We start from the raw sequence: 70,180 nt of genomic DNA on the forward strand, positions 1-70,180 counted from the left end.
TTACCTGTACTGGTAAAAAACGAAGTCGACCACCAAGAAAACAAGTCAGTGCGAAAAGTCTCGAGAAGAGTCAAAGTTCCGATAAGACAAGTCCCGGTCAAGTGGAATTTTATTTTGAAATCAGTTAAATTAAACATTTTTTTTTATTTTTCTAGAAATATAATACATCGTAAGAACACAAATTCAAATTCTTTTTTTTGCTGTGGACAAATTGAATTTGTTCACAACAAAAAAACCACAATGCTCTACAACAAAGAACCTACTTGATTATTGCTAGAAATATGTTGTAACTTGTTAAAAGTATTAATGTTATTAATGTGAAATTTTGTTAATAAAGTTGCATTATAAAATATTATACTGTTTGTTGAAATTGAGCCGTTAGTAAGGTCACAGTGTCCCACAGGTTGACAGGTATGCCAGAGATGAGGGTGGGGACATCGATTGATCTGTAATTTGAGAGCTTCGCCTTTTGGCTTAGCTCCTTCTTCACCACGACAGATCAGTACAAAGTCCGCATCACAGCAGATGGCTTGCCCCTCTGCCTGTCAAGCTTTCGCTCCCTCCTACCCTCATTCGTGAACAAGACTTCCAAATACGTAAACTCGTCCACTTGGGGCAAGACCTCCTGTTTTATTGCTTACAGCTGTTGGTGCTCAGAACGTCCAGGGCGTGGTATTATAATCAAGAAAAATATGTTTCACTAATGTATAACTTTAATTTGCATGTACTCTCAATAAATAGCTTGGCAGAGGGCTGCAGAATCAGAATCATCTTTATTGCCAAGTATGTAGAACACACAAGGAATTTGTTTCCGGTCGAACACGCTGCACTGGTATCATCAGCAAAAAAATTGCAAAGAGGCACTATACAATTCAATTTGGGCTACTGTTCAAAGAGTTAATGGCTTGGGGGAAGAAGCTGTTTAAATGTCTGCTGGATTTGGTGCGCATGGATCGGTAGCGCCTGCCTGAGGGGAGTAGCTGGAAAAGGTGGTGGGCAGGGTGTGGAGGGTCAGTATGATTTTCCGCACCCTAGTTTGGAGTCTTGCAGTGTGCAAGTCCTCGAGAGTGTGTAGGGCGGTGCCAATATTTTTTTCCGCCGTCCTAACTGTCCGTTGAAATCGGATTTTGTCCATTTTTGTGGCAGCCCCGAACCAAACGGTGATGGAAGAACACAGGATGGATTCGATGACAGCCGTGTAGAAATGTTGGAGCACCTCCTGTGGCAGGCCATGCTTCTTTAGCCGCCTCAGGAAGTACATTCTCTGTTGGGCCTTTTTTCAGGATAGAGTTGGTGTTGACCTCCCACTTCATGTCCTGGGAGACTGTGATTCCCAGGAACTTGAAGGTCTCAACGGTTGACACCAAGCAGTTGGATAGTGTGAGGGGTAGCTGTGGTGATGGATGTTTCCTGAAGTCCACGATCATCTCTACTGTGTTGAGCGTGTTCAGCTCCAGGTTGTGACGGCTGCACCAGAGCTCCAGCTGCTCCACTTGTTGTCGGTACGCAGACTCGTCGCCGTCTTTGATGAGACCGATGACCGTGGTGTCGTCTGCGAACTTTATGAATTTGACAGCTGGGTGCGTTGAGGTGCAGTCGTTCGTGTAGAGAGAGAAGAGCAATGGAGAGAAGATCCATCCCTGCAGGGCTCCAGTGCTCGTGGTTCGTGTTGAGGATGATATTTTCCCCAGTCTGACCTGTTGTGTTCGTCCTGTTAGGAAGCTGAGGACCCACTGGCACATCGTAGGGGACATTACAAGCTGGAGAAGTTTGGGGATGAGAAGTTCTGGGATGATGGTATTGAACGCAGAGCTGTAGTCCACAAACAGGATCCTTGCGTAGGTTCCTGTGTTGTCGAGGTGGTCGAGGATGTGGTGGAGTCCGATGTTGACTGCATCCTCCACAGACCTGTGTGCCCGGTAGACAAACTGAAGAGGATCCAGCAGAGGTCCGGTGATGTTCTTTAGGTGGTTCAGCACGAGGCGTTCAAAGGACTTCATGACCACAGACGTCAGAGCAACAGGTCTGTAGTCGTTCAATCCCGAGGGTACTGGTTTCTTTGGAACTGGGACGATAGTAGACTGTTTGAAGCAGGATGGGACTTCACACTGCTCCAGGAATCTGTTGAAGATTCGTGTGAAGACCGGAGCCAGCTGGTCAGCGCAGACTTTCAGGCAGGAGGGGGACACTCTGTCAGGTCCCGCAATTCAGACATCTTTCATGAAGACTGCGTTTTCTGCCGGCAGTAAAAGACCATTTTCCTGGTTCCGAGTCTTCGTCCACAGTGTCTGACTGTTACATCTCTGACAGAACCATTTTCTCAGATTTGGAGGTGCTGATTCTCATCCCAACCGATTCATATTCAGCTGCAAAATGCTCCAGTGAGAGCTGGATAGCCCCACTTGAAGGTCCCAACAGTACCACATCATTTGCAAAAAGCAGAGATGCTATACTGAGGCCACCAAAACGGAACCCTTCAACGCTTTGACTGCACCAAGAAATTCTGTCCATAAAGGTTCTGAACAGAATCGGTGAGAAAGGGCAGCCTTGGCGGAGCACAACCCTCACTGGAAAAGATTCCGAATTACTCCCGGCAATGCAAACCAAACTCTGACATCGGTCGTACAGGGACCGAACGGCCCGTATCAGGCGTTCTTGTACCCCATACTCCCGAAGCAGCCGCCACAGAACTCCCCGAGCGACCCGAGTCCACAAAGCACATGTAGACTGGTTGGGCGAATTCCCAGCCACCCTTGAGTACCCTGCTAAGGGTGTAGAGCTATTCCACGGCCAGGACGAAAACCACACTGTTCCTCCTCAATCTGAGGCTAGATGTTCTTTATTCTTCATTTGTGTAGTTTAGAGGACATTAAATTAACACTGTTGCTGATGGATATTTTTCTTGTACCATGAAGAGTCCACTTATTTGTGAGACTATACTATATCCTGTTCGATAAAGTAAATAAGATTAGTAAAACATACCTGTTGATAGCATGTGGGGCCAATGACTCCTTCTTTATTCATTACAAATACAGACAAGTTGTCAACATCGGTTTAGTTCCCTTTTGGCAGTGACCAATCTAGAATTTATACATTTCCTCTACGGCAGAAAAAGAAGTCCTCATGTTGGTTTGTGGTCATCTTACGTAGGATTCTTAGCTGATTCATCTTCATAACTTTGAACTGGTCTTGTGAGAAAGAGTTATCTCTCTGTCACATTTTCACATCACAATTCAAGCGTACATTTGATTTAAATGAGTCATTTTTGGTATACAAAGCCCAAACTATTTTTATGTCTTCGCTATGCACAGTATTTATGTGCAAAAGGCCTCTTAAGACAATGATGCAATCACCATTACTTCATACTGTAGTTACTGCCGTCATCCGTCAGAGCACTTGCATCACCTTCCTTATTTTGCCTTTCATATGGTGTATTACATAGTGAGCATTTGAGTCAATTTTCATTTTACATATTTGTTTTTAGTTTTCATTTGAGTTTGGTATGCACATTTTGTTATTCTGAGATTTCTGACTTGTTGGCAACCGTAAAGTTTGGGAAAGAAAAAAAGAAGTAATATTCAATATATGCTTGTACTTTATAATAATAATAATAATAATAATAATAATAATAATAATAAATTTTATTTCTAAGCACCTTTCAAAACTTCAAGGACACTTTACAGTCACAGGATTTTTTTTGCGCGGGTGGGCAGTGGCGGCCATTTGCGCCTGCGTTCACTCTACCCGGAAGTAAGCAGCAAAGTGAAAGAAAATGTGCTTATTATGATCCATGTAAATGAGTTTTACTTCAAAGAAAAGTGAAATTGGATTTATTGTACCACTAGTAGAAAAGAAGCCCGTATCAATCACAATAAAAGCGCAGCTCTTCTTCTCTGCTCTGCTTTGGATTGGATTGGATTTGTCTTTATTAGTCTCGCAGTGGAGAAATTTACATTTCACAGCAGAAAAGTTATGAAAGAAATGAAAGTAGAAAAGCAAAACATAGGAGCTGCTGGAAAGGCAGCCACTCTCGCGGCGCCGTCTTGAAGTCAAAAGAACAAAAAAAACTAAATAACAAATAACATGACAACACAAAGACACAGAGAGACATTCATTCTTAAGCACTTTCTGTATACCCTCTTTGGTACATAAAGCAGTTCCAGATGAAAGAGGAGAGGATCAAAGCGTCTCTTCACCGGTGGATCAGGGACATCATGGTGGAATGTGCACGTGGACTACAAGCTAAATGTTGAAAGCAGACATGCAGCTGTAGCATCCATTGACAAAAAGAGATAGTCTGACATCTCCTGTCCCCCATAAATCAGCTTCAATTCCATGCCGCGACAGTTGCATATACGCATCGGCTCTCTGCGCTGACACTCGTTCCTTCTTATCGCGGGCTCCTCAAGCCATGTATCCATCCAGCCGCAGACTGTCCAACAGCACCGACCTTCCACTGAACAAAGCGGGGCTGTGAAGATGCTGCCCATTACTGCCGCAAAAAAACACAATGGCCCCAGAGCTGTCCAGCGATGACAGTCGAATGGCACCGACATTCCTCCCTTTCAAAAACAGTACTGGCATATTCATGCTGCCGAAAAGGCGCAACCGCTCAGCACAGTCTCCTCCTTGATGAATGTCGTGGTCAAAAATGCTGAAAAACAATCCGTATCCGTTCCACACGACGCCCAACAACACAAATGACAAAAGAAAACACAAAAACAAGACAAAAACAACAAAAAAAGCAAGGCTCATCAGAGCACTTGCTGACGGCTGCCTACTCGGGCGCCATCTTGGACTCCTTTCTGCTTCTTCTTCTTCTGGCTTTTTCTTGTCTGCTATTTTATGGAAACCGCAACCTCCTCATCTGTCTATCTGCACGTATGGCCCATGCATCATTGTTAATGATCTATTTCATATAAACTAATTCATATTTTACATTATATTGGATTAGCCTTTACCAATCTCGCAGTGGAGAAATTTACATTTCAGAGCAGCAAGGTGATTACAGTAAGAGGAAAGTAAAGGAAGAAGTACAAATAATGGAAGTATAAGTGTTTACATGAGCACAAACTAAACAAAAACTCAGCATAGGCAATTGTTAACAAATCTGTTTTTTTATGTATTCGATTTAATCGAAACTAGTGAAACAGAGTACGCAACTTCCAAGTTATGTTTTAGAGATCGAACAAGTTTCAACACCATTGTACTGTATTGTGATGCCATAAAGATGTTGCTGGTTCAAAATTACTGATATATGGTACACTATTCACAGTTAACTCCAACAAAAACTAACATGTTATTTCAAGTAAAGCTGCAAATGTGTGACTGGAATTTATATTGCCGCAAAGCATAAACAAATAGGCTCTAAAAGCCCTGAAGCCAAAATTAAAGCATAAACAAATAAGCTCTAAAAAGCCCTAAGGCCAAAATGATGAGTCCACATTTGGCAATAACTGCAATGTACTGTTACAAACTATAGTGTGGAAATGGATAGCACGCCAAGGGAGTGGTTAAATATTTTGTTTGTATGGTGTTGTAATAATGGTATTTGCTCATGCGAGTTCTCAGCTGTTCGTCTTATGTTTTTAACCCTTTCAGGGACAATGGTTACTACAGTGGATATCATGTTATCAGTTTACAAGGTGCAAGAAAGGGTTATAATCACCCAGCTGCTACATTTGTCAATATGAAATTCAGGTCAAGTATGAGTATCTATGTATTATTTGACTGAAAATATTTGTTCATCCATTTTTAAATCCACTAATCCACACAAGAGTGTTGGAGCCTATCCCAGCTTTCATCGGGCAGTGGGCAGGGTCACACCTTGAAATTGTTGCCAGGCAATCGCAGGGCACAGAAAATATTTTGGTGTTAAAAATGAATTCAAGATACCTATTTTACCATATGCAGTACATGTATACTGTTTTGTCAAAGAAAATTCATACCGTTTTTTCTCATGTCAACAAATGTACAATTTTGAAAGACTAATTATTGTTCAAATATTAAAATGCTTATGTCAAATGACAAAAACATTGCATCAGAGGACATTCTAGTTCCAAAAAGATCCTCCAAACTGCTTTCAATGTGTGTTATTGCTTTTTTACTTTAGATTATTCTGAAATATACCTTAGTACACCTACACGTAAGATATGAGGGTACTGTACTGTTTATTTACATGTAATTAAAAACAGCGTGAAATTGAGTTCAAATAAAAATCACAATAATTTTATTGTTATTCTGCCTCCACATTATTTGTCAAATCACAATTACTGAGGCTTGTTGTGGAAAACTTTGAAGTCGGTGAGTAACCAAAGCCAACTTCCTCTTTATCCATATTAGGAAAATTGTGGTTTCTCAACAACAAAACATTTAGGCTATATAAGAAGTGGAATGAGCACAGAAAAACAAGTTGAATACATTAAGGAAACATGAAATCTCTTCATTTGACTATTTTACTTTGTCTGGCAGCTGCGGTTTCTTGTGGGCCTGTGCTGCATTTGACAGCGCAAGATGAGACTTTTGCAGAGGTATATGTTTTTATTGCTCTTTTATTTTAACATTTAAAAGGCTTGACATCTTCCATTTAGGTGGATAATCTGCCAAATGTAGTGTGCAGATATTTGGCTCCGTACAAGCTTTTTGATAATAAATTTTCCTTGTTTTACAGAGCTACCTGAGAAAATTCTATGACCTCACGGATGAAAGTGGCCCATCTGTCCGAAGTGGGTTCAGTCAACTCAACAAAAAGCTGAGTGACATGCAGAAATTCTTCGGATTAAAAATCACGGGAACGCTGGATGATGACACTTTGGAGATGATGAAGAAGCCCCGCTGTGGCGTTCCGGACAACAAGGTTGCAGGTTTCTCGACTTTTGGAAACAACTTAAAATGGCAGAAAAATACAGGTAAAATCAATGATTTTCAACCGTCCAAAAGTGAGAAACGGAAGTTGTGTTTTTAACATCTGGGATAAACTGCTGCTCAGTGACCTAGAACAACATTTGCCATTAAAATTCATACATTGGGTGTCAGTGACAAACCGTGTAATTTTTGCGTATGGTACATACGTATTCTGTATTTTTGTCAATTTGCAGGATAGAGAACTATACACCTGACATGTCCCAGTCAGAGGTCGATGACTCCATTAAAAGAGCGCTGGAAGTGTGGGCCAGAGTTACTCCTCTGAGATTCACGAGAATCTACAGTGGCACGGCAGACATCATGATTTCATTTGGCCGCCTGTGTAAGTACAGAATAATTGTCTCAGAATGTCATGCTACAAGATTAGTGTGTTGAAAATAGATGGATGGACAAATGGATGGATGGATGAATTGACTAATCAATCTCAGTTTGGGTTTGAATGTTACTAACCAAAGGTTGAATAAATAAATAAATAAATAAATAAATAAATAAATGTAGATCTATAAATTCTATGAAATTACAGTAATATGAAATGAATAATCAAGGAATAATTAATGTAGACCTATAAATTCTATGAAATAACGGTAATTCTAAATAAATAAATCAGTAACTAAATAAATACGTAATTAACTAACTAAATAAATAAATAAATATGGATATATAAATTCTATAAAATTACGGTAATATGAAATAAATAAATATATAAATACAGAAGTACATACGTAAATACATAAATAAATGAATAAATGTAGATTTATTAATTCGATAAAATTACGGTAATATGAAATAAATAATAATTAAATGTAGATCTATAAATTTTATAAAACTACGGTAATATGAAAGAAAGAAATGAATGAATAAATGTAGATCTATAAATTCTATAAAATTACAGTAATATGAGATAAATAAATGAATGCATAATTAAATGTAGATTTAGAAATTCTATAAAATTATGGTTATATTAAACAAATAAATAATTAAATAATGAAACAAATGAATAAATAAATAAATTCTATCAAATTACAGTTACATGAATCTTCTGTCCTAACTGATTTGTCATAAAACTGTATTCAAGATGGCTGGTATATTGTAAAAAGCAATAACAATTGAAAGTTTTGCCAGCATTCCTGATAACAAATCTTTGGTAGTGTCAATCAATGTTATTATAGGTCCCAAAAACAAATGTAACAATTCAAAATAAAACTGAAAAATAAAGATAATTAAATGTGATCGTTTTCCATAGAACAAAATCTAACACAAAATTACATTTTTTGTTGCTAAAACAAACTGAAACTCCATTGGATTATGGCGAACATGTTCTCTGTTGTCGTCTTTTTCTGTTTAATTGAAAATGTTTTTTTCATTTTAAATGTATTTTTTCAGAAATATTGTTTAGCTGTACACGAGCACCAAATTTGAATGCATGATTTGTATTGTCATTGGCATGTAAAAATTGCGAACTTTGCCAACCCCTGTCATCGAGGTGCATATCTGTTTTTTAAAGCATCCAAAACATAATGTGAGATAAAATGCTGGATCACTCAACAGTAAGACAACAAGCTCGCGACACATTAGCACATGCATTACATGTTTGTGTAAATGTGTACTATTTCCCGTGTTTTTCCTAATCATCAGTACAAAGAAGGTGACATGGTAAATTTAGGATATGAAAAGCATTTTTCATAGTCAAGAGTGATGCCGTTTCACCTCTGATTTCAATAATGTCCTAATTATCAGCACATGGTGATTATTACCCCTTTGATGGCCCCGATGGAACTCTGGCCCACGCCTTCGCTCCATCTTCTGGCATCGGAGGAGATGCTCACTTTGACGACGATGAGACTTTCACCTTTCGTTCCAATTCCGGTGAGTTTCGAAAGTTCCTTAGGTATTTGTCACGTTTTGCGAGGTGGTGATGGCGGGTGCGGATCCCAAAAAGCAGGCAGGAGAGAGCAGGAGGTTGTTTAAGAAAATGTATTAAAATAAAGTCAGCAGGAACAAAATGTAAAACATCAAAATCATCTGAACGGAAAAAATACAAAGTAGCAAAAGAAGACCAAAAGTAAAAGTCCGCCAAGGTTAAACAAACACGTACACAATGCATGCAGCAAACAAACAGCAAACAAACAATGAACCGACACCGGATGGTCGTGCCGGGTGTCCTTTTAAGTGACAGATATTATAACGACCAGCACCTGCGAGGCTGCCGGCAGGGCTGACGTCGCTACCCGTTGGTCGCCAATCTGATCGGGACGACCAGCACCTGTGCAGGTGCAGGCGGGGCCGACAGCGCCCCCCGTTGGTCGGCAACCAGATCATGACAGTACCCCCCCTTCAAGGGGCTGCTTCCAGAAGTCCCAACAGTCTCCCAAAAGGTCCACTCGCCAGGGAACGGTCGGTGGAGAGGGCAACCGCCGCCTCTCCAGCACACGACGGGCGGCGGCCTGATGGGAACGGGACTCAGCCTGGGGTGGACGAAGACGCGGCACGGATCGTCGTGGGCGTGAGTGCGATCCCTCTCGCACGTTCACGTGACGGCGCATGGCTCTGCGTGGACGTCGAACTGCCAGGCGCAGAATGGCACCCCGTACGGCCGTATGGGACCAGGTCTCGGCCGGACGCCGACGTGGGCGTGAACTGCCCGGCTCCGGGGGAACGAGACCAGTCCAGAGCCGCTCTGGGATCCAGCGGTGAGTGTGGTCTCGGACTGACGTTGACGCGGACGTTGCACGGCTCGTCGTGGATGAGACTCAATTCGCCATGCACGACGACGGCGTGGCTGGACGTGGGCGTGCACTGCCAGTCACCCAGTGTCACCCTGGACGGCCACCTGGAAGGAGGTCTCGGCCGGACGTTTACGTGGACGTTGCGGCTCGTCGAGTGACGCAATTCAAACTTGACGAGGCTTGCGCTAACGTGGACGTAGCATTGCCAGGCACAGGGTGGAAATGAGACGGGTCCGATGTACCTGCGGGATCCGATGGTTGGCCGGTTCATTCTGTCACGTTTTGCGAGGTGGTGATGGCGGGTGCGGATCCCAAGAAGCAGGCAGGAGGGAGCAGGAGGTTGTTTGACAAATTGTATTAAAATAAAGGTCAGCAGGAACAAAATGTAAAACATCAAAATCATCTGAATAGAAAAAATACAAAGTAGCAATAGAAGACCAAGAGTAAAAGTCCGCCAAGGTTAAACAAACACATACACAATGCATGCAGCAAACAATGAACCGACAACGGATGATCGTACCGGGTGTCCTTTTAAGTGTCAGTGATTATAACGACCCGCACCTGCGAGGCTGCCGGCAGGGCTGACGTCGCTACCCTTTGGTCGCCAATCTGATCGGGACGACCAGCACCTTTGCAGGTGCAGGCGGGGCCGACAGCGCCCCCCGTTGGTCGCCAACCACATCATGACAGTATTCACCTACGTTCTTTTTAAAAATGTCGTGTATGAATATGCTTCAGGGCTGATGATTGTTTGTTATCTCTCACGCAGGATATGTTCTCTTCCTGGTGGCAGCTCACGAATTTGGTCATTCACTGGGATTAAGTCACTCTAATGATCCCGGTGCGCTCATGTACCCCGTATACTCATACTCAAACCCTTCCAACTTCCGTCTGCCGCAAGATGATGTAAATGGCATCCAGTCTCTTTATGGTATGTCATTACAAATCATGAGCAGTCTCCAATTTTTTTTCTGAATATCATCAAGTAACCAGCCCATATTTCATTTCTAGGAGGGAACCCTGATACGGATCCTGATACCAACCCTGATAAGCCACAGCCCCCCACCACTCCTGATGCTTGTGACTCAAACATGGTGCTTGATGCTGTAGCCACGCTGCGAGGAGAGATGCTCTTCTTCAAAGAGAGGTATCAGCAGATTTAAAAAAAACACTCAAACAAATTCATTAACTTCGTATCCTCATAACGTGATAAGATGTCCACTGTTCACTGCCATCCACAAATTTATTCAGGAATTGAAAAGATGCCATTCCCGAATCAATTCGGGTTTTTTCATGCTTGGGTGCCGATTAAAGCGCTGACCATGGCCTCTGGCAATGTTTTTTTTCTTTTCCACAAGGGGGCAGCGTTTCCCTTTTCCCCATTTTAGCGCTTTGTTCCAGCTTCAGCTGTTGTTAAAGCGCGATATAAACCAATATGTATGTATTGTATTGCATTGTATTTTAGTCAGACGCCCTCATTTGAGGCTCATATATCTCCTGACCCATATAATTTAGGAATTACCTATTTTTCTCATGAAAGAACAGTCTCAATTTTCTAACTCTGTATTGAATGTTTATGTAGTCCTAAAACTCAATATCCTGTGGTTCCTGGAATGCAAGTGACAATGACAAAAACCCTGGCATTTGAGTGGGCACATTTTTGCACGTCTGCCAGTGAATGAGTTAAAAGGCAGAGGCATAGTAGGCTTAAGTGCTATTAAAAACCAAATAAACACCTAAAAAGGTAATTTAATGTAATTGCCAGCTACCTCTTATAATGCATGGTGTGGTTTCAGGTTCTTTTGGCGAGTCTACCCTCAAAGCAGGACACCTCAACAAAGTTTCATCACCAACCTGTGGCCGAATGGTCCCAATAAAATTGATGCTGCTTACGAAAGTCAATATTCGGGAAATATTTTTCTCTTTAAAGGTACAGTGTATTTCTTTTACCTCTATTGTAGATCTCACACACATGCAAACTGGCCTAGTTCTGACCTCGCATACCTCACTCTGTATGATACCTGTCTAATTCCCACCCTTTGCTGTCCTGCACACATCAGCACGTTTGCATGCAGCATCACACAAGTGTTATTTCAAACCAAGCGTACCTAAAATGCAGCAAAAGAATTCCCAAGCGGGAATGTATACAGTATTTCAACTCCAAATATCACATTATTTTCTTATCCAAAATATAATTTTTGGTGTGCATCCTCCTAAAAGGCTTTTCTTGATGCAGGCCGTCAGGTTTGGGCGTTTCGTGGCTACAATCTTGTTCAGGGTTATCCCAAACCAATAACAACCTTTGGTCTGCCCAAACAAGTGAAAAAAATCGATGCAGCGCTATATGATGCGGAATCAAAAAAGACGCTCTTCTTCGTCGGCAGATCTTACTACAGGTATGCTCCATTGATATGATTGGATCATTGAGGCAATTGTTTGAAGATCGGTCTTAATATTCCTTTTGTCCAAAGCTATGATGAAGCCAGTAAGAAAAGGGACGAGGGATTTCCAAAACGTGTTGATGAGACCTTTACTGGCCTAACCGGGAAGGTGACTGCAGCTTTCCAGTACAAAGGTGAGTGAAAAAACAATCGGTGGAGCCTGTTGTGTATAATTAAAAAATCATTTAAGAAAGAATTAAAACTTAGCATCTCTTCCAGGTTTTACTTACATCTACAGTGGACCGCAAATGTTTGAGTACAGCTTAAGCACTGGCACATTTTTCCGTGTGTTGGGAAACAACTACTTTTTGCCCTGCACCAATTTCTAGATTGCTCGTATAAAGGAACCCAGAATCAAAACGAGTGGGAACATATCTATCTGGGTTCGCCCCAAATATAATTGTTTGTTTGTTTTTTTTACTTTTAATAATCTCTATTTAAAGATATTTTTCATCATAATATTATCCAGTATTTTTTAAGTACACCTGTATTTTCACATTTATAATGAAGTTAAATGAAGATAAAAGACGGCTCGCAGAAGGAATTATTATTAATATTGTTATTATTATTGTTTTCATTGTCCATGGATTGAATGTCACACTACAATGGCCAATGTATTCATGCACAGACTGTAGAAAAGTAGATGAAATAAAATGATTGTCATTCATTTGTTGTCAGCTTGTTTTGGATTGGATTGGACTAGCCTTTATTAGTCTTGCAGTGGAAAAATTTACAATTCACAACAGCAAAGTTATGGAAGGAAGAGGAAAGGAAAGGAAAAAGTAGAAAAATAAAATACAGGAGCTGCTCGAAAGGCAGCCACAAAAAAAAAAACTAGCAAATAATGTGACACAACACAAAAGACACTGACAGTCATTCAAACGTAAACATTTTCTGCACCCTCTTTATCATGAAACAGTTCTAGATTAAAGAGAGGATCATAGCGTCATTTTCACCAGTGGATCAGGGACGTCATGGTTGAATGTGCACTTCTGCTACAAAACAAATGTTGAAATCAAACACGAAGCTGTAGCATCCATTGACGAAAAGAGATTGTCTCACATCTCCTGTCCCACATAAATCCGCTTCAATTCCAAGCTGCGACAGTTCCACATACGCATCGGCACGCTGCGCTGAAGCTATTTTCTTCTCTACGCGGGCTACTCAAGCCATGCATCCATCCAGCCGCAGGCAGGTGGCTTTTTGCTTTTTGGCACATTGTAATGGATTGCGTGAGTCATTGCAGTCCTCATAAACTTTATGAGGAACCATATTACTTTATGACATAAAGTAATATGGTTTCGAGTGCAATCTCTCACTTTATCATCATCAAGTCTGGTCTCTATTTTCGGATGCAGATCAAGGTTCCTTGCAATTTAGTGGCGGCCTCGATTTCTAATCATCCAATCGCAATTCAATTCATCATCCAAGCATTTGCCGCTTGGGTTTTGTCGAACAAGAAGATGGTAAAACTGTCACATCCTCGTTGACGCCAGGAGCGTGCCCCTCCCCTCCTGTCTCTTCCTCCTCTGCTCCAGGAGCGGGCCCCTCCCTTTCTGGCTCTCCGGACTCACGCACTTGTTTCCCATTTCCCTAATTGTGCCTTCTGGCTATAAAATCCACCCTTACCGTTCTGTTGTTGTCGGTGTATTCCAGGAAGTTCCTCGTCACCCATCCGCACGCAGGTCTGTTTTGTCATTGCTCTCTACCTTGCCTGATTTTCTGTTTTTTGCCACATGTGTCTCAGTAAAGACTCTTTTTGGAATCACTGTCTCCACCGTGTATTTTGGATCCGACCTTAACCACCTTCCGTCGTCCCTCGAGTCCTGTCACCACTCCTCAAGCGGACGTGACATAATACAGCGACCAACCATGGATCTCGCCGGTGGAGACAAATTCTTAGCTGCCCTTTCCCATCAGGCGGAGCGTTCGAGCCAGCTGGCTCAAGCGATCGCGGAGGTCCGCCAAACCGTGTCCATGCTGGCTCAACGCTTACAGGAGGTAGAGACACGCCTCGCCACCCTTACGGCCCCTTCCTCCCCTCCCGCGAGTAGGCGCGAGCTACCCTTACCTCACCCCTCACGCTACGCAGGCAAACCCGGGCGCGGCGCTCAGTTTCTGATGCAGTGCTCGCTTGTGTTCGATCAATAACCCTACGCCTACGTTAGCGATGAGGCTAAGGTAGCCTTCGTCACCAGCCTGCTCACGGGTCAGGCAGAGACCTGGGTGCTGGCCGTCCGGGAGTCCCGACCTGAACTGTGTGCTTCGTATCCGGACTTCGTGGCCGAGCTGCGCCAGGTCTTCCACCACCCGGTTACGGAAGTCGAGGCAGAGGGGCTCCTCCACGACTGCGTCCAGGGTTCCCGTTCAGCCGCGGAATACTCGATCGGCTTCCGCATCCAGGCTGCTGGCAGTGGCTACAACGATCGAGCGCTGAGGGGAGTATTTCAATTCTCAATCCGCGAATTGAGCGCAGCACTAAAAGACGAGTTGGCCACCCGCGACGCTGGCACCACCCTCGGTGAAATGATCAACATCGTCATTAGCCTGGACCATCGCCTTCGGGAGACGCAGTGGGAGCAAGGCAACCAGCGGCCCAACGAACCCGGAAGCAAGCTGCGGACGACCACACCCGGCGGCCATGAGCGGTCGCGGCGCCTGGAGGGGTCCCCCGAACCCATGCAGATGGGAGGTGGGAGCGATCGAACCAACCCCGGGGCTCGTCGCACCCAAGGCCCCCAGCCGAAGACCTCCAGCTCCTGTAAGTCCCCATCTAAACGGCGACCACGGCGACCTCTGGAGGCGGCTAGCACGGCACCCGTTACGCGATTGGAGTTGGACGGCGAATTAATTGGCTCGTCCAGCTCCCACACTATACGGGCGCTAGTGGATTCGGGAGCCGATGGGTGCTTCATCGATCCCCAACTGGCTGAATCATTGGGCTGCAATTTAGAGAATCTCCAGACCCCCAAGGAGATTCTTGACCTCGATGGTCAACTGGCCAAGGTTACCCGCATCACCGCACCGCTTAAACTCAGGTTATCGGGTAACCATGTTGAACACCGCCAATTCCTGGTTATGCATTCCCACAACGTGCCATTAGTACTAGGCCTCCCTTGGCTCAGCACCCATGACCCTTCCATCTCTTGGGAGGGTCCCACCATATAGGGTTGGAGCCCCTACTGCTATGCCAATTGTCTACGGTCGGCTACGGCAGGGCGAGACCGCTGCCGCGGTGGCCCGCCCAAAGAGATTTGTCTCGAGGGTGTTGTTACCATGACCTGCGGGAGGCGTTCAGCAAGGACAATGCGCAATCTCTGCCACCCCACCAACCGTATGACTGCGCGATTGAACTGCAGCCACGGGGCCCACTACCGGACTCCAGACTCGACCATATCCCATACCCGGAACAAGAAGCCCTGAGCACATACATAGACTCTTCCCTTGCGGCGGGACTGATCCGACCCTCGCACCCCGCTCGGCGCAGGGTTCTTCTTTATTGAAAAGAAAGACAGATCCCTGCGTCCATGTGTCGACTATCGGGGTCTGAACGACATCACCATTCGCGACAAATACCCTCTCCCCCTCATGGATTCAGCCTTGGCGCCTCTTCAATCGACGACCATTTTTACCAAATTGGATTTACGAAGTGCATGTCATCTGGTTCGCATCAGAGAGGGGGGCGAGTGGAAAACTGCATTCAAAACGCCCTTAGGGCATTTTGAATATCTGGTGATGCCATTCGGACTCACCAACGCTCCCGCCGTATTCCAAAACCTCATCAACGATGTGCTCAGGGACTTTCTCAAGGTTTTTGTGTTTGTATACTTAGATGACATCCTCATTTTATTCCAAATCTCCAGAAGAACATCGGCAGCACGTCCGACGGGTCCTGGCGCGGCTCCTGCAAAACCGGCTCTACGTGAAGGCAGAGAAGTGCGAGTTCCATGTCCGCTCTCTGTCTTTTCTGGGGTTCGTCGTGGAGCAGGGGCAGCTCCGGGCCAATCGCGCCAAAAGCAAAGCGGTGGTAGAGTGGCCAACCCCGAAGACGCGCAAACAACTTCAACGATTTTTGGGGTTTGCCAATTTCTACCGCCGCTTTATCCGCGGTTATCAGAAGGCACTCCCCCTCACTAACCTCACTTCCACCAAGGTGGGCACCCGACGCAGAGGGGGCGTTTAACCGCCTCCGTCAAGCCTTCTCTAACCCTCCGATCTTACGTCACCCTGACCCGGACCTTGCATTCGCGGTCGAGGTTGACGCATCTGAGTCCGGAGTGGGGGCGGTCCTATCCCAGCGCTCCCCGGTCGACCAGAAGCTCCATCCATGCGCCTTCTTCTCCCGCCGGCTCAGCCCCGCAGAAGCCAACTATGACGTGCGGAACTGGGAACTGTTGGCGGTCATCCTGGCGCTGCAGGAGTGGAGACACTGGCTTGAGGGGGCAAACACCCCTTCACACGATTCAACTTCACTCTCACCTGGGGTCGCAGAACACCAAGCCTGACGCCCTATCTCGTATCCACGAGCCGGCAGAGAATAGGGTCCAGGAGGCCCGGTGGATCGCCTGTTCGTCACCCCTGCGCTACGCACTGAGGTGCTACTCTGGGGACACACCTCCAGGGTCGCCTGTCACCCGGGGGTCAACAGGACGAGCCAGCTCATCGCCCAGCGGTTCTGGTGGCCAGAGTACAGGAGGGACGTCACGGAATTCGTGAAGGTGTGCCCAGCCTACGCTCGTGGGAAGGCCTCCCACCAACCCTTGGCGGGACTTCTCCAGCCTTCTCCGACCCTGGTCCCATATCTCCGTCGACTTCGTTACAGGTCTCCCACCGACGGTCGTTATCACCGTTGTGGACCGCTTCTCCAAGTCGGCCTACTTCATCCCGTTAACCAGGTTGCCGTCCGCCATCGAGGCGGCTTAACTCCTGGTTAACCACGTTATTTGTCTCCACGGAATTCCGGCGGACGGGGGACCGCAGTTCATCTCCAAGGTATGGAAACGTTTCTGTCGGTCCTTAGGGGCGTCGGCGAGCCTGTCGTCTGGCTACCATCTCCAGACCAACGGCCAGACGGAGAGAAAGAACCAGGACCTGGAGGCAGCGTTCCAGTGTGTGTGCCTTCACAGTCCCGCGTCGTGGGCCCTCCACTTGCCCTGGGTGGAGTACGCCCACAACACCCTGGTCTCCACAGCCACAGGTCGGTCCCCGTTCATGTCCGCCTGTTGTTATCAGCTTCCTCTGTTCCCCACCCAGGAGGGCCAGGTGGAGGTCCCGTCCATCGAACACCACCTGAGACGGGCCCATCGAGTGTGGAAGGAGACCAGGGCCGCCTTGTCGCACACGGCGTCCCGGAACCAACTGGTCGAGGATCATCGTTGCCGCCGCCAGGCACCCAATTACCAGGTTGGGCAGGAGGTGTGGCTGTCCACAAGGGACCTCCGGTTGGCCGGGACTTCGGCCAAACTGGGCCCACGTTTCACTGGTCCCTTCCCCATCGAGGCCATCCTCAGCCCGGTCTCGGTGAAGCTCCAGCTGCCACCTACGATGAGGATGCACCCGGTCTTCCACGTTTCCCACCTCAAGCCAGTGGAGACCAGCACCCTAGCTCCTACACCCCCCCCCCCCCCCGGAGCTTGGCGATAGTCCGGTCTACACCGTGCGGGAGATACTGGACTCTAGGCGCATGGGCAGGGGAGTGCAGCACCTGTGTATCATTGTGTTTCATGTCACAATACTCAGAAACATGTCCATCAAGCTCACACCTTCTGATTTAACTGGAAGAGAATAAATGGGACATTTTGACTAAACCATTTGTGAGTGTGTGTCTCAATGTGTAGTGTCACTTCTTGCCACTCTCTTGTGCAGTGGTGGGCCGTCAAAAATAATAATAATAATACAGTAAAGTCTCATTATATCGATATTCTCGGAAGTCGGAAAAAATATCGATATAACTGGACTATCGATATATCCGATCCTGCGGCATGTAAATTTTCTCCTTGCGTTCATAGAAATAGTATCGTAATAAGCAGCACTATCGATATAACCGATATCGATATAACGAGACTTTACTGTAATAATAATACATTTCATTTCTAAGCACCTTTCAAAACTCTCAAGGACACTTTACAGTCACAGTTGGCAGTTGTCAAGTCTTATTACATAATTCAAAATTGTCTTTCAGCTTCCTTTCACTGCTTTTCCCCTGTTGTGCTGCTTCCAGATGTGTGTTATTTGAGCATTTAACCAATCACATTTCAGCCATCATTTGTTACCAGGGTCAGAAATCTACCTGGACACCTTCACAATCAGTTCTGCGGGCCCTTGAGCATAAAAATCAATGTCGATGAAACTGTTGCTTTAAGACCTGCTCTAAGGCACTGGCAACGTCAGAGTTTTCTATGATTGGCTATTCACATGAATGGTTAGTCACTAGCCAATCATAGTATCACTAGCCGCTGTCATGAGCTGCAGAAGCAAATATATTGTGTTGATTTAATTGCAGTTTTGTCAACCCACATTGGCTGAAGGAGCAGAAGAAATGGATTTGGTTGCAGATATACTGTTAAATCCATTTTCAAGACGGACTTTTCAGGATAGGTGGAGATCATTAAGGTTGGGCAGCTCCGAAGCTTGCAAAAATACCAAGTAATATTGCAATTCTATAAGCTTATCATGAATGCACACGTTCATACTAAAAATCCGAACCGTTTAATGAAGGTATTTCTTAAGTTTCTTCAAGTCACATGTTATTTCCTGGCCAACAGCACCCTCTAGTGGATGCGTAGTAATATCACACCACACTCGCAGCTGAATAATTCAGATATAGCACTACTGAAGGCCTAGGAGTGACATGCATGGCCCACCACTGGTCTTGTGTATGCGCTGACTCATTTGGCTCACTCATTTCAGTCATCGACCTCATTCTCAGTTATCTGTTCCTTCCCGTCCTACCTGTGCAATCTGGATTTTTTTGTCAAGCTCTTATCAGATCATTGTAGATTTATGACATGCATGAATCACTTTAGATAGCCTTCTGAATTAAGAGTAGTGGCTGTTGATGATCATCATAATTTTGTTGTTGTTTTGGTTCAACGTTTCTGTTTTCTCTCATACCTTCTTCTCTCATCCTACTCACCACAGCCATCTTGAAGACAATTATTTCCTTAAGCACATGTGATGGTTTTCTTAACTAGTGTAGCTTTACATTATCTGAAAATAAATCTGAATTACCCTCAATTTTAGGAGCATCTTTAAAGATACCCTACAAAAGATACCAGTGTGGTAGTGAATTGTTATATGCCTCATTGATTTGCTGATGATTCACACTAACAGTGGCCAAAGATGTTTCTTCTTCAAATCCATTCATCCTTCCTTCTTCTTGTTGTTCACTTATCCACACAAGGATTGCGGGCATGCTGGAGCCTATTTCAACCATTTTTGGGCAGTAGGCGGTGACCGTGAACTGGTTGTCAGGTCGCACACAGACAAACAAGCATCTGTGCTCACAATCACACTCAGAGAAGGCATGAGAAGAAAATGCAAACTCCACGCAGGGAGGCCAGAGTCGGAATTGAACTCTTATGATTCAGTTTTACGCACATTTGCACTCTATCCGAAAAAGTATTTGAACCCCTGCTACCTTTCCATCCTAGATCAAGCAATCAGCATGGGAATAACTACAGGAAAAAAGCTGCTTGGGTCCTAACTCATTCACTGCCAGATGACATGCAAAAATGTGTTTTTGTCATTTTCACTCAAAAAGCAGTACCCACAGAAGATTGAGTTTTAGGATTACATAAAATTTCAATTCAGCATAAGAAACCTTAGACCAGCGGTGTCAAAGTCATTTTTTGCCACGGGCCACATTGTAGTTATGGTTTCCTCTCGAGGGCCGTTATGAATTTGGGGAACCCATTAGAATGTTTAAATCCCTTCAAATATTACATATAGAGCACACAGCAAATTAATGAATAACTCGTTTTCAAATCTGAAGTCAAGAATAATGACTTTTATTGTGGTTGACATCCAAAAATATGAATTTTTGGCTCAGATTTTAGCAATCATCATGGAATTTAACAAGTTTGATTTGCTTTCGCGGGCCGAAAAAAATGATGTGGTGGGCCGGATTTGGCCCGCGGGCCTTGACTTTGACACCTGTGCCTTAGACTCTCTTCTTTCATCAGAAAAAAGGTTCATTACTAAGTTATATAGATCTGAGCTTTAAATGGCGGCGGCTGTCCAAAATACAATACAATACATAAATATTGATTTATATAGCGCTTTCACAACAGTTGAAGCTGTAACAAAGTGCTAACATGGACAAAAGCACCATCGTGGGAGGGAAAAACACTGCTAGAGGTTTGACCAGTGCTTTATCGGCATCCCCACAAGAAAAACCAAAACCCGAACAAATTTGGGAATGGTGCTCCACGCCATGCTTTTAAATTCCAGAATAAATTCGGGAATGTCAGTGAATTAGCTAAAATGGACTTGACAAGACGCAGCATGCCAATGGTGCTTGTCACTTTTAAATGTATTTTGAAGAGAGCATTTGTGGTATATTGTTACCCACCTCCCCAAACAAAACAAAAAACGTAAATGCAGTTACACTAAATACTATTTTTCAGTTCATGGTGTCATCAGAGTCTTCATAGTGTTCATTTGGGTGACTAATCAAATCCGGTCTTGTTGTTTGCTCACCACTGACTCACGAACACTGTTGCTCAACATGCCCACCCCCCAACTCCAATTCTATATAATAGCACCTCCAGTGCAGGGGACACACAAGATAATCACAGAGGAAACATGAGCTCCTTCAGCCTTTGCATTGTACTCAATCTGGTGCTGGCAGTTTACTGTCTTCCAGTTGAGGAAATTACCCATACAGATGAAAGTTTGGCAGAGGTGAATTTGTTTTTTAAATGTTTTCACACATCTGTGATTTTTTGCACTGGTTTTTAGACATGTTCACCTTGTTGATATATTCCCACAATTACATGTGTCTTTATTTGGTGTGTGTCTTTTTTTTTTTTGCAGGGTTACCTGAAGTCATTCTTCAACCTAACGGAAGAAAGCGGACCTTCCAGACGTGGTATCAGTCAGCTCAGCAAGCGGCTTCGTGAAATGCAGAGATTCTTTGGTTTACAAATCACAGGAACGCTTGATGATGACACCTTAGTGATGATGAAGAAGCCCCGATGTGGCGTTCCAGATAATAACTTGGCCCGTTTCTCCACTTTTGGAAACAACCTCAAGTGGGAGAAAAAACGTCTGACTTACAGGTAAATAGTTTTCAATAGTTTCAGGATAACACTCGCACATTTTTGTTTGTCTTTTTATCTATAAATGGCGTTCTATATTTTTGTCGCCCGTCTAAAGAATAGAGAACTACACACCTGACATGTCACGTTCAGAAGTCGATAATTCAATTGAAAAAGCTCTGGACGTTTGGGCCAAAGTTACTCCTCTTAAATTCACAAGAATGTACAGCGGCGCAGCGGACATTATGATTTCATTTGGCAGCCAGTGTAAGTAAAAATCAATATTGCTTGGTTTTTAATGGCCTTTGGTTGTGACTTGTTTGTTGTATGTTTGTCATATTTGTTTTCAAAAATATTTTAAAACAGATATATTCATAATTTATGTCATTAATGCTTATTTATCATATAGTTATCTCATCAAGATACTCACACATGCCATTCGCTTAGCTAGAGTCCATTTTTTAGTGACGCTGTCTCGCAGTTGTTACATAAAAAATCACTCACCGAGAACCTGATTGCATGACACAGATGGCATGTGAGCGCATGTCGCATCTTGAAATTGAGATTTTTGCAGCTTATCCTGCCCAGCTCATTGAAAGAGGCCTCCGCAATAGATATTAGTAGTGTTGATTCCCAAAAATGAATAATTTCCAGATAATAGCTGATCCATTTCTGCACCTTAAGTCAATATATTGATTTGATTTTGCCAAGTCTGATTTTACTATATTATTCTCAGCCCATGGTGATTATTACCCCTTTGATGGCCCTGGTGGAACTCTGGCCCATGCCTTCGCCCCATCTTCTGGCATTGGAGGAGATGCTCACTTTGATGAAGATGAGACTTTTACTTTCCGATCAAATTCTGGTGTGTTATTCAGGTGTACATATTTGCATACTGTTTATTAAGCATTAAAAAGGTTTGGAAGGATCTAATTGTGTGTTTTTGGTTGCAGGATATGTCCTTTTCATGGTAGCAGCTCATGAGTTTGGTCACTCCCTGGGTTTATCTCATTCTGACGACCCAGGCGCTCTCATGTACCCCATGTACTCGTATAGAAATCCTGACACATTTGTCTTGCCTCAGGATGATGTCAAAGGCATCCAAAGTTTATATGGTGTGTATCAACAGGCTGTTTAGATGCAACTCCTCCCCACCACCAAAAGATTGACAGTAATTACAAAATAAATTTTCCTCCAGGCCCCAACACAGAAGCTCAGCCAGGTCCTCCACCCCCGACGACTCCTGATGCTTGTGACTCGACCATGGTGCTTGATGCTGTGGCTACATTGCGAGGAGAAATGCTGTTCTTTAAAGACGGGTACGACTAGATAATGATGATAAAACAGACTGGAAAAATATAAACATGAGTTGATGAAAAGGTTTCTTCAGCCGTCATCTGTACTTCTTTGAAGGTGTTGGACGTTTCGCTTCTCATCCAAGAGGCTTCGTCAGTTAACTAAAATTTTGCTATATATATATATATATATATATATATATATATATATATATATATATATATATATATATATATATATATATATATATATATATATATATATATATATATATATATATATATATATATATATATAGGGCCAGAGCTACAAGCAAAATTTTAGTTCGATGACAAAGTCTCTTGGATGAGAAGCGAAACGTCCTACACCTTCAAAGAAGTACAGATGACGGCTGAAGAAACCTTTTCATCGATGGACCACTCCTGTACGACTGAGAGCTTACACAGACACAAGTATGGGTTACAAATGTCCAACCTTGCTTGCTTTCAGTTTCTTTTGGCGAAGTTTCCCTCAGGCCAGGTCACCTCAGCAGAGTCGCATCACCACCTTTTGGCCCAGTGCTCCAGTCAACATCGACGGCGCTTATGAAAACCAACATGCCGACAGAGTCTATATCTTCAAAGGTACTTTTTATTTCTCCATAAAACATGTTTAAAACCCCAATCCTGTGCCAATATTCAAATCAAGACATGATCTTTTCCGCCTATAGATCAGCGGGTATGGGCTTTCGCTGGCTACAATCTCGTCCGTGGCTATCCTCAAACACTCGCTACTTTTGGCCTGCCCAGAAGTGTGAGGAAAATTGACGCAGCGGTCTATGATGTGGAATCAAGAAAGACTCTGTTTTTTGTGGGCAGTTATTACTACAGGTAATTAATAAGCATGCATTTTCTTATCAACTAACATTGTAGCATGAGCTTCAATTTAAAATGCATCTTTATTATATTGTCAAGTTTTGACGAGGCCAGAAAAGCTGTGGACTCTGGATTCCCCAAACGTATTGATCAGACCTTTTCTGGTTTGAGTAAAGTGACGGCGGCTTTCCAATACAGAGGTAAGTCAAATAAACTGTTCCCAGCACCATCAGCAACAGAAATTGGATGAATGGAGGAGTTGAATCGAAAATGACAAGAATGTTTAACGAATTAACATTCAACCTGTTTTCCAGGTTTCACCTATATCTACAGCGGACCTTACATGTTTGAGTACAACTTGGCCACAGGAAGATTGTTCCGTGTACTGAGAAACAGCTACTTCTTACGCTGCACTAACTTCTAGACCAGATGGACCCAAAGTTTTTTTGTTTTTTTTTGCAAGGTACTCGCGTGGGAAAAATATTTCAGGATTGTTGTCACCAACAAAATATCCAAAATCCAAACTTTTAAGGTTAAATGTAATCCCTCGGAGTGTAACACACTTTCAGAGCCTTCTCTGCTACACACTGTAAGTTCCATCAGGCAATCATAAACATTTAGAGTAACTTTAAAACACAAAAGAGAACAGGAGTCAAGTAGAGTTGTCTTTTCTCACAAGGAGAGAGTGCTTCCATTCGAAACAGAGGACTCCGGTTCTTTGTACTGATGGTTAATTCTTTAATGTGATTTCACACCACCAACACCACCGTAGAACCACAAATAAGCATAAAAATATAACCATTATTTACACGTAAACATTTGGACTTTACATCAATGAAATAAAACTCATGCAATAAAATCGTACAAACTACTTTGCCCACTTTCCGTCCGAAATGGAAGTTTTGATCTTCGTCCTTTTTATCTTTTACTTGCTAAACAGTAGCAATAAAGCATGTCCATTCTCGCCGTCTTCTCAGTAAGAATGAAACTTAAGTAACGAAGCTCGGAAAGTAAAACCTGTACCGGAAGTGACAACAAAGCAATGTAATCGATGAGAAGGTTTCTTCAGCCGTCCGTCATCTGTACAAATTTGAAGGTTTCGGACGTTTCGCCTCCTATCCAAGAGGCTTCGTCAGCGAACTAAAGTCTAACTGGTCGTATGATTATAGGAACAATCAGTGGGGCCACAGGGAGTGGTCCTCTGCTCCCCCCAACCTGAGAGTAGGGACCTATCATAGCTGTGTCCGGTGCCGCCATGGCTGGACATTAGGGATATATAAATAGGGCCGATAGGACCAGTCAGACTTTAGTTCGCTGACGAAGCCTCTTGGATAGGAGGCGAAACGTCCGAAACCTTCAAATTTGTACAGATGACGGCTGAAGAAACCTTCTCATCGATGGACCACTCCTGTACGACTGAGAGCTTACACAGACGTAAACCAATTTAATCAATGTCAAGAAAAAAAAGCACAGCCATTTGCTGGTCAACTATGGGATAGCAGTTATAAACAAATGTATCACGCATTTACAGAGTGTGCGAGTGTAATTCATGACGATCTCAGATCATCCCTGGAGCTGAGATGTTCAGAGGGTAACAGTCTTGGTACAGCTCTGACAAGCTCTTATTATGAAGTATTATTAAGCTCTTTTTATTAAGTAGAGCCTTTCTACGAGAGAAAGTGGGAGAAACATACACATAAGGCATTTCTGAGTAGTTATAGGGATCATGCTGGTCATTTGTACAGTGTACAATTTCTCTCAAACACTCCTTCAAGATTTCTTCTGGTATCCTCCGCAACTCTCTCGTCTTAGCCGTTCATCAACATGTTTGAAATGAATGACTCATTTGAGCTTGGGAAAGATGGGAAAAAACAGTGAACCATGAGTATGCCGGTTGGTCCAGCATATACATGTTCTTCTTAGCTTGGAACTGAGAGATTCACAGAACTTTGAGAGCTCAGATGTTTGGTCATGCAGAAGTCAATCGCCTGGCCCACACTGAAGGGTAAAACTCATACTTTGGGTATGAAATCTTTTTTCTGACATCAACCCTGGAACTTTTATGATGCACCTCATTTGCATTTAGAATGACTGTAATATGTGGTTTTATAAAATCTATCTACAAATGTATTATACTCTATGAATAAAATTTTGTATTATTTGTATTTCTGTCTTCATTTTTGGGTCACATATTGGAAATCATTTTGAGTGACTGAGACCCGAAAGGATAGCCAGGGGGTTCTTATTTAAAATAGTGCTGCAAGTTCAAACATACTATATTTTCCGGTGTATATGGCCCACCCAAAACCCTTGATTTTCTTCAAAAGATGACTCTGCGCCTTATATGCAGGTGTGCCTTATATGTGAAGTAATATTGAGCCACAACAGGTCTTGCAACTACTGTCAGCAGCCACGATTCCATTTCCCCCTGTAGAAGAAGTAGTGTGTAACCCCAGCCTCTACTGTAGTGCCTTATCATGTGGTGCGCCTTATATTTGAAAAACCTTTATATATTTAGTTATTAAATTTTGAAAACATTTTTTTTATTCATTGAAGGTGCGTCTTATAGTCCAGTGTGCCTTATACAGTGCAGTGATCCTTCAGCTTACGAACTTAATTGGTTCCCAGAAAGTGCGTGTAAGGCGAAAAGTGTGTCTTCCAAATATTAATTTCCCAGAGGAAACCATTAAAAATGAAAATAATCAGTTTTCAGGTCCCCATAAAACATAAATTGCTACTAAATAAGCCTTAAAACTGCACAAAATACAGTAAAGTCTCGTTATATCGATATTCTCGGGAGTCTGAAAAAATATCGATATAACCGGACTATCTATATATCCGATCCTGCGGCATGTAAATTTTCTCCTTGCGTTCATAGAAATAGTATCGTAATAAGCAGTACTATCGATATAACCAATATGGATATAACGAGACTTTACTGTATACCTTATTTTATGTATAATAAATGTGCAATTGTATTGTAATGAAAGGAATAAACTGTACTGTAATTGGTTATTAGATTTTGAAAACGTTTTTCATTCACTAAAGGTGCACCTTTAGTCCGATGCACCTCATATATGGAAAAAGTGTGGAAATACACCATTCATTGGGGGTGTGCCTTATACGCAGGTGTGCCTTATACATCAGAAAAGATGGTCACCAAATGTTGTACAAAACCCTTCTCCTTCTCTTGCTGGCGTTAAAGCACTGTATTGCTTCAGAGAAATTGGAGTGCTGATCAACAAATCAAAAAAGGTAGCTCTTAAACAAAATAAGTAACTGTGACAACACCATCAAGATATAGTATGCAAATCAGTCAACACACCGGCGATGATGTACAGCCAATTCACTTGTACTGAATCCATATATCTAGTGACATGTTTGTTTGGTTTCGCATAAATAAATACATGCAAATATAATGGATATATGCAAATCTGAGCGAGCAAATTGTAGAAAACAGAGTTAAGGCAGAGTTAAAAGGCAAACATGGAGGTAACCTGTTATCACGTTTGGGGTCAAAACACGCTTCCCTTGTTTCAGTTCATATTATTAGGTTGTCTTTCCAAATATTGATCCAAAGTATTGTGTATGTAATTCAGAGTTACCGTACATACTTTTGTAAAGGGGCCTGTTCAGACAGTCACTGGAATGTTTCACTGCCCAGTCTTGCATCTTTCACTGCTCTTAACCTGATATACCTAACACTATCTCAGGAATTAACTGAAGGCTTTACCAGTGTGCAGAGCACAGGAAGAAGAATTTTTGCAGGCACTTAGCCTTTATGCGCATGGGGATAATAATCATGGAACGTCCATCACTTGTCAAGGTTGTGTTAATTATGATGACAGTAGCTCATAGTGAAGCTGTGCCGACCACCCTAACCAGCGAAGAAGATCAGGCTAAAGCTCAGGTAAACACTGCTGTAACTGTTGATCAGTTCAACCTGAGAGTATGGAGAGAATTTGACGTGATGGGATCCTAAGATTCAATGCACTACTTTTTGTTTAGAAATGTCGAATTTGTTGATGCGACCAATGATAAGGGTCCTAAGCAGTTTCCAATCACTCATCGTTTTAACTTGTATGAATTTCTTACGCATCTAAAAATATTTTTGAAATATCATTCCTCCCGTGTTTTATTTTGTCTAGGATTACCTTTCTCAATATTTCTCTGAAGTGGGCGTTACCACTGGAAGCGAGACATGGCGTAGCGGTCTTGATTCCTTCACAGACACTCTCAAAATAATGCAAGAGTTCTTTGGCCTGGAGGTGACAGGACAATTGGACACCAACACCCTGGAAGTGATGTCACAACCTCGCTGTGGTTTCACTGACTTGAATACATTCAAGTATGCTCACTTTGATGGGCAACCAAAGTGGGACAAAAATGTGATCACATATAGGTTTGACAATTTTATACTAAACAAATTGCAATGATTCGTCACTGAATCAAGTGATTGACCTCCAATGAATTATCCGTGTGTTAAACGTTACTAGGATAACTGAATATACACCGGACTTGAGTCAAGGTTTCGTGGATGCCACACTTGCCAGGGCCCTGCAGATCTACAGCGATGTTGTTCCTTTGGATTTCAAGCAGGTTCAAACAGGCACTGCTGACCTAATGATCAGGTTCAAGGCTCGGGGTAAGTGCTCCAACGTCCTGGGGAAAACATGTATAGGATCCTAATTTGATGCTTCTTGCAAAACCAGATCATGGCGATTTTGCACCTTTTGATGGGGAGGGTGGAGTCTTGGCTCATGCATTTTCCCCTGGTGGAGGAAGAGGAGGTGACACTCATTTTGATGAAGATGAAACCTGGACTCTTAGTTCTTCAGGTGTAACCTCACTTAATAATTATAATGTCAATCATATTCCAAAGCTAAGCAGGTAGCCAACATTTCTATATTACAGTAACTGATTTTGTTCACAGGGGTCAACCTGTTCTTAGTGGCAGCCCATGAGTTTGGTCATGCACTCGGGTTATCCCACTCTAAGGTTCGAAGCGCCTTGATGTTCCCCACCTACCAGTACGTTAACACAGAAGGCTATGTGCTACCAGAAGATGACCGCAAAGGAGTGCAGGCACTATATGGTGAGGGACTGGTCTTTTAGTGATGATTAAAATTTCTTCTTTTCCTTTCGGCTTTTCCCTTCAAGGGGTCGCCACCGCGAATCAGTGTCCTCCATCTTCGAGGTTTGATCCGCATGTTTGTTTTGGCCAAGCTTTTACGTCGGATGCCTTTCCTGACACAACCCTCTGTATGATTAAAATAACAAATGTAAATACATTTACAATGTGAGATACTGTACACATAGTTTTGTGAACCGAGCAATTCCTGCATGGTGATGAGTTGGAAGTATCCATCCATCCATCCATTTTACAGACTGCTTAATCCTCATTAGGGTGGCGGGCGGTGCTGGAGCCTATCCTAGCCGTCTTCGGGCACTAGGCGGGGGACACCCTGAATTGGTTGCTAGCCAGTCGTAGGGCACAAACAGACAGCTCACCAGTCACTCTCACACTTACATCTAGGGACAATTTGGTGTTCAATCAGCCTGCCATGTATGTTTTTGGAATCCGGAGAAAACCCATACGGTCCCGGGGAGAACATCCAAACTCCACACAGGGAGGCCGGACGGGGTCTTGAACTCACGACCACCGCACTGTGAATCCAGGGTGCTAAACACTCGACTACCGGACCAACACTGTTTTTGAAAATAAGTGCAGAGAAAGAGAAAGAGAAAGAAGTTCTGCGCTGTGGTGGGAGTGGTCAGGGCCAACTTCACTCATGACCAATTAAAACGGCGAATCTCATTCGCTTTGAATGTGGCATGCTCGTCATGCACTGACACAGTCCCATAAAGGCACTAGGCAGGGCGACCTCCATGGCAATATAATTACCTGTAGGACGCATACCGCTCAAATATGATTGGTTGCTGCATCCGGCTAGTAAATTGGGTGCCATCTGAGCTGACTCAGCAAAAGAAAGGGCAAGTTTCCCTCGAAGCAAAAGGAATGAGTATCTATCATTAATGGTAGAAGGTATTTGCATGTTGTCTGAGGCTCAAAAGATATTACATTATTTCCATCAAAGTCACAGTGAGAAATTTAAAGGCCGAAAATGAATGAGTTGTCGCCCCACTGCGTGCATCTTCACTGATACACCGTCTGATGCTGTTTGCTTTCATTTGCATTTGTGTCAAATGCCAATTGATAAGCATCATTGTGTTGGGTGACTTGTAGTTGCAATATTAATCGAATTTCTCTAGGAGTCAGATCATCAACTAATCCAACAATGAAGCCTGCACCAAAACCACAACCAGAACCTGAACCTGAACCCACTCAGGAACCACAGCCCGGGCCTGGACAAGAACCAGACAGATGTAGCCACAATCTCATGTTTGATGCTGCAACCTCCATACAGCGCCATCTTTATTTCTTCAAAGGCAGGTTAGACAAGTAGATTTACACTTCACCCCCTGCATAAAACAAATGTTTACTTTTAACTGGAAGCATCATTAAAATATCCTCATATATCAAATGTTTATTTATTTTCAAGCCATTTTTGGAAGAGAAGCAGCAACTGGGATGGTGTCACCACAAGAACAATTAATTCTGTATGGCCTGGAATCAACAAAGTTGATGCTGCTTATGAGTATGGGCCACGCGGCGTGGTTATTTTCATTGAAGGTACAAATGAGTTAGATGAAATAAAAAGGCTGATACTGTATCTTTAAAAACATTTCTACAGTGACAAAATATTAATTTGACATATTCATGACAAAGGGGACCACTACTGGCAAGTCAAAAGAAACATCGTCTTACCAGGATTTCCTAAACCTCTCAGCGACTTTGGCTTGCCTTCATCTGTCACCAAAGTCGATGCCGCCGTCCACGTTCCATTTGTGGGAAGAACTCTCTTTTTTGTAAACAATAAATACTGGAGGTGAGTAATCTGTGTGTGTGTGTGTGTGTGTGTGTGTGTGTGTGTGTGTGTGTGTGTGTGTGTGTGTGTGTGTGTGTGTGTGTGCGTGTGCGTGTGCGTGCGCGTGCGCGTGCGCGTGCGTGTGTGTGCGCGTGTGTGTGTGTGTGTGTGTGTGTGCGTGTGCGTGTGCGTTTGTGTGTGTGTGGCTCTTTCAACAATTAGTGGAATAATGTGGTTGTATTTTGCATGAGTGTACTTTAAAGATAAAGATGTATAGTTTATAGCGCAATCAAGTGTCCGCAAATATCTTCGTCAGATTGTAATGTTTGTTTCTATGAATCTATAGCTATAACGAAAGGAGAGGCCGAATGGATCGTCGGAATCCCAAATTGATTCGCACAGAGCTCCCCGGCATCGGCTACAGAGTTGACGCTGCTTTTGAGTATAGAGGTAGGTCGTTTTTCAAACATTCTTCTTTCTGCAACATGATGTTGTCTAAATGAGATGCAACGTTTCGCAGGATATTTATTCTTCTCATATGGATCCAGGCAGACACAATACAATTATGTGAGAAGAAGAGCAGTTCGCACGCTGATGAGCAGTGACTGGATGGACTGTGACTGAACAGTCACCCAAGACTCCCATATATGAGCATTGAATTACCATATTTATCGATGGTTCATTGCACTTCTAGTATCGCTGATAGGGGATTTGGCTTCTTAGAAAAGTCTCATGAGTTAATTAGTTATCAACATGGGCTATAATGTGCCATATAATGGTAGAACAGCTGCTATGTTTCAAAAAGCTTTGGGAGTAATTCACAACAAATATTTGCAGGAACAGTGATTAACACTGCATGACTGTCTATATCTTGTATGTTGTATGGGAACCCACAGTGGCTCTTTTTATTGTCTCTTTCTGTGGTTAAGAGTAAAGAAAATTTAATGTGCTATATGTCACACATAAAGCACATTTGACAATAAACTTTGTTGAGATGTGACCAAATTATTTTTCTTTCTCTACACAAAATATATTGGTTTACTATATAATAATAATACTTTTAATTCACAAGCGCCTTTCTGAACACTCAAGGACACGATACAATTAAAAGAACAATACACAGAACAACAAACACATAAATACAATTATAAATAATGAAATAGCTGCTTAAACTAGACCATGAATGCAATTTTAAACAGATGGGTTTTGCGGTGGGATTTGAAAGTAGGAAGGGAGTCAATATTACGTATGTTGGGTGGAAGTGAGTTCCAGATTTCCAGAGATATACTCGATAGTCTATACATATACAGTATATAATATATTGAGTTATATGTGAAGTTTTGTTAGTTTCCTGTTTATACTTTTTGGGTAAATTTGATTTATTTAGAAAGTAAGTTAGGCCACAGTTTTGACATATTAGTTCATGTTTGCGCCTTTGTTCAACCTATTTTTGTTTTTATTTCATCGATATTTGTGTCCAAATTTTAACCACTATTTCCTATGCCTACGTGGGGTCCACTGCGAACTGGAAGGGATGAACTGCACTTCCGCTCGTTTCAGTCGGGAATATTATCTACATTTATGAACATATCATCTGACTAATAGGCTCACAGAAGCATTTATGTTTATATCTTGCAGTTTGTCGCTTGCACTACATCAGGTGGGTGCCTTATGAAAACAAAACTCAAAACAACAATCAGGGTATAGCCAGCAGGTGGCAGAATTGCGTTTAAGAACGCCACGAAATACATTTTTTTTATTCAAATGGCATGCGAACAAACAAAGTAATAGAAACACACAAACAACACTGCAAACAAAACACAACAAAAGTAAACACAATCACTTGCTTTGAATAGCTCGTGGAGCTTCTAGAAGTAAATCAGAGGTGTGTCTCAACAAATATTTCTGCATACTTAACATTTTGTAAACAGTTGGCAATATACATTAGGTGACATAATCGCGTAAGAGACAGTACCTGATCGCACAGGAAATAAGAGTTCCTGACAGATAATCATTATACAAAAAGGCCAAAGAGGAGAGAAGTAAAAAATAGAAGAAAGAAGAGAGAGAGAAAGAGCTGGGGGAGTGCCAGTGGTTTTAACATTTCATTGAGTCTGCACAACATAGTGAAATTGACAAAAAAGAGAAGGCGGGAACACCAGATGATTCGGCAAGCACATCATCCTATGCCATATTTCATCAACAAATCATGTTTGTTTGATAGCGTTTGGGTCGGCAGATGGTTGAATTGTTTTCTGATATACAGTTTCATTTCATTTTGAAATATTACAAATAGGGGCTTCCTCCCACAATATTTAGATTTATGAATATGATGTTTGGCAAGATAAACTAATAAATTAATAACAAAATATTTATCGTTGGTCTTGCTGTAATATCCAAACAGCCTGTCTTTGTAATGAAATATGAACGGAGAAGTGATTTTACATTGAACATATTTGACAAAGTGTTTCCAGAAGCGAGTAGTTTCGGGACAAGCCCAGAAGAGGTGAGTTGCAGTTTCAGACTCAGCTTCACAAAATGTACAAGATATATCCTGTAAGGACCGTATCTTATGTTTAACAGGATAGCAACAGTGCAAAAGTTAGTAGGTTATTTCTCTTTGTTTGTTTGTGCTGAAAACTTTATATGGGAGGGTCCAAACCTTTTCCCATGGGATATTTGGGACATACGTTCCCCAGTGATGAACAGTGTAGGGAACCGTCACAAAAGATTTTTGAAACAAATGTCTAATTGCACGGTTCCGATTTCGAGCAATTGATGAGAAACAGAGTTTCCCCAGGGCGGTTTCTGTCACTGAAATTGACGGGGGTCTGTCAGGAGTAGCGGAGTGACCCTTGAACAGGCTTATGATACCACTTGGGATGGCATCCATAACGATGGCAAAGTCCTTAGGGATCACAGGGATTTAATGTGTATTGAGAAACTCAGCATAGTTCATTAAATCATTGTTTGTTTTAAAAAGTTGCTTTACATAAATGATACCCAAGTCAATCAATCTCGACAAAAACAGTGATTTGTTTTTGTACAAAATATGACAGTTATTCCAGATCATACATGAATGGAGAGAAAGAATGCTTATACATTAGGCACCAGGCTAATAAAACTTGTTTATGGAATTTTGATAGGTTAACGGGCAATTTTTTTCAACGTTATAATTACATTTCAGCAAGAAAGACAGACCACCAAGTCGGGAAAACATGGATTTTGGAATGAAATTCCAGATAGCATCAGGGCTACACAGATAATTACGCAGCCAGTAAATCTTAAATGTATAGTTTAGAGAAGTAAAGTCCAAAAAATTTTGGCCTCCCTCCTTTAGCGTCCTGGATATGACAGAGTTTCTTATATAATGAGTTTTATTTTTCCATACAAAGTTATACATTATTTTGTCCATTGTCTTACATGTACTTGGATCCACATTTAAAGCCATTGTAGGATATACAAACCGAGAGATTCCCTCACTTTTTGCTAGCAGTATTCTTCCGTTTAGTGATAGATCCCTTTGTAACCAGTGATGAAAGCGTTTCTTGGTTTTATCAATTATTGGATCCAGGTTCAGATCACAACGCTCTTCGTCTTCTTTGGCAATGACAACACCTAGGTACGTCACTTGATTTTTTTTACAGGTATGTTGTATAGCATAGACTCATTACATGACTTCACAGCTAACAACTCACATTTATTTATATTTAGCGAGAGACCTGACACTTTGGAAAATTCTTTAACCAGAGCTATGGCCTTTGGAATTTGCTCAGAATTTTTCAGGAAGAGTGTGGTGTCATCTGCCCGGCTGATCACAACCTGCCTGCCCGCTACTTCAATACCCTGGACCTCGCTTTCAGTGACCAACAGTGATAAGATTTGTGCTGAAAGTAAGAATAAATAGGGAGAAATAGGACAACGTTGACGGATGCCACGGGAGACGTTGAAGCGAGGGGACGTACCATATTTAAGCAGTATTGAGGAGTTGCAGTTGGTGTACAGTGTCTTAACAGCCTGAGTAAAGTAGTTTCCAAAACCAAATTTATTAAGTGATTGAAAAATAAAATGGTGTTCCAAAGTGTCAAAAGCTTTGTAAAAATCGAGAAATAAAATAAAACTATTGTGGTTAATAAGTTCCTGATAATCAAGAATATCCAATACAAGCCGAACATTATTGGCAACATGTCTTTTACTCAAGAAGCCTGACTGTGTTTCACTAATTATATGCGGTAAGGATTTTCTAATTCGGTTTGCAAGGATGGAGGCAAAAACTTTATAGTCTGTATTTAGTAGGCAGATAGGGCGCCAGTTTTCAAGAGATTATGTGTCTTTTTTGGTTTTGGAATGAGAGATATAAGACCTTGAGAGAGTGAACAGGGGAGGGAGCCTTTTGAGATGCTTTCAGAAAAAAAAAACATTGAGCAGGAAAGGAGCCAAAGGGTCAGAAAAGGTTTTATACAATTCTGAAGTAAGTCCATCGTTCCAGGCGATTTATTCATCTTGAGCTGCTTAATTGCATCTTCACTTCAATTAGATTGATTGGTTGATCACATCGTTTTTTCTCATTAATGTTAATAGTTTTATTGGACGTAATGGATTCTAAAATTGACACTGGCTCTGCTTGCATATGGTTAGAAGTGTATAGGTTACCATAGAATTTTGAGCAAAAAGAGGAGATTTTGTGGTAGTCTGAAACAATTTTGTTATCAATTTTTAATACGTGGATGTACTGTATAGTTTGTGATTGCGTCATAGTAACACGCCTCTCCACGTGATTGGCTACAAGAGTCGAGGTTGTCTGTCCAGCCGAAGGTGAAGTCGACTTCGTGTCACATCGGTTTCAAAAATGTCATCAAGTGGACTTTTAACCATGCGAGCCGGAACATGCAAGCACCTGGTAAGATGGGTGTGTTCAGTAATGCAGTACTGTACTTCAAGGGCGCCACTTGTCATATGTTTCATTTCTCGTGTCCATGCCTCCTGCAGTTGTAAATATTTAGCGGCTGAGCTAACTAGCTAACTTCATTGTGATTACGTTCGTCCTTGATTGCTAACATAAACTCTTTCCACGAGTATCCTTCTACCAGTAGGTTTCGTGATTTTTCAAGTGAATTGTTTCTTACTATACATTTTTTCCTCCGAGGCATTCACAGAATGATACGTAGCATAAAGCCAAGGCGAATTTAAAATGCGCCTCCTTTAAAGGTAGTTAACATTAATTGTCCTTTACTTCATTGCTAAGCCTTTACACAAACTCAACAACTGTCTTCTGAACTTACATTATTGTTCGGAGTCTTATGCGTCACAATTCTTCTACTTTAGATTCACAAATACCTGTCAAGAACCTACACGTCTCGTCCCTCTCTCAATGTAAGTTTAGAACGTACATATGTATTATTATTATTTGTTATTTCGGTGTTTGGAGTGTCTACTTAATGCAGGTTCTATTGTGATGTTTCAGGAAGTGGTCATTGTCAGCTCAGTCCGCACTCCAATGGGCTCCTTCAAGGGCAGCCTGGCAGCCGTACCAGCTACAAAACTGGGCTCTGTAGCCATAAAGGGAGCGATAGATAAAGCCGGTACAGTTTATTCCCAACTCGTTAGTGAAAGAGGTTTACATCTCTCCAATTGCAAAATGTGTTTTTATCCAGATCCACTGATAAACTTGGCATCAAATACATCTTCCTTCGTTGTGAAAAGCAGTTGCATATGTTGTTTTCAATATTATAAGATTATAAAGTCGATAAAGGACTTTTCCTTTTTTAAACCTGTGTATTGGTAAGGCACAGATCTTGATTTTGATGTAACGACCGTAAATGCCACTGTATGAAATTAGGAATAAAGCCTGAAGATGTGAATGAGGTCTACATGGGCAATGTGCTCCAAGCAGGAGAAGGACAGGCTCCCACCAGACAAGCATTGCTTGGCGCAGGTGAGATGTTACACGATTAGTCTACTATGCCGGGTTGTGCATAAAGTTCTCTGTGAACGATTGGAATAATTTGCACAGGCCTCATACGTTGTGCCTCACTGTGTTGATTGTTCTATAAAGGTCATATTTCCATCCATTTGTTTGATGTTAGGAAATCCACAGAATATTCACTTCCAGTGAATATTCAAGGATTGATATTAAAGCGCTAAATTGCGCATAACTCCATGTCATTTCAGTTCCATAAAATATCAGTTGTCACAGAATACTGGACAATAAAATAAAGCCAACCAATTTATGATATGGTAATTGCTGTACATACTTCAAAAATGTTTGAAAGCAGAATCTTCTCCACTTATATCATTGTGTTGAGTTTTTTTTTGTAAGACAAGTGTGCCATTTTTTTTTGTCGTGGGCCATTTTGGAGTTATGTCTACCCACATAGGGTCAAATAATGTTTCATCATCACATAGTATTATTAATTTTTTACATCAAATTGGTGGATTACTAGTTTTAAAATCAGTTATCTATTTGTTCTTTATTCACTTATGGTTAAAATGAGTGGAAACAGTGTCAGAAACTATGCAAAATCTCAATGTTATTTATTGCACATGATAATTTTACATTTTGGTACAGATTTTACAAAGGATCATGAAAGTTGACAGTCATGATCTGTTTGACAAGTTACGTGAAATGATCTGGCCCCCGTGCGTTTTATACTTGTTTTGGAAGCGGTGCAGGCAATCCTTGTTGTTGCATCGTTATTAACTTTCTGCCACTGTGACTATTAATACTAATGGTTATCCGTTACTCGTGAGGGAATTTACTATTAATATGAATGGTTATCCGTTACTCGTGATTATTAAAAATCCAACCAAACGATCAGAATGAAAGCCAACATATATGACTCGCGAAAAGCCGCGGGGGCCGAGGCTCGAACGCGATCCGAGAAACGGCCAAATGGAACGAGAAAAAAGGCGAAAATGTGACCCGAGCGGGACCCGCAGATTGCGCGGGAAATTTTTGGAAGCGGTGCAGGCAATCCTTGTTGTTGCATCGTTATTAACTTTCTGCCGCTGTGAAGAAGCCGTTGATGGGCATGTGCTATCCCGCGTATTCGGTTTCTTCTGAAGTGCTAAAATAGCATCATGTGGCACAGCTCCAAGGTATTATCAGCTGATTTCAAATGCAACGCAGAGTTGTCAACAAAAATGAATGAACCAAAGCGGCATGTTTGAAATGAACAAGGTTTAATTGTATCACAGAGGGAAAAATAAACATTTGTAATACTCCAGATAGTCAAATAGCCAGATATAAGTCTTTTTTTTTTTTTTACATCTGGCCTAATTCTGAACACCGCTTAACAAATACATATGACCGCACTCAGCATAACTGAAATGTTATCAGTGGTTGATTTTGAGAGTGGATGAACTTTTTCAATTTATTACTTTTAGGTTTGACACTTGGCACTCCAGCAACAACCATCAACAAAGTTTGTGCCTCTGGGATGAAGTCAATCATGATGGCAGCCCAGAGTCTTATGTGTGGACACCAGGTAGATAAAGCCTTTTTTTTCCTGTGGGCGTCCGTTAGTGCACCCCATTTCAGAAGTAAGCTTTGTATCTTTCTCTCAGTGCCCATAATTATACATAGGTTGTTTAGGTTTAGGGTTTCTTACATATTGTATTGAATATTAGTATTGCTAGAGATTTATGTTATGTGGTGATTTTTACACCATTGAAGGAATTTGCCAGGAAAAGAAAAATGGCTGTCAATTGGCAAATTTAATTCATTCAGTTCATATTTGTGAGAATGTTGTGTACACTCCAGCAGATAAAATTTAATACAGTGATACCTCAGCTCATGAACTTAAAGTTCATCTGCCAAACATTTATTTCCCATAAGAAACCATTGAAATTAGAGTACCCCATTCCCAGATCCCCATAAAACAGAATTTTCTACTAAATAAAAGTGTTTGAAATAACGTCTGCCCAGATGCCCGAGGCGTGTAACTTCCAGAACCTCTCTGCCCGGGTGGCCGACAAGTTTTTTTTTTTTTTCCTTTCAAATCAAACGTTTGCTTTATTCCGATTTGGAAATATTCGTTCAGTTTGAAATTTCGGAATTTCAGTTCGTTTGTCAATTTTTAATTGCGGGTCATTTGGCAATTGACATACTCTGCAGCCAATCAGAAGCCTGCATCGAATAACTTCGCGGCTGGACTTTCCTGAGCGTTATCATGTCATGCATTTGCATATCATTTTTAAAAGTAGACGCACAGAAAACACAAGAAAAATGGATGTGGTTAGGAATCAAGCCAAAACCTCAGCCCCATAAGACAGACTCAAAAGAAGCTAACAAAATGTATGACACTACAAAACGTAAGCGCACATTGAGAGCGTTGAAGAAAGAGGAGTTTACGTGGCTTGCAGCAGACGACGCAACACAAATATTGCACTGTGCAACCTGCCGGGAAGTGTATGGACAAACGACAACTGGAGCAAAATCATCAGCAGAGGATATTTACGATAAATTAAGCAAGGGAGCATTTGTGGTAGGTACATCAATTACTTAATTTTAAAGGGTTGTACTTTTATATATTCTGATTAGCAATCCTTAATACTTTGCAGCAATATTTATTTTGCGATACGTCGTCTTATTGTGTTTCAAGTTGTGAATAATCGGGCAGGCAACTTTATGGCCGAGCAGGCAACTTTTCAGAGTTGTCTGCTCTGGTGTCCGCTAACTTTTTGTCATGAGTTTCAGACACTGTAAATAAGCCTTAAAGGTACACAAAATGTACCTTATTTAATGTGTAATACGTGTGCTATTGTATTGTAATTAAAGAAATAAACTCTACTGTATATTAAAGTTGGTTTCGGAGGAAACTACATCAATGACCACAAAGGTATTGTGGTCATTGATGTAATTTCCTCTTGATGCTATCCGAGTGAAATTGCCGTGCTTTCTTGGCGATAATACCCACACTCACACTGTCATCTGCTAGCTGCTTTTTGTTAGTCCAAATCAACAGAACATTTTCAACCGCTTCTATTGCCTGAGATTGTTGCTTAGGCAACACAGAAACACCCTTAGCCACACACGCACCCTTAAAGGACAACCGACAGCACTTTTTTGTTTCCTAACTGAAAACGCTTTATAGTATCTAAAATACCCAAAACACGCAGGATGATATTTTTAGTCAAATGCAAAGCACCAATAAAAATGACTTAAAGTGTCTAAAAACTACTTCAAATTGAACCCGGAAGTCGCCAGTTTCAGAAGGTACCGCCCCCTTGTTCATGGTATCACGCCAAGACTTCTTGCCTTGCTCGAGAATCAAAACAATGGCTTCAGATTCGGAGATGTTTTCTTGTTACTCATCCAGTTATGAATATGAATCAAATAGTTCTGAGGAGGAAATCATACATGTTTGCAATCGATTAAAGAATTTTTTCTGTGTCATTTTGAGGTATCTGGGGGCATAAATGTAGCATCCAAACAAGGCAGAAGATGGCAGGAGACAAGGCTCCGTGTCTCCTGGGAATTTTTGTCAGCGAATATCAATTAGTTGTTTGGTGCAACACACAACGATTCACCATCGCGTTATTTATGTGTTTTCCTTCTAATTTCGCCATCAACACGGATCAAGACGAAATTTTCAGACCAAACACAGTACCGCAAAATGCATTGACATGATGAAGGGACTGCTACAGTGTGTCCTTTCTCGGTCAGGGGCGTTCCTTCCGTGACGTAACGTCAGGACTCGTCACCAACTCAAAAACAAGACTTCCGGAATATTCAGCGTGAGTCTTGAAACGTAAAATATAGCTATATGCGGTGGAATCTTTGTAAAATACGCTCAGTAGACGTTATTTGAAGCGATTTTACAAATTATGGACACAACTTGTCCGGAGGCATCGGTTGTCCTTTAATAGCTTCCTTGTTCTTAAGGATGGTAGCAATGGGTGACTTGGCGTACTGGTACTGGGACGCTAAGTCACACAAATCCACACCTCGTTCGTGTTTTTCGATGATCTCCTTCTTCTGCTCGACCGTAATTTTGTTTTGTGTCTTCGGCTTAACACTAGCCTGTGGTTGGGTCTTTTTCGGTGCCATAACAGGAAAAGGGTGACGAAACGTAGTCCGCCAGCCACCATGGCGCTGTTCGACCATGTGGTTTGGTGTTCATCCACCAAAAAGTAGTCCGCCAGCCACCGTGGCGCCGCGTGGTTTGGTTCGTCCACTGAAAATTAGTTCATCAGCCAAGACTATATGCTTGCGAATTTAATGTTCGTGAGGCGAAAAGTTTGTGAGCTGAGGTGTTCTTATGCGGAGGTATCACTGTATTAAATAATTTGTGTTTTTAAATTATTGTTCAGGAAGTGATGGTGGCAGGAGGAATGGAGAGTATGTCCAATGTGCCTTATGTGATGCCTCGAGATACACCATCCTACGGTGGCGTTAGAATGGAAGACCTCATTGTGAAGGACGGACTAACTGATGTCTACAATAAATTCCACATGGTAAATCTCTACTTAATTTGATAAACAATGGCAGCATGGAAAATGTCATTTATTTATTAGCAGAATGAATATACAATATTTTAGTATACTGTACTATAATATAGGATTATCTATGTGGCAGAGTTGAGTCAATGCAAGTTTTTAGTTGGATTTGAAAGCTTCGCATTCCAAATCAGAATCAGAATCAGAATACCTTTATTCGTCCCGCAATGGGGAAATTTGCAGTCCACAGCAGCAATTGAAGAGGGATGGGGTTGGGGTGGGAGTGAAAGGATAGAAAACAAGATATTCTAAGCATAACAAAATAAAAATGTCAACTGTATACTGTGCAAATGTAGATGTGCAAAAACCGTTCTATAAACAAGACTGTACATAGTGCAGAATCAAAAAATGCATTTAGATATATTGCAACAACCCATATTTACAAGTGTCCAGTTTTTTTTTGTTTTTTTTTCACATGTGATCATTGGGAATTGTGAAACCTGACAGCAGTCGGTAGGAACGAGCGGCGGTACCTCTCCTTCTTGCAGCGTGGGTGTAATAGTCTCTGGCTAAAGGAGCTACCCAGAGCTGTCAGGATGGGCAGGAGGGGGTGGGAGGGGCTGTCCGTCATAGCTTTTAGTTTAGCTAGCGTCCGTCTGTTGCCCACCTCCTCTAGAGAGTCCAGCGAGCAGCCCACGACAGAACTGGCCCGCTTGACAAAGCGCTCCAGTCTTTTTCTGTCCCGGGTGGTGATGCTGCCTGACAGAGCAGACAATGCCATAGTGGATGGCTGATGCCACCACAGAGTCATAGAAAGTCTTTAGGAGTGACCCCTGAACTCCAAAAGACCTCAGTTTCCTGAGGAGGAAGAGGCGACTCTGTCCCTTTTTGATTAGGGCATCCGTGTTTGTTGTCCAGTCCAGTTTATTGTTGAGAGTAACACCGAGGTACTTGTAGGAGGTCACCCTCTCAATGTCCGAACCCTGGATGTTCAATGGTGCAGGTGACGATTGTTTCCTGCAGAAATCCACCACCAGCTCCTTGGTTTTGCCGGTGTTAATCTGGAGGTGATTCTGCTGGCACCAGTCCACAAAGTCCTTTGTCAGTCCCCTGTACTCCCTATCGTCTCCCTCTGTAATGAGGCCGACAATAGCTGAGTTGTCAGAGAACTTCTGAAGGTGGCAGGTTGGGGTGTTGTAGTTGAAGTCCGAGGTGTAGAGGGTGAAGAGGAATGGAGCCAGGACTGTTCCCTGCGGCGCTACGGTGCTGCAGAGAAGCCTGCCCGACTCACAGTTCTTTACTCTCACGTACTGTGGCCTGTTTGTGAGGTAATCCGTAATCCAGGATGTGAGGTGATGGTCGACTCTGGCATGCTGCAGCTTGTCCCCCAGTAGACTTGGCTGGATGGTGTTGAAGGCACTGGAGAAATCCAAGAATGTGATCCTCACCGTGCTCCCAGCATTCTCCAGGTGCAGCAACGCCGTATGGAGGAGGTAGATGATGGCATCCTCCACACCGATGCTGGGCTGGTAGGCAAACTGCAGCGGGTCCAGCGATGAGCTTGCCAGCGGTCGCAGGTGGGCGAGGACGAGTCTCTCCAGCGTCTTAATCAGGTGAGACGTCAGCGCCACCGGTCTGTAGCTGTTGAGCTCTTTGGGGTTGGCAATCTTGGGTACTGGGACCAGGCATGACGTTTTCCACAGCTGTGGAACTCTGCCCAGCTTCAGGCTCAGGTTGAACAAGTGCTGGACAATGACACACAGCTGGTCGGAGCAGGTCTTGAGGAGTCGGGAACTGATGTCATCCGGACCTGCTGCCTTCCTCACCTGCATCCTCCTCAGTTGGTTCCTCACCTGCGCAGTTGTGACAGACAGGCAGGAACCAGGAGGCAGAGTGGCGGCTGAGGGTGTGGCAACGATTGGGAGGGCAGATGTTGGTTGTGGAAAGCTGGTCGTGAGAGGGGGCAGGGAGGGTAAGGCCACAGTGAGAGTTGGTGCAGGTGCAGCTACAGGTGAAGTTGACGGTGGGCCGGGGGCGGCTGGCGTCTTGTCAAACCGATTGAAAAAGCGGTTGAGTTCATCTGCCCAGTCCTTGTCTTTTTCGTTCAATGTCACTGGGCTTTTGTGGCCTGAGATGTTTTTCAGGCCCTTCCAGACACCAGCGACATTGCTGGCTTGCAGCTGCTCCTCCATTTTCATCCTGTAGGCCTTCTTCCCCTCTCTGATCTTCCTCCTCAGTTGGATCTGCACGGCCTTCAGTTCCTCTCTGTTGCCCGACACAAAAGCCCTTTTCTTCTCCTTCAGGAGGACTTTTATGTCGGGATTAATCCATGGTTTGTTGTTGGCAAAACACCGCACAGTCCTGGTGGGTACGGTGTTTTGTTCACAAAAGTTAATGTAGTCTGTGATGGTGTTGGTGAGTGAGTCAATGTCTTCCCCATGAATCTCAGTAAAGAGCTCCCACCTGGTTGAATCAAAACAGTCCCGCAGAGCTTCTTCAGCTTCTGTGGACCATCTTTTGATCGTGCGGGTCACAGCTGGTTGCCTCTGCACAAGGGGTTTGTACACAGGCTGGAGATAAACCATATTGTGATCTGCTCTTCCTAGAGGGGGAGGGGGGAGGGTTTGTATGCATCCTTGCCGTTTGAATAAAATAGGTCCAATATGTTATTGTCTCTGGTGGCACAAGTTACATACTGTGTGAATGTTGGGAGGGAGAATTTCAGGGAAATGTGATTGAAGTCCCCTGAGATGATAAACAAGGCGTTGGGGGACTGGGTTTGCAGCTTGTTTACAACAGATATGAGGGCATCGGAGGCAGCGCCGCCATTTGCCGTAGGGGGAATGTACGTCGTCACGGCTATGACGTGTGAGAATTCCCGTGGCAGGTAATGCGGCCGGAGGCTAACGGCTAGCAGCTCGATGTCCCGAGTGCAAAGTTTTTCCTTCACCGTGATGTGCCCAGGATTGCACCATTTGTCATTCACAAATACAGCAATCCCCCCTCCTTTCTGCTTACCGCTGCCTTCATTTCTGTCCGCTCGTACGAGTTGGAAGCCCTCCAACTCTGCGTGGGCGTCCGGAGTGATTGCCGAAAGCCATGTCTCCGTGAGGAGTAGCAAGCTGGCTTCCCGGTACTCCCTCTGCCAGCTCGTCCATTTTATTTGGGAGCGATCTCACGTTCCCCATGATGACGGACGGGAGAACGTGTCAGTATTTCCTCGTTCTTTTGCGGCGATCTTTCCCGGCCCGACATCCTCGTTTCCTCCTCTTCGGTTCATCGGGGATGTCTGGTGCGGCGGCCGCTAGTCCGCTATTAGCCCGCCACGCTAGTAGCTGGTCTCGACTGTAAACAATGGGATTCCGCGTGGGCGTGGATTCCCCGTTCACAGGAGCGATGAAAAAGTAAAAAATAACGGCGATGAGCAAAAGAAAAGATGCCCATCTCCTCTCCGTAGGTTTATGGAACGAGATTAGGCAAAACAAAAACGGAAAAGTAAAGAAGTGAAAAAGTAGACAAGAAAGGGAAAGAGCTGCTGTGGAGGCAGCCACACAGGGGGGCGCCATCTTCAAGAATGAATACTAATCTTTGATGTCATCACCAAACAGGGCAACTGTGCCGAAAACACTGCAAAGAAAAGCAGCATCACCAGGGAGGAGCAAGACAGCTATGCCATCAGCTCCTACACTCGCAGCAAAGTGGCATATGAGTCGGGGGTGTTGGCCAAAGAGATCGTTCCAGTTAGCATCCCACAGAAAGGTTGCTAAGGGCGCAAAACTTTTTTTTTAAATACTTCTTTGTAGTATTTTCATGATATATTTTTCATAACTTTCAGGCAAACCTGACGTGGTCGTGTCCGAGGATGAGGAGTGGAGGCGGGTGGACTTTAGTAAAGTTCCCAAACTTAAGGCAGTGTTTCAGAAAGAGAATGGTAATAATGATCAATTTGTCTTTCCTTCAGTTTTTTTCTATTTGGTAAATGTCATGTTGCCTCTGTTTTGTTTGATCTTTTTAGGTACGGTGACTGCCGCCAATGCCAGCACTCTGAACGATGGAGCAGCTGCCCTTGTATTAATGACAGCAGACGCTGCAAAAAGACATAATGTCACTCCACTGGCCAGGATTGTATGTAAGAAAAATTTATGATGAAGTCTAATTTGGAAAGCGAGAAGTGTCTGTTTTTTTATTATTATTCCCTATAGGGTATGAGACAGCCCAAGCATCCACAATCCATTCACAAATTGTGGCGTAATTCACCCGGTGCTGCCTCGCAGTCTTAGTAAAGCTGCATTCGCCATCGCGCTCACACCCCTCGCAACTTCATTTTTAATTTTCTTTCAAATTAAAAGGCACCATCGCTGTCTATTTCTGTTCATTACCATGGCAGCCAAGCACAACAGTAACAGCTGACTTCTTGCGCTTCAGGCATATTGACTTTTTTATTCATAACAACACAGATAATAATGAATTGATGACCTGTTTCTGAACTGACAGTTATCAAATATTTGATTCGTTTTGATCTCCAATGACTGAGTTTGAAGTGGCCTGAAGTCTCATGTTTCTGTTTTAAAAGAAATGTTTAATTGTAGTCTTTATTTTTCTCCATAGCATTTGCTGATGCAGCTGTCGCACCCATTGATTTCCCCATTGCTCCTGCATATGCTGTACCAAAAGTATGTACACGTTATCTAAATTCTGAGTTTCCTGTGGTTGCTAATTACCTAGTTCAGAATCAAAATAAGGAAGCCCTTTGCAATTGATAATTGAAGAAGTACATCCAGCCTATCAATGTTATTAAATTAGAAAGTCATTTATGTGTGACTGTCAGGTCTTGGACGCAGCCGGGCTGACTAAAAACGATATTGCCATGTGGGAGATCAATGAGGCCTTCAGTGTGGTCGTTCTGGCCAACATCAAAATGCTAGACATTGATCCTGCAAAAGTGAATGTCAATGGAGGAGCCGTGTCACTCGGACACCCCATTGGGTAAGCAGTAGAAAGATAAAATACGTCTAAGTTAAGTCATACTTATTCATTATTATTATTGTTGCTGTTCCTGAATGTCAGTGTGGTAAAGAACTGTTTGTATTTCCTCGCCATTTCCACTTCTCTCACCTGTCAGGATGTCTGGAGCAAGAATCGTGGGTCATATGGTGCACAACCTCAAGTCTGGACAGTACGGTCTGGCAGGTATCTGCAATGGAGGGGGTGGAGCCTCTTCTATTATTATCCAGAAGTTCTAAAAAAATGGAAAGGGGACGCTTACAGCCTTTAAATTCTCTTTTTGGAATATATGATGAAGGGATTGTAGCATTCTAATTATTTGCAAAGCTTCCTTTTGATTATGAAGAATGCAGTGTTTTTTATCAAGCTCCAATAAAGGTGGCCTATTTACACTACACCCAAGGACTTAACTCTTCTGACATCATAGCTCCTATGTTACACTCCTTTGTTAAACAATTTGTTGGGAAAATAAGTTTATTTAACCCTGACCTGAGATGGAAGAATAAATAGTTTTGATAAAAGCTGTGCTGTATTGAATTGAAATTTTGTTTCCCTTTATTGTTGTAGCAAGTGGGCCGACCAGTAAGCAAGTGGACCCACTCTGTAAAAAAAAATCTCAGTGGACAAGAGCTTTTTTTCTCCTCAAAATGCTCGCAATGACTTGACTCGCTTGTGAATGAATTCCTCATTTACATTTCAAATGTAAATTTGTTTTACCAAATGTACATTTAGTGTCTCCATTTTTCCATCATTTGATACATTTGATCTATTTTGTCTCTGCAACATTGACTTCATTTGCCATCAATAACCAGCATTTTTAATAGTATGTTATTTGCCACAGAAAAAAAGATTTTCACTTTTTTTAATCAATGTTTGTTAATTTATTTATTCATGTATTTATTATTTATTGTAATCATTTTTTTATCAATCAGTTATGCTGTAAAAATGTAATTCATGTTGATCACTGTAGATTCTATGTTGGCCACTCGATGGCGCCATTTAATTGTCATTATTTTGTTACCGGTGGCCTTTCATTGGTACCAGCTCAAAATCACGTCATTCAGGAGTTTTTAAGACTGTTTTAAAAATAGATTTAGCGATTCGTTGAAGCACATTTATCTATGGTTTAAAATGTAAAAATATATGATTTCGTTTGTATAAAGTAACGTTGATAATATCGAGTGCACGAGAGTAGTACTTTACTGGCTGTAGTATATATGGATGACCGCCAGAGGTAGGAAAAGAAGTCAGACAGTACCGTACATGAAGGAAAATTCGAGTATACTTTGATGCAAAAGTACCGGTAATGAACGACGTCATCACGGTCCGATTTACAAACATATGAACTCTACAGAGTAGCTTATTCACCATTTGATTGGCAACAGTTAACGTGTTTTGTTTAAAATGTCATGTCTGCATTCTTTATATAAACTGTAGCATAGAAAAAAAGAATTAAGAACACGTTATTATCGTTTTGCCTTTACTTATAAATGAAGTCCATGCGCCGCTCCTTCTGAAGAAAGGCATCTATACCTTCTTTGCAGAAGCCTTCCTTATCTTTCTTCAGTTTTAATAGTTTCTCTATTTCTTTCAATTTAGATATGTAATCCTCCATTCTGAGACTAAGGCCAAGCAACACGAAAAAATGACTGGATGGTTGCACTTAACTTGCTGTTTACTGTAGCTTGCTCTCACTAATTCTATTATTCTGTAGCCGAGGAGGAATCATCAGCGCGCCCTGTCATGAGGCAGGAGAACTGTGTGCCTCACCTATGCACACAGTTTTGATTAAAATAAAATAAAAGAAACACTGTAGTACAGTGTTTTCAATGTAAAGTGACTCTCCATTATATACACCAGCTAAACTGGAGAAATTTAGTTCATATACTAAACGTGTTTTTCCCACTTTAATAGCGATATGCAGAGGGACAGCAATGCGGTCTCACTGCAAAGCAAGCCAGCACAGTTAGCATAGTCATTGCGCAATCCATGGTGAGGCTCAGCCGGCTGCTGCCTCACCGCTCGTCTCCACTTAGTACTTGAATGGTAAATGTGAAAATTAAGCGATTTTGAAAAAAAAATCCAAAAATGGTGAGAAGTTAAATGGAAAGGAACTTTAAAGTACAAATTACTGAATAAATATAACTGTTTAATTTATTTTTTCATTTGATATTTCCATGATGACAGGTGAGACACGGCCTCACCTGCCTCCCCTGACTGCACGTCACTGGGTAATGAGGTTATTTTTTACTATTAGTCCTCAAAACCGTTCAACTACAATAGTTACAAAAGCGTCTCGACACACAACACTTTTTTACTAACTCGCCTTAAATTCAAATTGAGGATTTACCAAAAAAAAGCGTTTCTTCAAACAGTTCCCTAAAATAAAGTAATGGACGAGGAATCAGAACTGGCTGCCCCTCACCATGACGAATGACACTATGAATCCCTGTACGGCGCTTAAAGGGCAATCGACGTCACTTTTTTATTTTTTAACTGACATCAGAAAAACGTTTTATAGCATCTAAAATACCCAAAACACGCAGTATGATATTTTTATTCAAATGCAAAACACCAATAAAAATGACTTGTCGTGTCTAAAATCTGCAAAAAATTGAGCTGCGAATTGCGCATTTTCAGAAAGTCCCGCCCCCAGTTCGTGACGTCACGCCAAGACGTCTTGTAATGTTGGAGAATCCAAACAATGGCTTCAGATTCAGAGAATATGCTTTCTTGTTACACATCCAGTTATGTATATGATTCAAATAGATCTGAAGAGGAAAGCATACATGTTTGCAATCGATTAAAGAATTATATGTGCCATTTTGAGGCAACATTGGGGGAAAATCGCTCACTCAAAAAAAAAGCGGCACAAAATGGCGACCTCCAGTGGCCACCTCCGCTTCCACAGGCTGATAAATTCCTTATATGGAGCTTGGATGCCCTCTTCCGGCGGCTTTAGGGTGCAACACGGTTCTCAGACCAAACATGTACAGTCTTATATTTTACGTTTTAAGACTCGCACTGAATATTCAGGAAGTCTTGTTTTCGAGTAGATGACGATGCATGACGTTACATCACGTCTGGAACGCCCATGACCGAGAAAGCGACACACAATGCATTTTGGGTACTTTGTTTGGTCTGAAAACTTCATGTTGATCCGCGTTGATGGCAAAATTAGAAGGAAAACACATAACGCGATGGTGAATCGTTGTGTGTTGCACCAAGACTACTATTTGATACTAGTTGACATAAATTCCCAGCAGACAAATCAGCCCATTTCCAACGGAGCTTGGGCGCCATCTTCTGCATTTTCTGGGTGCTACATTGCTGTCATTGACGGCTCGAATTGAAAGGGGAGGACTCCTTGAATCAATTGCAAAGATTTATGCTTTCCTCTTCAGAACTATTTGGATCCTATTCATAACTGGATGAGTAACAAGAAAGCATCTTCTCCGAATCTGAAGCCATTGTTTTGATTCTTGAGCAAGGCAAGACGTCTTGGCGTGACGTCACGAACAAGGGGGTGGGACCTTCTGAAACTGGCCATTTCCGGATTCATTTTGAAGTCATTTTTATTGGTGTTTTTCATTTGACTAAAAATATCAGCCTGCGTGTTTTGGGTATTTTAGATGCTATAAAACGTTTTTCTGATGTCAGTAGGAAACAAAAAAATGGTGCCGGTTGTCCTCTAAATGTAGTGTGTACAAACCACAGCACAGCACAGTAAGAACACTACAACCCAATTTATTAACTGTCTTTCAAATGTGAAAAATATCCCTGATCAATTAATAAATTTGGCTCAAGAAATATGCAAGATATGGCATTTACAGACTATTTCGCAGATACTGATAGGAGGAAATGGAAATAGATTAAAATAACATATGCACTGTGATTTATCAAGATTGCATCACGTTTCAATCGAAGGGGAAATGTTAAGAAATCAACATTTATTGAAAAATGGAATCACTTTCAACATTCAAAACATATTATTACACAACGAAATATTCAAGCTCAATAATACCTACTTGTGTTAAATTCCGCAAAATCATGGTTAGATTGTTTTGACCGCGCCTCTACAAACTCTCCACGGACGCCCTCGCCTTCATGCGCAAACTTTCGCAAGCGTTATAAGGTTGTGCATTTGAATATCATTTTCCAAAATAGATGCACAGAACCTCAGCCGAGAAGAAAGATTCAAAAGAAGCTAACAACATGTGTGACGCTAAAAAAAACGTAAATTTATATCAAACCGTGACTGTAAAGTGTACGTGAGAGTTATGAAAGGGGCTTAGTGTGCTCGTAGCAAGCAATGCAAACATTGCATTGTGCACCATGGTGACAAATGACTACTGCAGCGAAATCTTGGACATTTACCTACTTTGTGACGTTTGTGACGTTTTTTTTGCGATTGTTGGTCTTATTGTGTTTCAAGTTGTGAAAAGCGGGGCAGTCAACTTCTCAGAGTTGTCTGCCTTTTTGTCCGCTACCTTTGTGTCGCGACTTTCAGACACTGTTTTTACTATAATTTGGATAAGTTCGGTGGGCCGGATTAAAAAGCCTAACGGGCCGTATGTGGCCCGCGGGCCGTAGTTTGCCCATTCCTGTGACTTCTTGCCTTGCTCTAGTCTAGATTCTAGAGCAAGGCAAGATGTCCTGGCGTGACGTCACTAACAAGGGGGCGGGACCTTCTGAAACTGCATCTCTGGGGTCATTTTGAAGTAGTTTTAGGACACTTTAACTCATTTTTATTGGTGTTTTGCATTTGACTAAGAATAGCCTCTGTGTTTTGAGTATTTTAGATGCTATAAAACGTTTTTCTGATGTCAGTTAGGAAACAAAAAAATTGTGTCGTTGTCCTTTCATGTTCGAAAGGCGAATAGTTCGTTAGCTAAAGCGTTCGTAAGCCAAGGTATCACTGGATGATGTTAACACATCGTAATCCATCCAAGTGAGTGGCAGGGAAGACAGATGATTCAGTCAGTATACTGTATGTTTAAAAAATTAATTATTGAGAGCATAAATCCTCTGGGATTTTTTTTATCTCCTAACTCTTCTTCTTCTTCTTCTTTTCCTTTCGGCTTTTCCCTTCAAGGGGTCGCCACAGCGAATCAGTAACCTCCATCTTCAGAGGTATGATACAAATTACGAACTGAGGTTTAATTTCTTTTGATGAATGTTTAAAACAATTAACTAGCCTTCCTAGGACGGTATGTGTTGTTTGTTTAGTAAAATGCTGGTTGAGGGTGTTGAGTTGTTGTTAGCAACAAGAACATAATGTTCCTTCGCCTCCCTAAGAAGAGTTTCGTCTCTCATTCTGTTCCTTTTTCTGCCAGGCCATGATGTCAAACATTAAGCTAAATATTAACAGAGCTTCAGTCCTTTGGCCACAAGTATTTTCAGAGTTGACATTTCCCACTTGTTTGGGGGTTACTGATTTTTATCTTTGCAGTTATATTCTTGATAATTAAAAAAAAAAAAAAGGTGGTAGGAGCTAACTTCATGAAGATGGGCCAGAACATATGCGACATATCAACCTTTCATCCACATGAATATGTACTCATCACCCCACTTTGAGCAAAGTTGAATCGGTTCAAGAAATTAGTTTTCAATTATTTGTTTCTAAGTAAGCGTTTTGGTTTTATTTTGTTTGAGTGAAAGTAGAACATATCCGTTTGGAGACCTAAAACATGGATTGAACGGGATTAACAAAACCAGAACTGGTTAGATATCAAATGCAGCTATAAATGGATTTTATCTAATCAACTGGATGAATTGAGTTGACTAATATCACTGGTATTCTGGATTTAATCGGAGAATTAGGTGTATCAATAGCTGGCCTCAATACCTGTTTGCTCATGCCATTTTTGAAGAGACATTTGAATGAAGAGACAAACAACAGCCTGGCTTGTGCACACAGTGGAAAAAGGGAAGGTGTGGTCATGGCTGTTGATTACTTTCTTCTGGGTGAATATGAGACAGAACAAGTGGGAAACGGACAGAGAAAAACGGAGTGCTGGAAACATTAAGAATACAAGGTATGTCTTAATATGCTCCAGTGTAAGCTGGTGTATTTTGCTATAAGCAATGAAGATTTTATTTTAAAAAGTAAAGCTGTTCTCAACTGAGCTTGTCAAATTTGGGATTTTCCCCCCTCTGCACGACATCGCGTGAAATTGAAAATATACAACCTGCTTTTTTTTCTGAATTACTGGTAATCTAGTTGACAGCTAAACCATGATTGGCAAAATGCTACTAATTATTTTAAACATTTCCAGACGTCCTTCATGAATAAGCGGAGTGACCAATTTCAACATGAATAATAATCAGGTAGGTCATTTATTAAAAACACTTTTAGTACTGGCCTTTATGGAGTTTCATCTGGTTCTCAAATATTTATAAAACTCTATCAAAGTAATTGTAGACTGATTCACTTTTATCCATTTGTAATTACTGTAGAACTATTAAAAGGAATACTGTTTTCTTTTTTCTTCAGGCTAATCTTCCCATGTATGACAACATCGGCTTCCAGCATGAGGAAAGTAGACCCCCACCATTCGCCCCACAGCAAGGGATCTATCCTACTCTTCCTGAGCCAACTCCAAGCTATGTCGCCTTCGCTCCCAAACCGATCAACACCCAACAAACGACAACCCCTGCCGCACCGCAAAATACCACAGAGAACAAAGGTAGTCACTCAATGCTGGTTTATAACCTGTTTGGGGTCAAAACCCATTGATTGCGAGATAAACATTTAATTGTGTCACTCAAGAAAAAGTCCCTGGCATCCTGTTTGAGTTCTTATTGTTAGTACTGAACCTCACGCTATATGAATATACATAAATAAGAACACATATAAAACAAAAAGGTGATGATGTTCCTCTTACCAAATCTTTTTGCAAATATTCTGTTTTATTTTATAGTGGTGTGTCCAGGATTTTTTTTCTTGTTTGTAGGGATTTAGGAGTTTCAAAATGTTACATTCTATATTTGTACAAGTTTTGATCACGTTGCTAGACTGGAAAAAAAGCTCTATGGCAAATTAGCTTCATGGGACAACACAGAGGTTCTGGGATGCCGTGTAACAAGTTACAATAGCTTTGTTCAGCATTGTTTGATGGAAGGAAAAACATCCATCAATATTTATAAGTTAGACATTTCCTCAAGTAATAAGGTGGAGACCTACAGCTATAATCATAAATAAATAATAATAATAATAATAATAATAATAATAATAATAATAATAATAATAATAATAATAATAATAATCCATTTAATTTATAAGCACCTTTCAAAACTCTCAAGGTCACTTTACAGTCGCAGGATGAGTTTTTTTGTGGGTGAGCAGCGGCTCAACCCCGAATAACTCAAATAGATAGAAAGTTAGCTACCTAGCTAATAGGTAACTAATAGAAAACTAGCTAGCTAGCTAGCTTATAAATAGTTTATAGATACCAAATATATAGCTAGCTAGATAGCCAACTAGCTAGCTAATAGAGAGCAAATAGATAGCTAGCTAGGTAGCCAGCTAGATCGCTTGCTAGATAGCCAGATAGCCAGTGTTCACTCTACCCCGAACTCAAATACAGTAAAAATTAGCTAGCTAGCTATCTTCTGCTTTTCCTTTCGGCATTTCCCTTCAAGGGGTCGCCACAGTCCAAAGCGGTTAATGTTTGTGAAATATACAGTAAAGTCTCGTTATATCGATATCGGATATATCGATAGTCCCGGTTATATCGATATAACGAGACTTTACTGTAGATAGAAAATTACTAGCTAACATCTTCTGGATATATCGGCTTTTTTTCAAGGGGTCTCACTTGAATAGCGATTAATGTTTGTGAAATGTAATTAGGTTTTATGGCTGACTTTAGCTGCTGTGGCTTTTAATCAGGTATGATTTTTGTGTGTGGAAATAACGATACAATACACGGTAAAATTAATATTGAACACATTTTGATCGATCAAGCAGTGTCCTAGTAAAAAGTACATACATTTTTTACATTGTCATCAAAATAATATTTTGATGCATGTAATTAACAAATAACAACCCCGCCCCTAACTTTTTCACATTTGTCCTGCATTATACCAACATGGTCATAAATTAAGTTAATATTTTTTGGTGTAAATATAATGATTTGTTTTTGTAAGCATGATTTCCACTGCACTTTTTTCTGTCATGCCATTGGCTGGTAACATCTCCATGCGCATATCACAGAACTGCAATCATTGAGTATTTGGCCTACATTATCGTAATACTGTACGTTCATAGTCTATTCTATTTCCTTGGTTGGCTACACTGCTGCGGCGTCACACTGTATAAAGTGGAGGTGAAACTACAGTGTGTATTTTTTTTCCAGGGCTAACGATTTACATTGCTATTACACTGTGTGTACCTAGTCACAACAAAGTACCTGATGTTTACATAGTGACTCAGTCTGTTTTTTTTTTCATTACAGGAAGAACGGGGTGCCCTTGGCAACGTATCATGTGTGCATCCATCTGTGTATTTCTTGTTCTGGTGATCCTCACTCTCTTACTGTGGTACTTCTGTAAGTCACAGTTTATTACCATTAGAACTGTAAGTGACACCACCTCCCCTCTTCCCAGTTTTAAAACTCAAAGACTTAAACAAAGATCCAACTTCACAGTCAGGTTTTTCCAGAGGGAGTGTCAAAGATGTCTCATTTCTTGTCTAGTCTTAGCTTTTTGAAGACGATAAATTATCCCATTGCTTGGTTTCAGCAACGATTCAGGGCATAGCGTTATTTTCCTGAAAGGATTCCCATGACACCCACCACACACATCGGTCTCCGCCTTGATCAAATACACCAAAATTGCATGACATAACCTGTGCTACAAACATGTTTTTAGCAAGTTTAAAATGTAGTCTATTCTTTGTAACCAAATTTGCAGATGCATGTGTGGTGAGGTGGCTGGAACGGCCAGTGAGGCAGAGCACATTACTAAATTCACTAAAAACACTTGACCATTGCCCAGCACGAAAATGACGATGTGCCCATTTTTACACTGAGCCCAGGCTACTTTTGCTTACCGAATTATTATATGAGCCAGGAATTAGGCAACTTTGTGCTTCAGACAGTCCAGAGAAGAGCAACATGAAAACAAATGGTAAACTACGCTATTCCGAAAATTAAGTTATGCTGAATGCACCGGTGCCAGGCTAACAAAGTAGACCCTGCAGTATTTATTTTGAAAATAAAACGTTTGACAATAATCACTGACTGTGGGGGTCGGATGACCACTGGAGTTTAGCTTTGTTTTAGTTTGATGACTGTCTATATAATGTTGTCCGTCAACTTTACCTGCCTTACTTATCTGTGATTGATTCAACTTTTGTGAAATTAATTCACATATTTTAAGTAATTTCTTTTTTTCCATTGAGTGAATCTGGCTTCCATCTAAATTAGCATAATTAGATGAATTTTAGGGTAGTTTATCTCTCAGCAGCTTTTATTGTTTAATTTAAGATATTTATTCATATCTTGATTTTCTGTGTTTCATTGCAGTGTACTACCAGTGTGCACTGGGCAAGTCATGCAAGCATAGTTTGAAGTGTCTAAGCACCTCCCAGTGGTGTGATGGCGTCAAAGACTGTTCGGATGGCGAGGATGAGTCCAACTGCTGTAAAAACATTTTCTTTCAGTCTTGGACTCATAAACCGTGGATAGAATTTGTTTTGTCTCAGCAATGTTTCTGTCATTTAACAGTTCGCCTTTATGGGACCAACTTTATGCTGGAGAGTTTCTCATCTAAGAGCCAATCATGGATTCCTGTATGTGGTGACAGATGGGATGACAACTTTGGGAAAGCTGTGTGCGAGCAGATGGGTTACGAGAGGTGAGCTTCTGGACTAAAAAAAAATGCTCACCGATACCATTGTGTTATATACAGCCGCTGATTCAGCTGACTCACATACAGTATGAAGCCAAGAAGACATTTTAAATTGTGCTCGATATGACACACGATCCCCTGAAAATAATGTGACTGTAAAGTTAGCATTTATGTTATATGTGTTAAAGTCTTTGTCTAACCTCACTGATTGATTTCCTTTGTTTGGCCCATAGGCAGGATTATGTAACCTACAGGCAAACAAATGTGGGCTTTTTAGACTCAAGAGGATTCATGAAGCTGATGCCTGGCAGCAACCATAAATCCCTAATACAGTCCCAACTTTCTTTCAGGTTTGGAAACTAGCTAATGCACAGTCATTGATGAAAGAAAAAAAAATATCTTGTTTTCAAACATGTAATCAATATGATGTGATATGTTTTCTGAAATACTTTATTTCTGAAATACTCTTTCAGTCAAAGTTGCAAAGAGAAATCTGTCGGGCTTCGTTGTATGGGTAAGATACTGCTTAAATTATTTCCATATTCCAAAGACTTAGCTATAGCTGGTACGAGTTGACAAAAAACACATATGAATTGATCAATTGTGTACATATAAGTAGCACAATTTAGACATAATATATAATACTGTATAGCGGGCGGCCCGGTAGTCGAGTGGTTAGCACACCGGCTTCACAGTGCAGAGGTCGCCGGTTAGCGTCCCGGTCCGGCCTCCCTGTGTAGAGTTTGCATGTTCATCCCGGACCCGCGTGGGTTTTCTCCGGGTCCTTCGGTTTCCTCGCACACTCCAAAAACATGCATGGCAGGCAGATTGACCACTCCAAATTGTCCCTAGGTGTGAGTGTGAGAGTGACTGTTGTATGTCTTCGTGTGCCCTGCGATTGGCTGGCAACCAATTCAGGGTGTCCCCCGCCTCGTGCCCAAAGACAGCTGAGATAGGCTCCAGCAACCCCCGCGACCCTAATGAGGAATAAGCGCTACGGAAAATGAGATGAGATGAGGTACTGTATACCTGTAAAATCTGCAGCCTGCGTCATCTTCCTGACATTTTTAAACCAACCAGTGTTAGCCATGCAGTGTTCACGGATATGTGGTCAGGGCTAGCAAGTCTATCAAATTTTTCACACTTAGTTTTGCAATTTCGATAAAATCTACTCAGCCTCTCCAAGGTTAGAATGTAACTTAAGCTAGATGTATTCACCACTTTGTCTCGTGACTTTAGATTTTGGATGACAAACGGAAATGTCATCCAAACCACATTGGAAAAGAATGCAACTTATTCTTTGTCCATGTGGACCAAACTCTGACACCTGCAGGAAATGACTAAGCCTGTATAATGGGGTTGGGTATGCCATGCTCATGGAATACCCTGACAATTCCCCTGAGAAAGAGTTAACACCTTATCCAAATCCATGAATTCGATCTTTACTGGGCAAACTTCCATGCAACTTACCTTGCTCAGAGTGTAAAACTTGTTTGGTGTTCAACGGGCAGACAAAAATCCCACTTCTGTTCCTGAATCGGAAATTCAACTTTGACTTCAACCCCAGGAAAAACAAAGCCAGCTTCACATTATCTGGATATTCTTCATAAGAAGAAATGTTGGTGGACTTGAGGCTTTTTAAGCATTCTGCCCTCTTACTCACAATGTCCCAAGTCGAGATCTGCAGAGGACCACCTCCATTATATACAATGCTCGTGAGGGACCGCTTCCTACTCCTGAGATATGCCGGATGGCTGATGAGAATTCCCTGAGAAGTAATTGGGAACTCATTCTATACTGAACTCCACCATAGCAACATTCTGCTTATCTTGGATCAATTGCTTCAGAGTCCTGTAGGTCAAACATTCCCCACCGTGGGTGTCCACCAACAGCTGTAGAGATTACTCTCATAACAAACAACAACCACCTTATGGTTGCACAGTGGGATCCAAGACAACCCCTCTCAAGATTACTGGTTCCTGAGAACAAGTTATGGATCGAGACAAGACTCCTTCCATGCCAGAAGGTCCATCTATTGACTTTGGAGCTAACGTCTGTAGCTATGGGTTAGACCTCCATGGTCCCAGCTTTTTGGCACCTGACCCCATTGATTACCTCGGCAGCTGGTGGAACTCTTAAAGGGTGAAAAACCAATGTTTGGTTTGGACACGACTGGTGTATGTAAAGGTTCTTACCATTAAGCTCTAACGCTAATAAATTGGCCTTTTTTGTTCTTTGTCTGGGCCACTCCCTTAAGATTTTCCCTGGCTAAAGCTCCCAGGGTAAAGTACTTGACAATTTACCATTCGAGGTTAGTGGGACACACAAACCCCTACACCACGATAAGATGACAACTCAAGGAGGAGTGACAGGCACTTTAAGTAGTTGATAGTTTTGCGTATTTTTACACTATGGATGCCAATTTGGGTCCTTTGTTTTTACTAAGAGGATACTGTAAGAAATCGCTGATGTTTAAGAGAAGCATCTGTGACCTGTTAATCTGAAAATGATATTTTTTCTGTCTTTAGATTGCGGAGAAAGTTCTGCATTCTCCAACAGTCGGATTGTCGGGGGTACAGAGGCTTCAAATGGGGTCTGGCCCTGGCAGGTCAGTCTCCAGATTTCTGGTCGAGGACACATTTGTGGAGGTTCTATTATCAGCCCCTACTGGATTGTATCTGCTGCACACTGCTTCCAAAGGTCTCATCTCTCTAATTGTCATTTTGATTCTGTTAGAAAATTGTGACTGAAAGTATAATTTGTGTCTTTGCAGTAACCTCTGAACAAGTCCATTATATCCTGAATAGATGGGAAAAAATCATAATAAATTATACAAATTCAAATTGCAGGTTCTCCAGACCTTCACTGTGGACTGCGTACTCTGGCGACATAAGCTTGGGTCAAATGAGCGTTTATTTTGGCAACAGAGTTGAAAAAATCATCAGTCATGAGAAGTATGACTCAGAAACATACGACAATGACATCGCACTTCTGAAGCTTAGCACACCTTTGACATTTTCAAGTAAATACAACAGGATTCTTGCTTGATTTGCCCAATTCATTTTCCGATGTGACTGAATGAATTGTTGATCCAACAGAGACAGTCAAGCCAGTATGCTTGCCAAATGTTGGCATGGAATTCTCATCTGGATATTCAGCATGGATTACAGGGTGGGGATCTTTGCGATCATCTGGTAAGACGAACACATTTCTTCACTAACTTTTTCAGTTAAATGTTTGATTTTGGGTGTCAACATCACAATGCAAAGGTATATCGTTCAAATACAGCTCCCTGCACTCTGTGTGGAGTTTCCATGATCTCCCTGGACCCGCATGGGTTTTCTCCGGGTCGTCCGGTTTCCTCCCACGTTCCAAAAACATGCATGGCAGGCTTATTGAACACTCCAAATTGTCCCTCGGTGTAAATTTGAGCATGGATGATTGTTTGTCTGTGTGTGTCCTGCAATTGGCTGGCAACAGGATCAGGGTGTCCCCTGACCAGTGCCCGAAGATAGGCTCCAGCACCCTTCGTGACACACGTGACAATAAGCGGATCAGAAAATGGATGGATGAATGGATGGATGTTTGATTTTGTGTTATTTTTCATTTGAAATCAATCTCAGAAGAAACCTAAAATATTTTTAATGTGATGCAAGAATTGCACAGAAAGAAGCTTGGTTGTTCTTTTTAAACATTATCACCTGGACATGCCTGGTGGCATTTCAGCTATGTTGCTAAATGTGGGAGTGTAAATATTAGATAAATAATGACCTACTTACATGCAGTTAACTGTTTTGGGGACCGTGGTTATGACAGAGTACAGTTTATCAAATTATCAGGTTACATGGCTCATGAAATTGTTACAGTGGATGCTTTAATTTTCCTCAGGTCCATCCCCAGACAAACTCAATCAGGCTTTGGTGACAATTTACAGCAGAGAAGAGTGTAACAGACGTGAAATATTGAACGGGGCAGTTACAGAATCAATGATTTGTGCTGGCAAACTGAGCGGAGGCGTCGATTCATGTCAGGTGAGCTTGGCTCCGCTACCTTTTTCACTGACACATTCCCACACAGACATGTCACGGCATAACTCATTTACGCTGCAGGGTGACAGTGGAGGGCCGTTGGTGGTCAAAGAGGCGGATGTGTGGTGGCTGGCTGGGGACACCAGCTGGGGGATTGAATGTGCTCTGAAGAACAAGCCAGGGATCTACGGCAATGTCCCCTATTTTCTTGACTGGATATATAGGAAGATGCAGGTAATGAAGCAGTAATGATATGAACCTTGAAGGATGGTGCATAATTAGCAAGCGGGTATTTTTCTGAGGTTAAATTACAATGAATTTTTGCTTTTGCTCAAAAGGGGAGTGAAGTCAAAAATTCTTTACATTATGTTCTATGCAACACATGGCATTCCAATTAATATTGTATTTGTGGAAGATTAATTCATACGCAAAATCTTGCCCATCTCAAGCTGTTTAATTCATTTTTCAGAAACGCAAAGTGAAAGAGACTGACCTGTTTAGGCTAGTGCAGGCGTATTAAACATATGATTGGAAACAAATTTTTTTTAATATAAGAAAAATTGAATGGAATGGAAACTGGTAGTACAGTGGTTAGCGTGTCGTCTTCATATTGCTGAGTTACCGGGTTCAATCCCTGCTTCAGCCACCCTATGTGGAGGTTGCGTGTTCTCTCCGTGCTTGTCTGGATTTTCTCCGGGTATTCTGGTTTCCTCCCATATTCCTAAAACATGCATAGTAGGCTGATTGAACACTCTAAATCAATCACTCATTTCACATCGTGGGCCACCTATGGCCTCGGTAGATGTCAAATGGGCCGGACCATTAAAATTATACCATACATGCTATAAATAACCTAAATATCATGTCTTTCATACGTTTTGGTGTAAAGAAGCACAAGAACATTAGGAAAATGATGACATTTATTGAGCATTCCTTTTCCACAACATTTTGTTTCATGAACAAATGTGCAATTTACTTTTATCATTCACACATATGCATTGCAACTGATCCCAATGATTCTACAACGGCCTAAAACTTTAACAATGAATTAGTATCTAAAAATATAATAATGCACGTTAAAATTTAATGATATTTATAAAGAAAGGAATTTTCGAACCATTGTTTTTGTTCCTGATATTTGGCATCTTTTGGCCTGTACAACTGCATCAATACCTGGTGTCATGTCTTGACTAGCTGACACGTTCACAATGTCATTTAAGTGCTTGTTTGTGAGCTTTGAACGCATTGTTGTTTTATTGACATTCATTACTGAGAAGATTTGTTCACAAAGGTAGGTTGTTCCAAACACGCACACAACTTTAGCAGCAAGGGCTGTTCATTTGGGGTACCCTGGTAGTAGATACTGTTAAAATTTGTCCAGACGTACATAGGCAAATTTGCCCTTCAAATTATTTATAGCTGGATTTCGACCGGTAGGTCAGAAGCTTTAACTGAAATCTGAGTGAAAAACTGAAAATTCTGTATTTCTGCATAATTGCACATCATTAAAAATACGAATTCCATGTCGTTTGTCCATTTTTCCACTTGTAAAATCCTGCGAGCCTGATTAAACCTCCTTGGGGGCCGGTTCCGGCCTGCGGGCCGTAGGTTTGAAACACCTGCTCTATATTGTCCCTACGCGTCGATGGTGTCTCTGTGTGCCCTGTGATTAGCTGGCAACCGGTTCAGGGTGTCGACCACCTCCTACCCGAAGACAGCTGGAATATGCTCCAGCACCTTCCGTGACCCTTGTGAGGATTAACAGATTAGAAAATGGATGAATAGATGGATGAAATCTAAAGAGCAACATGTTGCAAGTACATATATATCGGCTGTAATGAAATCCTATCTACAATTTGAGAGGGATGATTAACCGTCCGTCATGCATCCACTTATGTGAATTGCTTTTCCTCAAGGGGTTCGCGGGCATGCTGGGAACAATCCCAGTTATCTCCGGGCAACAGACGTGGTGATTAATAACATACGGCATGCTTATACGTAATTGCATAACAATCAAGGGAATTTAATTGATTGATTCACACGAAAAGCAATTGTTGGAATTATTCAGTATGACGTGTCGTTCAAAAGCGCCACAATCTTCTTCATTTCCTTTCGGCTTTTCCCTTCAGGGATTCCCACAGCGAATAATTGTCCTCTATCTAACTAACATCCATAAACCTCATCTTCGGTCTTCCTCTCGGTCTCCTGCCTGGCAGTTCTTTTCCCGATATAGTCACTCTCTCTTCTCTGGACATGTCCAAACTGTCTCAGTCTGATTTTCTCTCCAAAGCCTCTAATATAAATTGTCCCTCTGATATTCTCATTCCTGATCCTATCCAACCTGGTCATTCCCAAAGAAAACCTCAACATCTTTAGCTCTGCTTCCTGTCTTTTCTTCAGTGGCGCTGTCTCCAGTCCAAACATCATGGCTGGTCTCACCACTGTTTTATACACTTTTCCTTTCATCCTAGCTGAAACCCTTCTAACCCTTCCCTTGAATTTGATATGTAGTCAAGCACAAAGTGCAGTTTAACTGTGTGCATCTTTCTTTTGGTATTTTACAACGCTTTGCGCTGGCATAATTGGGTTGAAAGGGTGTTTGTGTGCCATTGTGGGACTGAAGCAGTTTATTTCCCTAGTCAAGAATCATTGAACCCCTCATTTGCAATCAACTTCAGGGCTTCTGAGCATATCAGTTTTTCATAACAGGAGGATGTTGTCGCCAAGCCCGTCCTGGTGGTAAATTGGAGCCACTCATCATGAAATGACTCAACATTTTTTCATCATAATTTTTAAAGTTTGTAACCAGCATAATGGAGGTATCCTTTGTAGTGTGGCTATAAGTTCACATGAATCAGGCAAAACAAACTTGTGTAAACTGGAAATGAAGCATTCCAGTTCCAAAGGGAATAAATGTCATTCTTAAACGATAGTTGTGACATTTCTTTTTTTCTCTCTTCAACAGATTGAGTGATGGAAATACTCGTCAACAGGACATCATGCTTTTTCTGGGGTTCCCAATTCAAACAAAAACTTTGCACTTTTTAATGGCAATGTCGGTATGCACTGTTTGTTTCTATTTGAACAAATGTACGTAAATGATGACTTTTTTTTGCACAAAGAAATGTGATTTGAAGTGAACTAGCAGGGGCTCGGTCGCGCTCGTGATTTTGTGAACATGTCCGGGATGTTGCATTTCTTGTATCCCTTTCCAACTAAAGTCCATCAATCTCTATTTTTCAGTTGAGTGTGTCAGACAGTATTTCATAAAATAAACATTTCGAGACAATACATTGCATTGTCTAAAAAAAAAAAAAAAAAACTAACTGTTGAAACCAGCCTCAGTTCTGATATGTGTCTCACTTTTTAAGTAAATATTCTTCTCAAGTGCAAGTAAAGCTCATTCAACTTTACTCCAGCTTTTGATTTCCTCACTGGGCCTTTTTACTTCCTGTTTTTGTACAGACAAACATGCACATGTAACCATCTGATACAAGAAAATCACAATCGGCACACATTCCAATGGCTGAAAGTGGGGCAAACCGGTTTAGCATTACCCCCTTGTAGTTAGAGTTACATTAGAATGTTTCATCTCCTCCACATATTACATACAGAACGCACAACAAATTAATGAATAACTAGGTTTCAAATCTGAGGTCAAGAATAATGACTGTTATTGTGGTTTAGATACAACAATTTAAAATTTTGGTTCAGACTTTAGGAAGCATCATATAATTTCACAAGTTTGATTTGCTTTTTCGGGCCGAATAAAATGATGTGGCGGGCAAAGTTTGGCCCCCGGGCCTGTGACCATGTGCTAGCCTGATCTTGGCTATGAACAGCAGTGGCACCAAAGAAATGCAGGAAGCCATATTATTATTATTATTAGTAGTAGTAGTAGTAGTATTAGTATTATTATTAATATTAATAATAATAATAATACAGTAAAGTCTCGTTATATCGATATCGGTTATATCGATAGTACCGCTTATTACGATACTATTTCTATGAACGCAAGGAGAAAATTACATGCGCGCAGGGTCGGATATATCGATAGTCCCGGTTATATCGATATTTTTTCGGGCTCCCGAGAATATCGATATCACGAGACTTTACTGTAATTCCTTTCATCACTTTGCTCCTGTGAAATGTAAATTTCTCCACAGTGAGATTAATAAAGGCCAATCCAATAATAATAATAATAATAATAATAATAATAATAATAATAATAATAATAATAATATATTTACTTTCTAAGCGTAACACTTTACAGTCACAGGATTTTTTTGTGCAGGTGAGCAGCGGCAGCCATTCGCGTTCACTACCTATAAGCGCTCGCTCGATCTGTGCCAAAAGAGCTTTATTCTTCATTGACGATCTCTGTCATATGATGTCATGTCAGAAACTGCTGAAGTCATTTCAGGAAGTATTTGTCATTGTCACCCACAGTATGAGTGAGGTTTCTGAGGTCAAAGGGGTGGTATCCAGTTAATCAGTAAATGTCCCGTCACTTCGCCAGGAAGTAATTAGTTCACTGTGACTGACTGTCTTCTTTAGAACACTTCTATTTTTCATACACAATTTTTGTCATATTGACCTCACACTTTGTGCCATTGCTTAAATATAAATTGACAAAATTGCATATTGAGGGAATTATGTATACTATATCTTTCAGGTTAATAGAAAAAAACATTTTGCCTGGATGGACTGCATGTGTTCCACTATCTTATGTTATTCCTTGTCTGTTTTCCCTTTCTGTACCTACGTGTCACATCATTGGTCATCATGCTTAGATCGCCATTGCTCAATATTTGAACTCACATTCGCTATCTGCTTGTACCAAATAACAGATCTGTGGTAGTGCGCTGACTCCGTTTAAATGACGGGACAAAATCCCAAATTTGCCACTCATGACAACTGCTGCACACAAACCGTAAGGGCCCCTGTTGCATCACCCTCAACTGTGTGAAACTGTCTTTCATCAAAATCGGTCTTTTCTTGTTGCCCCTCAAAAGCTTGGGATGCTCTGATGTATTGACTAGCACAGGGGTGCTCACACATTTTCAGCATACGAGCTACTTATAAAAACAACCAAGTCAAAATGATCTACCCACTACAAAAATGCAAAACATAATTATTTTCAAATGTATTAAGGATTTTTTTGGATGTACAATGTATGTTGATGTACCTTACATAACTGAATAAGCCAATATTGCACAACACACATCATAACTACATATACATAACATAATAAATAATTATTAACATTATTTGTAATTACCTGAGTTTAATTTGATGACTTGCACTGAATTGAATCAGCCAGGGATGCAAAGTCCGGACAGTAGATGCTGACAGCCAGCCTCAAGCACATTTCCAAATGTTCATGTCACGTTTTGCAAGGTGGTGATGGCGGGTGCGGATACGAAGAAGCAGGCAGGAGGGAGTTGGAGGTTGTTTGAGAAATTGTATTAAAATAAAGGTCAGCAGGAACAAAATGTAAAACATCAAAATCATCTGAACAGAAAAAATACAAAGTATCAAAAAAAGACCAAAAGTAAAAGTCCGCCAAGGTTAAACAAACACATGGACAGCATACACAATGCATGCAGCAAACAAGCAGCAAACAATGAACCGACACCCGATGGTCGTGCCAGGTGTCCTTTTAAGTGTCAGTGATTAAAACGACCAGCACCTGCGAGGTTGCAGGCAGGGCTGACGTCGCTACCCGTTGTTCGACAATCTGATCGGGACGAACAGCACCTGTGCAGGAGCAGGCGGGGCCGACAGCGCCCCCCGTTGGTCGCCAACCAGATCATGACAGTTCATCAGTCACGGTGGAACGGTATTTGGACTTAATGATCTTCATGTAGGAAACGGCTGACTCACATAAATAAGTGGAGCCGAATAATGCAGTCAAGGAGGTAGCACATTTCCTCATGTTGAGCATTTTAGCGCATAACGCTTGTTGGTGGATTATGCAATGGTAATTCAAGAAGTCTGCCTGCACTTGGCAATACGCATTTTGAAAATGACATCGTGAAGAAAAAGTCCACCTCCCATTCCGTATGAAAGTAATATGTTTTTGTCATGATCTGGTTGGCGACCAACGGGGGGCGACGTCAGCCCTGACCGCAGGTGCTAGTCGTTTTAATCACCGACACTTAAAAGGACACCCGGCACGACCATCGGGTGTCGATTCATTGTTTGCTGCATGTTTGTCGCATGAATTTAGTGTATGCGGTGCATGTGTTTGTTTAACCTTGGCGGACTTTTACTTTTGGTCTTCTTTTGATACTTTGTATTTTTTTCTGTTCAGATGATTTTGATGTTTTACATTTTGTTCCTGCTGACTTTTATTTTAATACAATTTGTCAAACAACCTCCTGCTCCCTCCTGCCTGGGATCCGCACCCGCCATCACCACCTCGCAAACCGTGACAGAATGAACCGACCAACCATCAGATCCCGCAGGTAAATCGGACCCGTCTCATTTCCACCCTGTGCCTGGCAATGCTACGTCCACGTTCGCCCAAGCCTCGTCGAGTTTGAATTGCGTCACTCGACGAGCCGTAACGTCCACGTGAATGTCCGGCCGAGACCTCCTTCCAGGTAGCCGTCCAGGGTGACACTGGGTGTCTGGCAGGGCACGCCCACGTCCAGCCACGCTGTCGTCGTGCATGAAGAATTGAGTCTCATCCACGACGAGCCGTGCAACGTCCGCGTCAACGTCAGTCCGAGACCCCACTCACCGCTGGATCCCGGAGCGGCTCAGGACTGGTCTCGTTTCCCCGGTGCCGGGCAGTTCACGCCCACGTCGGCGTCCGGCCGAGACCTGGTCCCATACAGCCGTACAGGGTGCCATTCTGCGCCTGGCAGTTCGACGTCCACGTTGAGCCATGCGCCATCGCGTGAACTTGCGAGAGGGATCGCACTGACGCGAAGGTCAAAATTTAGTTGTCATCTCAATGGTTGCCCTGTATGTCAATCAAGTGACAGACGTTTGATAGGCTGACAAATGTTTTTTTTTTACTGTCATGCTGCGATCGACCAGTACGACCTCCGCGATCGATCAGTCGATCGCGATCGACGTAGTCTGCAGCCACCGAGTCGATTTTTCCCTGTTTTTCTCCCATAATCTTCCATTTTTGACACAATGATTAGAAATGAACCGTTTTGTAGGTTTTTTTTGCTTGTTTTTGTATTTGGTGTCTCAAGAAAAACATTTGGGGAGTGAATGAAGGTGTCAGAAAGCTGATTTGTGGTCTATTAATGAAGTTTGACTGACCGAGATGAAATAATAACAAAACCTTTATTAGACCTACAATAGGGAAATTCGCAATCTTCAGCAGCAAAATTGAAGGGGGTGGTAGCAGAAAAAAAGAACAAAGTATCACATACACAAATATGAATATGTCAAAAGATGAACTGTACACAGTACAAAATGCAGTATAAAATATAAAATCTAGATGTAAGCCTACATCCAACTGCATACTGTATATGCTACATAAGGTGTTTGTGCTATTTACAATATGGATGGGGTGAGTCCAGATTTTCAAGTTTGTTTATTCAGCATCTTGACATTCACTTTATCGCAACATTGTCTAATGGGTGCATAGCGTAACCCCAGCCTCTATTGTAGCGCCCTCTTACAAAAACTGTAGAATTCCTAACTGAGTATAGAAAATGTGGAGGGTGAAGGCAACAGTCGATGAAATAAGCCCCCAATATAGGTGGATGCCTATAGCAAAAGGTGTCAAACCCAAGGCCTGTGGACTAGACCTGGCCCACTGTTCATTTTATGTGCTCTGCGAACGAAAATCAATGATGTCCACTTTCATGATTTTTCAAGATTTCATGATCTCAACCAAAAATTAAAATTTTCTTTTGTAATCAATAAGTGTGATGTTAATAATAATACATTTTATTTCAAGCGCCTTTCAAAACACCCAAGGACACTTTACAATAAAAACAATAAAACAAAGCACATAACAATAAAACCATAAGTAAAAGCATGTTGTAAGCATTTTATTCTTACCAAATCCCTCATTACAATTACTTAAACCATAGATGAATAAACCGCTATTCTTGATTTCCTTAGATGATTTCAGTCACATCTGCACTCCTAGGGAAATTGTAACTAAAATTCTGCACGTGATGAAAATGAGTTTGACACCCTGCTCAGGGAGATTTCAGGAACAGCATCCAACACCTCCATGTGAAAGAGAGCAATATTGGGACCAGCTAAAATCCTCCGAGGCCTGCCATAGAACAGAAAGGCTTTCCAGTGTCATTATGTCAAAAAAAAAATCTCAACAGAGCTTTAATCGTATGTGTGATTGTGGACATAGATGATGGAGAACATACACTGCATGCTTTTGTGCGTGTCAAACAAAATGTGGAACTGCGGCAAGTGTGTAAATCCTTCCTGTGAGCGCTGTTTGCATCCATGACAAACCCTTGTGTGTGTCATTTTGCCCCAAAGACGAACATCATTGCAACATTGTTGTGTAGCCAATGAGCAGCGAGTCCTTGTTACTGGGCAGCTATGTGTTTACCTCCCCCCACCCCCCACTCCCTCTGTTCTTTCGTGAGGTCGATGTCACGCGTCAAGCCTCATAGAATCTCAAATCAGCATGAGTCTTTTCGACACTCCAGGCTACTACAATTGTGATGAACATCAGCACCCTCACTGGTTTTGTAGGTCAGCCAGTATTAAGCTAAGGGTCGGGGCCCAACTCATAAAAATGTACCTGTGACTGCGCAGTGCTCAGATCAAATAATGCAGATATTTGTACTGGTTCAAAACACGCACAGCAGCCTTCAAAAATAAAATATAAATAAATAAAATAAAAACATACTCTTAACTCATTCACTTTCAGACGATGTGCAAAAATGTGTCCACTGCAGTGCCAGGGTTTTTGTCATTTTCACTCAAATTGCAGGACCCACAGAATATTGAGTTTTAGGACAACATAAACATTCAATTCAGCGTAAAAAAAAACCTTAGACTCTCTTCTTTCATCAGGAAAAAATAATTCCTTCCGAAGTTCTATGGGTCTGGAGTGATCTGAGCTCTAAATGGGGGCGGCTGTACAAAATACAATACACTTCTTGATTTATATAGTGCTTTAACAACAGCTGAAGCTCAGCTGTTGTTAAAGGACAAACAACGTCACTTTTTTGTTTCCTAACTGACATCAGAAAAAGTTTTATAGCATCTAAAATACCGAAAACATGCAGTATGATATTTGTATTCAAATGCAAAACACCAATAAAAATGACTTAAAGTGTCTAAAAAGTACTTCAATTTGAAACCGGAAGTGGCCAGTTTCACAAGGTCCCGCCCCCATGTTCATGGTGTCACGACAAGACGTCTTGCCTTGCTCGAGAATCAAAACAATGGCTTCAGATTCGGAGAATATGCTTTCTTGTTACTCATCCAGTTATGAATATGATTCAAATAGTTCTGAAGAAGAAAGCATACATGTTTGCAATCGATTAAAGAATTTATTCCGTGTCATTTTGAGGCATTCCAAAAAAGGCAGAAAATGGAGGCAAAGCCGTGTAAGGAATTAATCAGCCCATTTCCACAGGCTGATTAATTCCTTACATGGAGCTTTGTCGCCCTCTTCTGCCTCTTTTTGGTCCTACATGACGTTTTCAGACCAAAGTACAGCAAAATGCATTGACATGAAGATCAGTCGCAGCATATATGTGTAAGAATGAGAGGGATCCAAGGGATCCAAGTGCAGGAGTGATGCTACAGGGAGAAGAGATAAAGAAGGTGGAGGATTTTAAGTACTTGGGGTCAACTGGCCAGACTCCAGAGCAATGGAGAGTGTGGAAAAGAGGTGAAGAAGCGTGTCCAGGCAGGCTGGAGCGGCTGGAGAAAAATGTCAGGTGTGATGTGTGATAGAAGGGTTTCAGCTAGGATTAAAGGAAAAGTGTATAAAACAGTGGTGTGACCAGCCATGGTGTTTGGACTGGAGACAGTGCCACTGAAGAAAAGACAGGAAGCAGAGCTGGAGGTAGCAGAGCTGAAGATGTTGAGGTTTTCTTTGGGAGTGACCAGGTTGGATAGGATCAGGAATGATTAGATGGACAACTCATATTAGTGGTTTTGGAGAGAAAGTCAGAGAGGCCAGACTGAGATGGTTTGGACATGTCCAGAGGAGAGAGAGTGACCATATCGGGAGAAGGATGCCGAGCCTTGAACTGCCAGGCAGGAGCCCGAGAGGAAGACCGAAGAGGAGGTTTATGGATGTGGTCAAAGAGGACATGAAGGTAGCTGGTGTGAGAGAAGAGGATGCACAAAACCGGGATAGATGGAGGACATTGATTCGCTGTGGCGACCCCTGAGGGGAAAAACCGAAAGGAAAAGAAGACTTTAAATGACTTCTACTGAGTGTATTTTAAAAAGATTC

The 70,180-nt window shown here is 41.8% G+C and overlaps 6 protein-coding genes across 8 annotated transcripts; all 6 read left to right on the forward strand.

Moving 5' to 3' along the window:
* Window positions 1–6,416: 6,416 nt before the first annotated feature.
* On the forward strand, window positions 6,417–12,758 carry LOC148886134 (collagenase 3-like). Its single transcript, XM_089016309.1, has 11 exons — window positions 6,417–6,530; window positions 6,671–6,908; window positions 6,989–6,995; window positions 7,095–7,246; window positions 8,662–8,790; window positions 10,420–10,581; window positions 10,662–10,797; window positions 11,447–11,580; window positions 11,887–12,046; window positions 12,122–12,225; window positions 12,311–12,758. Exons 1-11 carry the CDS (start codon window positions 6,432–6,434, stop codon window positions 12,418–12,420), a joined length of 1,431 nt encoding a protein of 476 aa, XP_088872435.1. The 5' UTR covers window positions 6,417–6,431; the 3' UTR covers window positions 12,421–12,758.
* Window positions 12,759–14,249: 1,491 nt separating this feature from the next.
* LOC148886135 (uncharacterized) lies at window positions 14,250–17,053 on the forward strand. The gene is made up of 2 exons (XM_089016308.1): window positions 14,250–16,809; window positions 16,914–17,053. The coding sequence occupies exon 1, from the start codon at window positions 14,618–14,620 to the stop codon at window positions 15,257–15,259; it is 642 nt and encodes a 213-aa protein (XP_088872434.1). The 5' UTR covers window positions 14,250–14,617; the 3' UTR covers window positions 15,260–16,809; window positions 16,914–17,053.
* A 3,820-nt stretch (window positions 17,054–20,873) lies between these two features.
* On the forward strand, window positions 20,874–25,666 carry LOC148886136 (collagenase 3-like). Its single transcript, XM_089016307.1, has 10 exons — window positions 20,874–20,995; window positions 21,128–21,372; window positions 21,470–21,618; window positions 22,088–22,216; window positions 22,305–22,466; window positions 22,550–22,670; window positions 23,137–23,270; window positions 23,357–23,516; window positions 23,601–23,701; window positions 23,816–25,666. Exons 1-10 carry the CDS (start codon window positions 20,897–20,899, stop codon window positions 23,923–23,925), a joined length of 1,410 nt encoding a protein of 469 aa, XP_088872433.1. The 5' UTR covers window positions 20,874–20,896; the 3' UTR covers window positions 23,926–25,666.
* Window positions 25,667–27,206: 1,540 nt separating this feature from the next.
* On the forward strand, window positions 27,207–31,435 carry mmp30 (matrix metallopeptidase 30). Its single transcript, XM_089016306.1, has 10 exons — window positions 27,207–27,411; window positions 27,650–27,903; window positions 27,998–28,146; window positions 28,214–28,339; window positions 28,435–28,596; window positions 29,775–29,955; window positions 30,065–30,195; window positions 30,292–30,451; window positions 30,777–30,880; window positions 30,951–31,435. The coding sequence occupies exons 1-10, from the start codon at window positions 27,283–27,285 to the stop codon at window positions 31,052–31,054; spliced, it is 1,500 nt and encodes a 499-aa protein (XP_088872432.1). The 5' UTR covers window positions 27,207–27,282; the 3' UTR covers window positions 31,055–31,435.
* Window positions 31,436–35,210: 3,775 nt separating this feature from the next.
* On the forward strand, window positions 35,211–46,397 carry acat1 (acetyl-CoA acetyltransferase 1). 3 transcript variants are annotated; one of them, XM_089017349.1, is made up of 12 exons: window positions 35,211–35,330; window positions 35,756–35,803; window positions 35,895–36,012; window positions 36,270–36,365; window positions 37,817–37,917; window positions 40,745–40,888; window positions 44,479–44,629; window positions 44,706–44,801; window positions 44,886–44,999; window positions 45,479–45,543; window positions 45,699–45,856; window positions 45,993–46,397. In XM_089017349.1, exons 1-12 carry the CDS (start codon window positions 35,280–35,282, stop codon window positions 46,111–46,113), a joined length of 1,263 nt encoding a protein of 420 aa, XP_088873475.1. In that variant the 5' UTR covers window positions 35,211–35,279; the 3' UTR covers window positions 46,114–46,397. The 3 variants fall into 3 exon arrangements, with proteins under 3 accessions (XP_088873475.1, XP_088873476.1, XP_088873477.1); XM_089017350.1 differs by having other exon boundaries at window positions 35,234–35,319; XM_089017351.1 differs by lacking the exon at window positions 35,211–35,330 and adding an exon at window positions 35,484–35,638.
* A 5,399-nt stretch (window positions 46,398–51,796) lies between these two features.
* Window positions 51,797–63,170, forward strand: tmprss2 (transmembrane serine protease 2). Its single transcript, XM_089017225.1, has 14 exons — window positions 51,797–51,912; window positions 52,153–52,204; window positions 52,371–52,563; window positions 54,334–54,426; window positions 55,405–55,521; window positions 55,606–55,735; window positions 55,963–56,079; window positions 56,203–56,243; window positions 58,258–58,429; window positions 58,579–58,751; window positions 58,828–58,923; window positions 59,618–59,760; window positions 59,839–59,991; window positions 62,723–63,170. Exons 2-14 carry the CDS (start codon window positions 52,190–52,192, stop codon window positions 62,729–62,731), a joined length of 1,452 nt encoding a protein of 483 aa, XP_088873351.1. The 5' UTR covers window positions 51,797–51,912; window positions 52,153–52,189; the 3' UTR covers window positions 62,732–63,170.
* The last annotated feature ends 7,010 nt before the right edge of the window (window positions 63,171–70,180 follow it).

Source organism: Hippocampus bargibanti, linkage group LG16, assembly GCF_051943395.1.
Source record: "Hippocampus bargibanti isolate YZ-2025 linkage group LG16, ASM5194339v1, whole genome shotgun sequence".
Lineage (NCBI taxonomy): Eukaryota > Metazoa > Chordata > Actinopteri > Syngnathiformes > Syngnathidae > Hippocampus > Hippocampus bargibanti.

Coding starts and splice junctions, on each gene's coding strand:
- LOC148886134 (XM_089016309.1), top strand. CDS start 6,432: ATGAAATCTCTTCATTTGACTATTTTACTTTGTCTGGCAGCTGCGGTT. Junction 6,531..6,670: donor AAGATGAGACTTTTGCAGAG/GTATATGTTTTT, acceptor CTTGTTTTACAG/AGCTACCTGAGAAAATTCTA. Junction 8,791..10,419: donor CACCTTTCGTTCCAATTCCG/GTGAGTTTCGAA, acceptor TCTCTCACGCAG/GATATGTTCTCTTCCTGGTG.
- LOC148886135 (XM_089016308.1), top strand. CDS start 14,618: ATGATCAACATCGTCATTAGCCTGGACCATCGCCTTCGGGAGACGCAG.
- LOC148886136 (XM_089016307.1), top strand. CDS start 20,897: ATGAGCTCCTTCAGCCTTTGCATTGTACTCAATCTGGTGCTGGCAGTT. Junction 21,373..21,469: donor AAAAAACGTCTGACTTACAG/GTAAATAGTTTT, acceptor GCCCGTCTAAAG/AATAGAGAACTACACACCTG. Junction 23,517..23,600: donor GTGGGCAGTTATTACTACAG/GTAATTAATAAG, acceptor TATATTGTCAAG/TTTTGACGAGGCCAGAAAAG.
- mmp30 (XM_089016306.1), top strand. CDS start 27,283: ATGCGCATGGGGATAATAATCATGGAACGTCCATCACTTGTCAAGGTT. Junction 27,412..27,649: donor AAGATCAGGCTAAAGCTCAG/GTAAACACTGCT, acceptor TATTTTGTCTAG/GATTACCTTTCTCAATATTT. Junction 30,881..30,950: donor CGCTGCTTTTGAGTATAGAG/GTAGGTCGTTTT, acceptor AACGTTTCGCAG/GATATTTATTCTTCTCATAT.
- acat1 (XM_089017349.1), top strand. CDS start 35,280: ATGTCATCAAGTGGACTTTTAACCATGCGAGCCGGAACATGCAAGCAC. Junction 35,804..35,894: donor CGTCTCGTCCCTCTCTCAAT/GTAAGTTTAGAA, acceptor GTGATGTTTCAG/GAAGTGGTCATTGTCAGCTC. Junction 37,918..40,744: donor GTCTTATGTGTGGACACCAG/GTAGATAAAGCC, acceptor ATTATTGTTCAG/GAAGTGATGGTGGCAGGAGG.
- tmprss2 (XM_089017225.1), top strand. Junction 55,736..55,962: donor GAGCAGATGGGTTACGAGAG/GTGAGCTTCTGG, acceptor TTTGGCCCATAG/GCAGGATTATGTAACCTACA. Junction 58,430..58,578: donor GCTGCACACTGCTTCCAAAG/GTCTCATCTCTC, acceptor TTCAAATTGCAG/GTTCTCCAGACCTTCACTGT.